The sequence below is a fragment of the Quercus robur genome, chromosome 9 (genome assembly GCF_932294415.1).
Source record: "Quercus robur chromosome 9, dhQueRobu3.1, whole genome shotgun sequence".
NCBI lineage: Eukaryota > Viridiplantae > Streptophyta > Magnoliopsida > Fagales > Fagaceae > Quercus > Quercus robur.
In genome coordinates, this window is record NC_065542.1 from 51,916,143 (window position 1) to 51,974,928 (window position 58,786).

Below are 58,786 nucleotides of genomic sequence, written 5' to 3' on the forward strand. Positions count from 1 at the left end.
CATACACAAAGATATTTTTATGTTTTCTCTTTTTAATTTGTTTTTGTTTCGAAACGAAGGCAAGAAGCCGAAGGCACTCGCTATGAGCCTACGAGTGACTCTTCAGCCCATGGGCTGGTGTTGAAAAGTCCGGGTGTGTGTTGAGACCTTTTTCACTTTTTGGGCTAAATGTGTTTGTGACTATTGTGTCAACCAACGTGGTCTAGCCATATAAAAATACTAATTAAGTGAAATGCTCCACGGCATAAATATTTAAATATAAGTCATTGAAAGAGTTACAACTTTTATAAGTCATTGATTTGTAATTAATCTAATGGCCATGTCATCAACTTTCTACAAATAAGTGATCTAATAGCGTTAGTTATCTCCAACCATGTCAATATATGTGGAGTAAGGCAGTTATCTAATTAACCTTTTGACATAATGTTCTTATGATATGTATAAATGCTGTTTTACATTCTTGTAATATTAAGTTTGTTGTTGTTTTTGCTTGCTTGCCATTGGCAACCAAGGCAGTGTATTATCAGACAAGAATGATAATAATTAAATTTAATGGGAATGTCTGCCACACTTCAGTTTGTTCAAAATGATCCACACTAATCTTCCTAACTTTGTGTCTTGGTTGCTGCCTTCATTAGGATATGCAACCTTCACTTCAGTACCATTACATGCATTGTTTAGATGATTCATTAATCCATGGCTTTGTCTTTCATGCCCAATTCTTGAAGTTCTTAGAGTATGACTTAAGATTTTAATCTTTTGCCTTTGTAAATGTGGAAAATAGAGATGCATTTTGAAGACTTTCCATGGCTTGTTTTACCTACGCAGAACTTGCATTGCTGTCCTGGCATGCATCTTTGAGTTGGCAATTAATGGAATGCATTTTCTTTCTTCATTTAAAAATTTTTGGATACATGCTTCGTTGGATTATGTTATTATTGTTGATGTCCATGGGCAGGAAATTGTCTTGGTATATACTCTAAAGGATTCTTTGATTCAATCTCAGGTACTTGGATCACAACCAGTTGACAGGGAGAATTGACGCAGACTTCTAGAAACATCCTTTCTTGAAAGAATTGTGAGTATTCTTTGCCACTCAGATCTACGAAAGTCGTCAATTCCTGAGCTTGAGCATTGAATTGGGTATTCTATTGTCAATTACTTGTTTTTAACAGGTCTATTGAGGGTAGAATTTTTGTGTTCTGTTTGATAGAATTTTACTGATGGACTTTGTAGAATAATTGATTTTTTTCCCTTTGGCTATAGACAAATTTGTGTCATGCTCACAGTGATAAAATTAATATGATCTTCATTCACACAGCTTGAAGTTTTGTAGAAATAACATTAATTACATAAGAATTGAAGAAAAAGGAATGCCAAAGTTGGAGGCTATTATTTACATTTTGTTTTTTGGCCTCCCTTTTACAATTACATTACGTTTTAACCACAATAGGTGTGAGTGCTTTTGTCTATCATATGATTTAGTAAACTCTCTATTCACATATTCAATGCATGCTCTTCAAAAGAGTTTGTAAGTTTTTCACTCTGTGAGTCTTGTAAATGTCTCAAATATACTAGAATTGTATATAGATAGGCCATGTCATTAGTTATAGGCTCTGGATGTTACCCTCTTGTTATGTCAAATTTGGAGAATCAGTGAGTACAAATATGGAGTTTGAGCACTTGCTAATTTGATACTACTGTCCTCAGATTCAGTTGTGTTGAATGAAACTTCTCTAGGCATATTTTGTGTTTCACTTGATCACAATTTTTTTTAACGTTCATATTTGAATGGTATCATTAATGTTTTCTCCTATTTATAAACATTTCATGCATTTATGAAAATATCCCAACCTAACTATAATGAAATGAATATTTGACACACGGGTTATCTAACTACCACAATTGGAAAGAAAAAAATTTGTGTATGACAAAAACAAAAAGATATTCACAAGTAAGTTCTGATTTATCCGTTTTTATCAACATAAATTAATTTGATTTGGATATATTTTTCCAATAATTTAATTTCCAACTAGTTTTTAATAGATGAAGATGAAGCTCACACAGTCACTGCTTTCAAAGTGTAATTATTGTGCTCTCTTGGCATTGAGCCTTAAGTCAAAAGTCATTGGCTGCATATGTGACTTACCAATACAAATATTACTTTGATTTTTATTTTATTTTTTGGTTTTCTTCTCCTATTGTCTTTTCTCATTTTCAATTTTCTAAACTCATTTGCATCATAACTATAGGTGCTATGGTTAATAATCAGTTCCGGCTGGCTGCTTCAGTGTAGACACCTGCGAAGATAAATTTTCAGCACATTTCTGGTGCTGTTATGATATACTAAAGGTATGCTTCTGCCCATATTTTATTTTATTTGTAATTCTTGGTTGAATTCTGATAGCTTTTGGACATGTAATTTGGGTAATAACTACATAGATGGAGTTGATCTTTGGTAGTGATGTATCTAAAATCAAAGACGTTCATTCTTTGACCTTTTCTGATTCTTTTGAGTACAAATATATACATAATAATAATCGTGGCAGGACTTAATCATTGAAATTCTGAAATATGCAAGGAAGCGTCTGAATAACTTTTTGAATAAATTTAGAGGTTTCTATGCAGCACAAAATCATGGAGTCATGCAAATAGTCTATCTCAGCAGATGTTGATGCTGCTGAAATTTATAAGAACTCTAACTGGCCAGCCATACATTAAAAATCATTAATTTTTGTGCTGTTAATATGACCTTTTGGTTTACCCAGGAAATTTAAAAAATCTTTGCAGCAGTATTTTTTTGCCAGAGTAAGGAGAAAATGCTTCGACATGATTCATAGTGGCATATGCATATAAGTTTCTAACATAGGCAAACCAAGTTACAGTTACATAAGTCTCATTATATATGCAACAGTTACAACTTCTTATATAAAACTTTTCATGTTCTTTAATATGAATTATTTCTTAATTTCAGGTGCAAACAGTAAACAAGCCGTGTGAAAATTTCATCCAGACTGGGCATCAAAAACTGACATTCGCTACCAGGTTGAAGCTGAACCATAATTTATGCTTATTTCCCGTACAATATCATAAATATTTTGCAACTTCATGTCACTAAATAGTATGCTGATGGAATGATTTTTATTTTGTTTGGGAGGTCTGAATTTTCTCTGGATATTTAGTTGTCTTTTGTTGTTAAAGTACATGATTTTATGTTAGGGATGGACCTAGTAGGGGGATCGGACCCTCCCCCGGCCCAAATTTTTTTTTTTTTTTCGTAGGTATATTTTATGTTATTAATAGTTGGGCCCCTCCCTTCCACAACCTTGGCCAATGTTAGCCAGCCCCGCCCAGACAACCTATAGGACCCTTTTCAACTTTTGGACGCAAGGGAGAGCAAGGTGATCAAAGAGAGGAGATTGGAGAGGGAAGAGAGTAGATAGGCCAGACATGAAGCAGAGGGAAGAGAGAGAGAGAGTGTGAGGGAATATAAATCAATATATAGAAAAATAGAGGGTCCACCTAGGTGAATAAAAAAATAATAAAATTTTTTCTACCACGCCACAATGCGGTTTTATTTATAGAACCACATTATTGCGTGTTGGAAAAATATTTGAGATTTGAAACACCCATGGAACAATGATTTTGGTGTTTGTTTTCCAAATACCAAAAATTTGGCATTTGGCATTTGCCATTCTTTTCTAGAGCATTCACAATTGGCCATGCAAATGGCATATGTAAGCAAATTTTACCATTGAAGTACTAAAAAGGCCCCAGCATTTGGCCTTGTATTGGTCTAGTATCCTAAAAAAATTATAATATTTTTTGTTGTTGGCATGGGGGAGAAGGGAGAGAGAGAGAGATTGAATTATATTATTTTATTAGATAGTATATATTAATTTAATGGGTGGAATAGGAAAATAAAAATTGAGATGTTCAGGGTGTTTTAAAATAGTATGATGTAATGAATAAAATACCTTTTTGAGATGGTAAAATAGAATAAAATAGGAATTGAAGATGTGAATGCCCTAATAGGAACAATTGGTACTTGAGCTCTTATCTTTTCAATATTAACCAAGTCTGGCGATAAATTATCATCATCAACCAACAATTCTTTTGGACTCGAGTTCCACTATCCAAATCAACAACTTCTACACCTGTTTCAGCACCCTCACAGACTAGTTGCCCTATCTTTACCGCACAAATGTACTAGATCATCCCAATTTGCAATTACTTTCCAATGAAAACTTCTAGCTTTTTCATGGGACTATCAAGCATGAAAACGTAAGACTATGATAGTTCAAAATTTTTTTTTTTGGGTTATTAGGGATCATATATACGAACTAGTAGCACTCAAAGCTGCAACATTACAAAGTCTTACAAAGTTTTGTACAAATTTGACGAAGGCAAATCCAGGAATGCCATTTTATTATTAAACATAATGCAATTACATAATAATATAAACATTGTTTAATGCCCACAAATGAATACAAAAACAATATGAAAATCCACTTTCAACTTTAGCATGAGTTTGAAATTATTCCCCTGAGTTTGTTCTAAATTATGCAGTACCTTGAGTATTGGTGTACCGTTTCTGTTTTAACATAAGTCTGTAATTGTTATGTACTATTTATTTTCACGAGCATCCATCACATCTAATAGAGGCAGCTAATTGAAGGGATCTTGCCCCTTTTAGCTGCTTCAGCCTCTCCTCTTTCTTTTATATATACATCTTCTGCATTGTAGGTACACTGAGAAAAATTTTAGAGACCGAGAGCAAATAGATATAGAAATGGATAAGAAATTAGATGTTCACAATATCGCACAAATACTTATCATAAATATGATTAAAAAATATGATTAAACAATATCGTAAAAAATACACATATATAAGACTATCTTTAATCATTTAATCTTCATAACATTATAATAGATAACGCTGTGAAAATTTGGGATTGATTCACCTATCCATTCCATTTCGAGATAGTTTTAAATTAAAATTCTATTTGAGCACACCACTGGAAATATAGTTTGACCATACTTGCTACTCCAAATAATTCAAGTCAAGACGTTTGATTTTCCCCCCTCATCACCCAAGTAGATTAACTAAGATTTTAAGAATATAATTACATACAAAACGTATAAAAGCCCAAAATTGAAAAGGATGAAATCAATCTAAAAGCATTAGCACTATCATGCAATATCCAAGACAGCCACTTGTAATAAGCACTATGAGAAGCAAATATACAACAAAAGATCATTAAATAGAACAACTCATCATCATCAAGAATATACCCACTTATCTTGTTACAAAAGACACATGGGAACTTAAAATTTAAACATTTTATACTAAGACAATACAAAATCGATAATAATAATAATCTTCTTTATAATTACTTGCAAGAAAAAAAAACCTAAATTGATGGAGTCCTTCATAGAAATAAAAAATCTTATCTTGAAATTTTTTGCTCATTCAACAAAATTATAAATAGACCATTTATAAAAAACATTTAAAGAAAAAAAAACCTGTATTTCTTTACCAACCATGCACTCAAGTAGAAAAAAAGTGTTGTTTTTTTTTTTTTTTTACTCCAACAATTTATTATTCAAAACATGTTCCAACTGTCCAAAAGAATAACAAAATAAAATTATGACAGACCAAGAGAGATTATAGGCGTCTTTGTTTTTTGTAGAAGCAAATATAGGCGACTTCGACAAAAAAATAATTAATAATTATAATATTATGATATTCAAATCTTGTAGTATTAATCCATTAAATGCATCAAGCTACAATAGTAAATAGTCTCACAAAATTCTACACCAAAGTAAAATGCAGAGCAACAAACAAAGAAAAACAAGATAAAGAATTCGTGACTTTTGTCTAAATTGTTCAATATCCATTTACATTCCAGATATTATACCTAAATGCAAACCATTAATTTGAGGTATCATAATTTGTGCGAGGGTATGAAGGAACATATTAAAGTTGAAATCAAGAAGATCTTAATGTTTGTGATTAAGCCCAAGTTAGTACCCCTTAAGCCCCCATTTGCTTTTCTATGACAGAAAGCATTAGTAAACTAAAGTCCACAACATTCTAATAAACTAATGGTAATTTCACGACAGATGGGACCCCCCTTTTTCTGGTCTGAATTGTAAGTATTAGAAAACTATAGGCCATAACATTCGAATAACCTAAACAGAATTTCACAATAGATGACTTAGTCTTGAAATGCGTAGATACTCCTTATGAGCCAAGTAATTGAGCATCATGGTATTATAGACTTAATAATTATTAAGTTTTTAATAATTAGTACAATTATTAAAAACTTGATATTTGTTTTCATATTTTGTAAACACTTATGCTTAACTACTTTTACAACTTATCACATTGACTTAGTCTAGGACAAGTGTTATATGTTCTAAGAAAATAGCCGCATACTTGGGTATGTCTGTTCTTAACAAATGACAAATGAATGTAATTATAATAATTAGTATCTTTGTAGTAACAAATCTTGGTGTAGGTAAAATTCCGTAAATATTGTATCGCAATGGACAAAAGTTGGATGGAGAAGCGGAGGGGTACAAGGGAATATTTTGAAGGTGTAAACCAATTCGTGGAATTTGCTGCTCCATCTGCGCGCAATGGGAACATCTTATGTCCTTGTGTGAAATGTGTGAATTTGCTTATACAACCGCTAAATGTGGTACGTGAGCACTGTTGGGCTTCGGGGATGCTTAAAAATTACAAAGTTTGGAAATTTCATGGTGAATCGGCGGCTGCTACGCCAGCTACCGAATGTGGGAGCTCTCATGTGCAAGAAACCCAAAATCCATATGGTGATTTCCATGGGATGTTGCACGATTTGTGCCCCCCGCATGAAATCCCACCCGAACCAATGGAAGAAGGTCCAACTGCGCAATGTCCGGGTGAAGGTCCGAATGATGACGCCAAGAAGTTTTACAATATGGTAGATGATGTAGACAAACCTTTATATGAAGGTTGTACAAAATTTAGCATTTTCTCAGCCATTGTCGTGTTGTTCCAGTTGAAGACTCTGTGTGGTTGGACAAATAAGTCATTTACTCTGTTGCTTCAAGTCCTGATGGATATGCTTCCTTCAGACGCTAAGTTGCCAAAGGACCATTATGAGGCTAAGAAGATAGTTCGAGATTTGGGTTTGGGTTATGAGAAGATCCATGCTTGTCCCAATGATTGTATGCTGTTTTGGAAGCAAAATGTTAACCTTGAGGCGTGTCCTTGTTGTAAAGCTTCAAGGTGGAAAACAAATGAGGCATCTGTTGCTAGTAAGCATGCTTCATCCAGTAAGGGGAAGAAGAAAGCTGCGAAGATCCTACGGTGGTTCCCCTTAAAGCCAAGATTGCAGCGACTATTTCTGTCACCCGATCTGGCTAGTTCTATGAAATGGCATGTTAATGGTCGTATTGATGATGGGGTAATGCGGCATCCTGCTGACTCAGATGCATGGAAAATCTTTGACAGTAAGCATTTACACTTCTCATCTGACCCTCGTAATGTCAGACTTGGATTAGCTGCGGATGGGTTCAACCCCTTCGGAATTATGAGTACTAGTCACAGTACGTGGCCTGTCATGTTGGTCCCGTACAATCTCCCACCTTGGCTGTGCATGAAACGGTCATCTTTGATTCTATCATTAGTTATTCCTGGTCCTACCTCGCCAGGGATTGCTATAGATGTGTACTTGGAACCGTTAGTAGAAGAACTAAGGGAGTTATGGGATGTTGGAGTACAAGCATACGATGCATCATCAAAAGAAGTATTCCAATTGCGTGCAGCATTGATGTGGACCATAAATGATTTTCCTGCATACGCAGATTTGTCGGGTTGGAGTACCAAAGGTGAGTTGGCGTGTCCTTCTTGTGCCGTTCAGACCGAGTCTCGATATTTGAGAAATGGTCGCAAATTCTGTTACATGGGACATCGGCGATGGTTGGATGTTGACCACGATTTCCGCAAAGATGGTATGTCATTTGATGGATCTATTGATACTCGATTGGCTCCTGAACCACCAGTCACATCTGACATTATTGTGGAAACTGAACATTTACTTGGACGTTGTCTGGGTAGGAAATGTCAGCTTGCTTACAAAAAAAGGAAGAGAAGGGAGGCAGACCAGAGTGGTTGGAAGAAAATGAGTATATTTTTTACCTTGCCTTATTGGGAGGATCACAAGTTGCGACACAATCTTGATGTGATGCATATAGAGAAGAATGTGATGGACAATATACTAAGCACACTGTTGAACTTGAAGGATAAAACGAAGGATAATTACAAGGCACGCCTTGACTTGGCGGACATGGGGATAAGGAGTGAACTCCACCTACAACGAAAAAGTCATGACCAGTATACCATACCGGCTGCATGTTTTCATATGACTTCATCGGAGATAGATGGTTTCTTGCAAGTTTTGAAGGATGTAACAGTGCCCGATGGGTATGCTTCCAATATCTCACGGCGTGTGAATATGAAAGAACGCAAGATTTCTGGTTTGAAGAGTCATGATAATCACATATTGATGCAGCAACTTTTTCCCATAGCATTACGTGGGTCTTTGCCATCTCATGTTAGTAGGCCTTTGATAAAGTTAGCTTGCTTCTTTAGAGAAATTTGTTCCAAAACCCTTACGGTTTCAGATATTGTGACTAGTGAGGCAGAGATTGCAGTGACATTGTGTGAATTGGAAAAAATATTTCCTCCATCCTTCTTTACAGTGATGGTACATTTGGTCATGCACTTAGCTGCTGAAGCTAAGATTGGTGGTCCAGTGCACTACCGTTGGATGTATCCCATTGAGAGGTAAGATGTGTGTAATATTGTTGATCAACTTCCAGTTTCATGTGCGTGTTCGAATTACCATTGCCAATCATTAATCTTATCATTCCTTTATAGGTACCTCTCACGTCTTAAGTCTTACGTACGAAATAGAGCTGCTCCGGAAGGGTCTATTGCTGAAGGATACATAGTAGAGGAGTGCTTAACATTCTGTTCACGGTATATGGAAGGAGTGGAAACTATATTCAATCGACCCACCAGGATGATTGAGGAGTCAACGGGGGTGGTTTCGATCATGACATTAAACAATAAAGAGTGGACCCAAGCCCATCGCTACGTTTTATTCAATTCTGAAAACATCAACCGCTTTCGTGAGTAAGTATTACATATACAAATGGCCTTTGCACGTCAATCCAATGTACGTAAGGTCTATTAACCCTAATACAATTGCCTGCACAGGATGCACAAAAGATTGATAGAGGATGAACTTCGAAAAGGCCACAATCGTAACGTTTCCGATGCCATTATATATAAGCACCACATGGAGAAGTTTTGTACTTGGTTTGGGGGTCACGTACGTATGACATTTTCAACTTATTAAACTTGTAACACTGTCTCAACCATGATTAACTGTACTGATATGAATTATTTTGTTTTGGCCAACTGATGTTAGGTGATGTCCCTCACTGGTGCTGATAAGGAAAGGGAGGGAGTTAGTGATACCCTTGTTGCATTGTCCAAATGGCCGTATATTTATGTAAAGCGGTTCAAGCATTATGTAATAAATGGCTTAAAATTTAGGAGTGTAAATGATGAGGCAAATAGGAAAACGCAGAATAGTGGAGTTAGTGTGGCTACTGATGGGGGCAATACTTACTATGGTATTTTAAGTGATATAATTGAGTTGAATTATTCTGACAATATCAAACATGTGTTATTCAAGTGTAAATGGGTTCATGACCAACATAGGAGAGGATATAGGACTGATGAATTTGGGTTTCCTATGGTAAACTTTACACACTTCATACATGGTGGGGATAAAATGATAGATGAACCATACGTTTTGGCATCTTAAACTACACAAGTTTTTTATGTGGAAGATAAAAGGCACAAGGATTGGTATGCTGTTGTCAAAACTAAAGCTAGGGACGTGTTTGATGCTGGTGTTGGTCCCCAACGTGAGGAGGATGACATATATAGTTTTTCTGAAAATGTTCCCTACAATATAAGTAGTAATGAGGTTGTGAGTGACAACCTTCGTTGGGCTCGGGATGATCTAGAGGGAATGACAATTGATGCCTCCATCATTGCTGAAAGAGATCTTCATGGAGTAAACAATGAAGATGAGTTTATTGACGATGAGTCTGACAATGAAGACGACAACAAGGATGAGTACACCGAGGATGAGTAGTGTAATAATTTAGTAGTGTATTATGTGTTTGGATGTTACAGTTGTTAATGAAAACGTATTCATTCATGAATTAGTTGGAATGCCTCTGTGTAATATTTGTTGAATTTGGTAATTCCTCTTCATATTGTTAATTTTATTAGTTTTTACTTATGATGTATCCAATTCCTTCCCCTCTTCGCTATTGGATTTGAAATTCATTTCTTATGAACTTGGATATATGATCGTGTGGTGTTAGGGTTTCTTTTCGTTGTGGTTGTAGTGTTTGGCAAAGAGAAGCTCTTAAACTTGGATAGGGTAGTTTATATATTTTTAGATATTAAAATAAGTTATTTTACCCAAATGAAAATATGGCTAGGACTGAAACCATTATTCCGAAACTAGGTTTATATCATACCATATAGATTCGAACCAACTATCATGTTAATAAATAGGTATGGTTAGGATCGAAACTAGTATTCCAAAACTAGGCTTAGGTCATACCATATTGATTTGAATCAACTATCACGATAAGAAGTAAGTATGGGGAGCTAATCCACTCGAGCCTAGTCCTAGTTCAAAAAGGAACACCTGTACAAGTGAATATACCTACCCCTCCAAATATACACTTTTACCATCACCTTCGTTTTGTTCACCAATGCAATACATTGTTTGAGCTTAGCGTGTCTAATAATCGAGCTTAAGCTTGTGATTAGATTTGACTTGTTTGCAAAAACCCAATTTTGAAAATTTTCTCTTGGAAACATTTTCTCTTCATATTCACTAGGAGAAAAACTGTCTTTCTTTTTGGATCACGAATTTATTAGCCCTAAGGTTTTTTGTAGGGGGGTTATTAGCCCTAAGGTCTTTTTTTAGGGGGATTATCATCATAACTATAGGGTAGTTTGATCATAATTATGTCGCACTTATTTATAATGTCATTTTTGAAATTTGGATCAAATGATGTTGATATTGCCAATTGCGTTCTTCAAATGCAGATATAGATTGACAGTGATGGTAACCAGCAAGACTATAGATTAAAGAACCCGTGTATTAGGCAATTTGCTTCGCACTAAGCTCCCCTCCAATCAGCCAAGACTATGCCTATTGGCTAGAAATACCTTTTTTGTCTCCGTTTTCCGTGAAACACCCTATCTCTTCGGCATCTTTGGAATGCCCTATCATTTTTCTCTCTTTACCAAGTCTGATATTAGAAAATAATCATGGCTTGTGTTTGTAAATGTTTTTTGTTTTACCTAACCAACTTTATAATATGCCAATCCAAACTTTATCTTTTTTTTCTTTGGATAATTACATTGATTAGGAAAGAGATTTGAATCTTAAATGTCTTATTTGAAAACAGTAATTGAGTTATGAGACTCTTGACAATTTTAATTGAACTTAAAACTGAGAGATATAAATCAATTGGAACCGAGCCAAGTATACATGTGTAAGTTCTTAAAGTTCGGCTGATCAAGCTAAAATTTTTCTGTCACGAATTATCTATGAATCTGATTACAGGAAAGTGAAATAGGCATGTCTTGCCAGGTTAGGTCATATAGCCTTAATTCAAATTGGGTATGTACTAAAACATGATCCCACTCCTCCATATTATTGTAAAAACAATTTATGAACAATTACAGTACTCTCAATAAACAACATGCCAGTATTAGACATTTATAGGATCATAGTGGTCAGACTTTCGGTATGGGTTAGTTTAATATGAATGCTTTTTATTATCATGCTATTTTCCATTTGTGGCCTACTGTTCACAATTTTGCTATAAATGGAGGATTTTTTTTATTTTTTATTTTTTCAGTTTACCAATTGAAAACCGTAATAAAGAAAAATCAACAACCAAAACCTCACCCGTTCATTAAGTAATTAGTTGTATCTAGGGACACCAATACTCACTGCTAGCTAGGACCATATGACATCACCTTATATAAATTTTTTTTTATTTTTTATTGAGAAGAAAAGCTTATATAATTTTAATGTAATAATGGCATGAGGTAAGCTGATTACATCACCATCCTTAACTTGTTCTGTGATATTTATGGGCCCATTTTATTGTGTCCTTCATTAAGACATTACCCCAATTATGTTGCATGAAACATTCCACCCTTTCTCCAAGTCTGATGGTGGATAGTACTCATCCTATAGCTGAACGAGTCCTGAATATCTTATTATTTGTAATTTTTGAAAGTTGAAACCCCTATAGAAAGGGACATTCTAACCAAAGACATAAGCTGCATAGATACATTTTAGCCAGACAGACCCTACACAAAAAAGATGGAACCACAGTGGGTGGAGACTAGAGAAGAAGAGAGAAACCTTTCTTTCTTCCCAAACATCATTAAAATTGAAAACCCATTTATCATATGTCAAAACACTTGATTTTTTGTACCTCAGTTGCTTATAACATGCAGTACAAGCTAACTGTCTAAACCCACCAACACAAAAAAGGTGTCATTAAAAACATAGACGTCAAAAGCAAATTAAAATTTTTCTTTTTCTTTTTCTTGTTGTATTTATTTACATGAGTTGTAGCAGATTGTAAATATACCAAAGTCTAGCTTTTTATTGGTTCATTTATGGGGGTTTTAAAATCATCTTTAATATCTTACCTTCATGATCTTAATTACCATAGGTCCTAACCCAGCTCAATTCTAACAAAAATTGCGACATTTAATATAAAGTTTTCTTCTGGCTATCTTGGTGCACGAAACGTGTATATGGTTGAATTATTGTAAAGGGTGTCAGAACCTAAAAATGTTTAACTTACATTTTATGCAATTGCTTGTTGTCTATAGTTAACACTTTTTTTGTTTTGTAAAGTTGTTAGACGCAGGAATGGGTAAGAAACGCCGATTGCCAGTTGTAGAAGTCGGCGAAGGACCCTCGAGTTCACGACAGAGAGGGGAGGAGCTGCAAGCCGCCCATACTAGTGATGCTGGGTCACAACCCACAGGTAGTTTACATATCTTGAAATGTAACGTTTGATATTTAAGACTGTTGTAACTAATTTTTCGGTCCTTTGCTGCAGGAAAGGAGAGGGACCATCCATTGACAATTGTGCAAGTTGGCCAAGGTTCATCACGCTCACGAGACATCATGCAGGAGGAGTTAAGGGCCGCCTATGATGCTGAGCACGCAAGATGGGAGGAAGGAGATGATTATGATGATGATGAGACACAGCCGCCTTCTGCAGGTAGTTATTCGTACAGTGTAAATTATTCTTAGGGTAAGACTTTTATGTTTGATGTTAATGACTAAACACCTATATCTTTAACCTTATGTTTATATGGTTTCAATTTTTTAGTAGTTTTGACTTGATACATACTTTAATTATTGAAGTAAAATGAAATTTACTAATTGAATGAATTAAAATTCACACAATGATCCAAAGAAGCAGACAACTAAGATAGCTTAGCTCAGTTGTACATCTCCACAAGAAGAAGATATAGGGTCAACTATAAATATATATATATATATATATATATTTATATAATAGAAATTCATTAATTATTACAAACAACTGTACATTGGAGGCATTAAGACTTGTGCTGATTATCAAAAATTAAACTGCAATATTTGTGCAGACTGCACATCAGAAATCTAAGTCATACGCTTAAAAAACTATTCCATAATTATGTTCATTATAATATTTTTCAACAAGCTAATAAAACCTATAAGCATATGTAAATGAGTTGATGTGCTGTAGCAAATTTTAGAGTTCCTAACACAATTCTTGTTTCATTAACTCCAAATACAAATACAAATCTCCCTCTTCCCTCACTAAGCTTGAGAAAACTCTTAATTTTATTTTTCATTTTATCATTAAAAATTTCTGAAAATATATTTTAAACTACTGCTCTTACTGCATTTTAATTAACTTTTCCCTTCTATTTCTAAGAAAAAAAAAAAAAAACACACTTTTCCCTTGTAAAAATGTGCAGTTTGCACAGTATAGAAATCAGTTTTTAGTTTTATGATGGATATATTTAGATCTAAACAAAAGAACACAATTAATGTTGGGGGGACATTACCTTATGTAATGGTAAAGTCACGGGATGGTCACAGGGGCGGCACCAAGTGAAGATTAGGGGGTTCAAAACTTTAAATAAACCATCTGAGCTGGCCAAAAAAGAAAAAGAAATAAAGTATAAGAGCTAAATAAAAAAAAAATGAATTATGTATAATATTTTTAAAATATTTTTTTGACCCTTTGAAATAAAATTTTGAACTCCTGATCCCAAACTTTTTAAATTCAACAGAAAAAATGAGCTTAAATATGATTATCTAGACAATATCTTAGCATTTTTAAACATTAAATGCAAAAAGCCCAACAAGAAAGTAGAAAATTTGTTGACCTTAAAATTCAACAAAATTTTCTGTATGGTTCTCTGCTTTTGAATTTCTTATTTCCTTCTTTGTATTCTGCTTTCATGTCTTGGTATTTAGCTTATGCTTCTGCTCCATTTATCTTTCAATTTTTTTTTTTTTTTATGCTCTGTTGATGTTGTTTTCAAATGGGTTTTCTGGTTGGTTTGTATGAAGGGATTTGTCTTGGTATCTGATGGAGTTTTCAGTGTTGGGTTTATAGTGGCTATTTTTGGGTCTTCCTGAGAATTGTTAAGGGTTTGACAGTGGGGTTTTGGCTGTAGTTCCAGTGGGATTTTTCTTGGCTTATTATAGGATATTTGTAGTGAGAGTTTTGGAGGATTTGCTGGGTTATTTTCAGTGGGGGTTGAGATTGTCGATTTTGGGGTTGATTTTATGGGTTAAAACAGGGATATTTATGGTTCTATTTGGGTTTGCAAGGGCATTGTTTTTGGGTATTTTTTGTGGTGTTCTTGGCTGGGAATTTGGGTGTTTCTCTATAAAGTTTGTAGGGGTTTAGAGGTGGGTTTTTGGTTGGATTTCTATATGATTGAGGGATTCTTGCAGGTTCTGTTTGTGAGAAGGTTTTTTGTGTATTTTCTGGGTTTTGATAGTTTTTGTAGTGTGTCTGGGAGTTTGGGTGTTTCTCTGTGGAGAGGGTAGAGACGTGTGTGAAAAATATTGAGGAAACTTGATTTGCATGGGAGGCCTTACTTATTTTTTAGTAAAAGATGGTGAGGTCGCGTGGGATGGGAGATCGCTTTTTCTTTGGCATTTGGCCAGCTTGCAATTTGTTGAGGGTATGGAAAATATTTGGTTGTGCATGGAACCAAATTGGCTGTGCAAACTTGGGGGTAAGGACAAAATTTGTTACATCTTCTCCTAGATGGGTTCTAGAAGAAGTGAGATTTAGGGAAATGATCCAATTAAGTACCACCACTTGACATAATTAGGGACCAAATCAATTTCAAATGTGCACTTCTTTAAGCAATTAATAAAAAGCAAAGCCTAAAATGGTGATGACCCAAATTTTTTTTTTTTTTTTAGAAACGGTGATGACCCGATTTAATAGAATTGGACTTGTTCCTTGGAAAAGTAAATGAATTTCTTAGGAACACAAACTCCGATAAAATTGGACTCAATAAATATAGTGGCACACATTTCATGCAAAATCAAGTAATACTAAGAAGGGAAGTGGTAATGAGTGTCCTTAAGTAAATTTTACTAAACTTCTTTGGAGTTTGGGTTCATATCAACTAAGTTAAAGTCTCTTAAAAACAACTAATTCGGTCTCTAAAGGATATTTTTATTCCTAACTCCATTTAGCACAGTTACTTTTATCTCATATTTTGTTCACTGTGGATGTGTAACGTCCTTGTCATCAGAGAAAAAACAAAAAGAAAAGAGGGGGTCAAGTCAGATTTTTAGTTCGCACGTGCCCCCCACCTAACACCACTCCCCATCTGTTCATATTATGTTCTTGTTTGAGGTTATTTTACCCAAGCTGTAATAATGATATTCATGTGATTTACGAGCTTTGGAAATGATATTCAACTTGGCTGTGCATGTACATGACACTGGCAGTAATGGTGTTATGGTTGAATTATATGCAAGTTACATATATTTTTTGGATAAAAACAGTTTTTTATTTTTGAAAGGGATAAAAACAGCTTTTAGATAGAGACATCGACTTATTTGTTATTATCAATTTCTTTAAGTATCAAAATCTCCACATTTACAAAGATCACATATATCATCTTAGTTGAGCACTTGAGCTATATACAGTGACTTCTCTGTAATTGTGAACTTTGAAATTTCATTCTCTCTAATAATGGTTTACTATATGCAGGCGATTTGGTCCAAGAAACCGCACCATCCAATGATGGGCGTGCAGAAGATTCAGTTCGGGAATCCCCAATATCTAATAATATAAATAAAAAACGTGGAATAACGCTAATGCAGCGTATATGGGCTCTTCCACCGAACAAGAAACTTGTATGTGGGTTAAATGGGAGCAAGCAACCGGTTGGGGAAAGCGGGCAAACATTCAAAAGGTGGTTGGGCACCTTATGCATCTGCCGCAACTATTGCCCACTTATGCCTGCTACTTGGACGCATGTCGACCGTAAATGCAAAGAAAACGCTTGGGTAGAGATAGAGGTTGTATCAAATTAAGATACTTTTAATTGTTATGTATAGGCGTGTATGTGCTAAATGGCATTTTCAGTAGGGTGAATTATTGCACTATGCTAACTCAATTTTTGCATTTCAGAAAAAATGGATCATTGACCCAGAGATTATTAGCCCAGCTAATCAAATGAACTGGGCAATGCACTTGTTAGGAGAGTTGAGAAGAAACCAAAGAAGTAAGTTAAAAAAAAAATGCTACCCAAAAGATGCGTTAAAAGAAGATGTTTATCAAAGTAAACCATCTTGGGCTGACGAGCAGGACTACCGCGCACTAGTTGACTATTGGTTTGATACTAAAACGAAGGTTGCGCTATTTTCTTGCTCTATTTTCTTGCTCTATACCGAGTACAGTGTTTTAACTGATTTGTTTGTTTTAATTTGTTGGCGGGAATGTGTAAAGGACTTAGTGGAAACGAACAAGAGAAGTCGTTCGTTTCAGACGGATATAGCGAGGACAGGGCCTATAAGTTTTGCACAAACTGCTGACAATATGGTAAGAAATGCATTATACAACAACTAGCCAAGTTTTAATGCTCTACTATTTTAATTGAACTTGTGACATATTGGTGGTATCAATAAATTCTAGTTGTATTTATTTATTTATTTTGTTGTTGAAAGAACATGGTCGATTCGAATTCATGGAAATTAAAATAGATTTTGTCGGCGTGAGTTTAGCATTGAGGAAGGGCTTGCATGGAGATGACAGTAATGGTGGCAATGCCCAACGTTGTCGTAGGGTCCAAACTAAGCAATCCACAATTTCATTACTGTAATAATACAAACTTCTTGGTTTAGAATTAATCAATATTAAAAAATCACAAAAGAGTTTCCGTACATATTGTTTGGTTGAATTAAAATTATTATGTGTGATGAATCTGAAGAGTTTGAAGAAACTAGTCTACTGATCATATGCACAGTGTTGGGGTAAGGAATACTTGGCTTTTTTGCATGTTTATGACTGTTAATAGACATTTCTTGTGATGTAATTGTAAAAATATTTAGGGGGTTGTAGCTGCGTTTAAAACGTGGCTATAGACAAATTCAAAAAATAGTTAGGGGGTTATAGCCGCGTTTAAAACGTGGCTATAGACAAATTCAAAAAATAGTTAGGGAGTTATAGCCGCGTTTTAAACGTGGCTATAGACAAATTCAAAAAATAGTTAGGGGGTTATAGCCGCGTTTTAAACGTGGCTATAGGTAACAGATATAACCACATTTAAGAAACGTGGCTATAGTTGTGGCATATAGTTATGGCCACACTTTTTCAAACATTACCTCTTATAAAATGGCTATTTTATTAAATCTAATACTATAAACACAGTGTTGGACCCAAAAACCGCTTGATACAAAACATTCACATGAAGAAAACAACTCGTCTTTTTGAACGTAATAAACTACATGTTTACGGAATTTGTTTTATGGTTATATTGCATGTTATGTTCCAAATTCCATTTGCTATGTTTGGTTGTCGCTTCATACCGACATAATTTTTCACTATTGTAATGAGACTGTTGAATATGATGTAGGCAAAAGAAAACGGCCAAGCAGTGGAGCGTGCAGATGTTTTCATAAAAGCATACTGCACGAAAGATGGGACTCCTATTAGTAATGTAGTGCGAGACAAGATTGTAAGCCTATATCATAACCTATTTATTTTCTAATTTGTGCGTGAAATGTTTATAGCAAATAATATGTTATTTGGTTCTTATATGAAAACAGGATAAAATGAAAGACATTTTAAACAACGGGGGCAAGCTAGTAGGAGACCATCGCGATGGAATTCTCTGGGCAAAAGATGATGCGTTCGCTCAAGTGATGGGCAAAGAACGTTCTGGACGTGTCCGTGGGGTCGGGTTTGGACCAACCCCATCAGGAAGAAGTGGGTCCAACCTTCCATGTGTGCCTGGGCCGTCGTCCACTGAAACGGTCCAACGAATGACTGCATTGGAAAATTCGATGAGGGACCAACTTGCTGACGCAGAGCAAAGGCATCAGCAGCAACTAGCCGAAGCACTGGCCGAAGCAAAGCGGGAGTCAGATGCACGGCATGAGCAGCAACTAGCCGAAGCACTGGCCGAAGCAAAGCGGGAGTCAGATGCACGGCATGAGCAGCAAATGGCCGAAGCAATGCGCGAATCAGAAACACGGCATCAGCAGCAGCTGGACGAAACAAAGCGGGAAATGGCCGATACAAAGCAGAGAATGGATGAAATAGTAGCCTTCTTCCAAAAGAACATGCCCAGTTTAAGTGGATATTCAGGTAATACAAACTTTGCGTTTTAGTTAATGAAACTTGCGTGTTTATTGCAATATTATGTGCTACTAATTTTGCGTATATAATATTTTCAGGATATAGCGCAACATCATAGTATAATATCTTCGTGGACTCGTCATGGACTCTTCATGTATAATTTCTAGTATATTCGGAATATTGTAACTTCGTGGATATTGAAAATATTGTAAACATAATTGTAATATTGTTTGGACTATTTGTGGACTCTTCATGTATAGTTGTTTGGATATTTATTTAGAGAAAATTAATGCTTGAGAAAATTCTTACTTGATATTTTGTTGGAATTCTGGGTTGTTATTAGAGATATTTTGTTGAAATTTTTGTATGTTTGACAGGTTTTGTAAAAAAACTCTGCCCAGAAAAAGAAAATAAAAAGGAAAAAAAAAAAAAAATACTATAGCCACGTTTTTAAAACCATAAAAACGTGGCTATAGACCAAATTCATATTAAGAATTCGGGGGGCTTAGGCCGCACTTAAAACGCGGCCTAACGTTGTAATCTTGGGCCGCGTTTAAAACGCGGCCTAAGCGCACAACCTTAGGCCGCGTTTTAAGTGCGGCCTAAGCATGAACCTATGGCCGCACTTTTTAAACGCGGCCTAAGGTTGAACCTTGGGCTGCATTTTAAACGTGGCCTAAGGTTCACCCTTGGGCTGCGTTTAAAACACGGCCTAAGGTTGAACCTTAGGCCACGGTTAAAACGCGGCTTAAATGAGTTTAACAGGCCATCACAATGGGACGTATGGCCGCACTTTTTAAACGCGGCCTAAGGTTGAAAGGCTTAGGCCGCGTTTAAAACGCGGCCTAAGGGTACGGTCTTAGGCCGCGTTTTAAACGGGGCTATAGGACCCGGGCTTGGGCCGCGGTTAAAAAGTGCGGCCATAGGACCATCAGTCCTATAGTCACGGGTTTTAGGCCACATTAGGAACCGTGGCCTAAAAAAACGTGGCTATAGGCTATAGCCACAGTTTTTTGTCTTGTAGCCGCGTTTTAAAAATGCGGCCGGAGGTCCGTTTTTTTGTAGTGTTTGATTATCGGGAAAGTGCAGAAAAAATTAAAAGAAAATATAAAGAATATGAAAACTTTTGGTCATTTGGATTTTTTTTTTTTCCATATAAATACAGGTCTGGCATATTTAAATGTTAAATAAATTTTTAATTATCATTTTATTTTGGACGTGAGCTTAGTCAATTTTTTAAAAAAAGTTATACTGATATGGCAATCCAAATAGTAGTTGATGTAGCATAAAAAATAATTTTTTATTATTATATTTGATACATCAATTTTTTCCATCCAAAAGATAATGGCAGAGACTAAAATGACACGACATTAAAAAAGTTAATAACTAAATTGACACAATTAAAAGTTTAGGAACTAAATTGATATGGTATAAAAGATAGAAACCAACTTTGTAATTTACCCAAATTTATATTATCTAAGAGCACTCACATTAGTGGGTGTAAAATTGTGCAAAATAGAAGAAGATGCAAAATTTACACAATATTTCCTAAATCTGCTCCACATCAGTCCAACTATTGTTGTGTAAATATACACATTTGCTATAGTAACCGTGCATATTTGCACGGTTACTGTAGATGTGTATATTACTATTTTATTAATTTTTTCTCTCACCTCTGCTCTCATTAGTCTCTCTTCCCCCACATACTCTCAACACCGCCTAATCACCACTCAATCACCACCACCACAACCCATCACAACCCATGATATTCCAATCACAAAATCAACCAAAAACAAAGAAAAATCAAACCGAAAATCAATCCAAACCCAAAATTAAACCTTCAATGGAAAACTCAACAACTTAGAATCCAAAATCAAAGTTTCAACAAAAAACCCATCAACCCAAACCCAAACTCAAATCGAAGCCGCCGTCACCACTGCCATGGAGAGTTTGCGGCTTTCTTTGCTCGTGGAGAGCTTGCTGCTGCCATTAGAGAAGAGAGAAACAATTGCTTGAGAGCTACAACAAAGGAAAAGATCAAAAAATAAAAAAAAAATAAAAATGAAGAGAAAAGACCGTGGGAGAGGAAGTAGAGAAAAGATGTGATTTTGTGAGATAAAAAAGCAAAAAAAAAAGGTCAGATGTTTTAGTGGTGGGGGGAAAGGAAGCTTCCTTGAAGCTTCCTTACTTGTAAATATCTCTACAATATAATTTAATTAGAAAAGAATTATATTTAAGTTTTTTTTTTTTTTTTAAACAAAGCATGATTTTATTTGGAATTTTATTAAAGTCTATATTAAAATTTTTAATTCAAATCAGTTCATTTTTTTAAAACTAAAATCATACTAATAGTAAATAATCTCTCTCTCTCTCTCTCTCTCTCTCTCTCTCTCTCTCATGCGTAACCCTGAAACGACACACCGAAATATTTTAGTAATGGCAGAATGATGGTTGAAAACACTGATTTGTTGGCTGTCACTAAAGACACTATTTTAGGGGTCTAGCCACCAGTGTTGGTGGCACGATGGGCGGAGACACCGATCTAATGGCGGTCGTAGGAAACATTATTTTGGCGGTTCGATCATCGAACCTCCAGCATAAGAGGCTCCACTAGCCGAGCCACCGATTTTGGTGGTTTACTTGAAATATAAGCTTAAAATAAAAAAGTATGACTATTAGAGAAAATAATAAAAAATTAATAAAGAACGAATATTTTATTGAAATATATTCTAAAATAAATTGACTAATGTGGGTGTTTTGGAAAAGTGGTTGTGTAAAATAAAAAAGTAAATCTTTTTGTTAAGATAGAAGGAAAATTTTACACGAACTAATATGAATGCTCTAACTTGACCCGGCAATTCTTCAACAAAAATAAAAATCCTAGACATAGCAAACTAACGGGTCGGTAACTTGTCGGGTAAAGGTTAATTAGGAATAGATTAATGGAATAAAACATGTTGCAAACATGACCTTTATCAAATATTAGACCTCTCCTCTAGATCGGAGATCTCTCTCTAACCTTGGGTGAGCTTTTCTTCCCATCAAGTGGGGGTTGAGTAAAGTAATCTTATTCATACAGTAGTCAATTCATCTTGCTCTCTCAAATGGAAGCGGACTTTATAGAATGTATTGAGAAACTCAAACTCACATCCGAAGAAGGTGAAGCAATATTAGTCCGACCTACTCAACGGGCTAAAACACTGGAAGAGTATTCAAACAGTATCATTGGGAAGTTCCTCACATCTCGACAGATAAATCTTCAAGCTGCGAAGAACGTACTGCGATCAGCCTGGAAGATGGGGAATGACTTGAAGATTATTGATGTGGGTGATGGATTGTTCCAATTTAAATTTGCACTGGAGAGCCAGCTGAGGTGGGTGATGGACAATGGTCCTTGGAGCTTTGATGACCAATTATTAGTTCTTCGCAAATGGGAAAAGGGCATGACGGCAAGATCAGTGTCTTTCCCGGTCATCCCGATCTGGGTCCAAGTCTGGGGATTACCTTTTGATCTTATAAATGAAGAAGCTGGTATGGATATCGGAAAAGGGACTTGGTCACGTGGTGGAAGTGGATAGTAAGGCACTAGCATCAAAGCAGGCAAGATTCTTGCGGATCCGTATTGAAATTCCTTTGAACAAACCTCTATGCAGGGGGGCTCCTATAGTCAGTCCGGAGGGTGATGAGGTGATAGTTGCCTTCAAATACGAAAGGCTTGTGGGGCTGTGTTACAATTGTGGCATGCTGGGTCATGAAATGAGGGATTGCTCTCAACCGATGAAGGAGGACGACGGTGAACTCCCATACGGGATATGGTTAAAGGCTAGACACCGGCGGCAAGCTGAAGCGTCAACAAAGAAAGCCAATGGTTCAGCAAGGCAGTACAGTTCAGAAAGAGGTGAAACACGTGTCGGGTATCCGCCACCACAACCCAAAACTTCAGCATTAAAATCAGCAATAACTGATTCTCATGCACAGTGAGTTAATGCGGAATCTGTTATGGGAATAAATACAGAAACGAAAATTGAACCAGACACCAAGTTGTACGTTATGCATATTAATGCTGATACGGAATTAAGTGAATTAAGTGATACGCATAAAGATGGGATAAATGATGGGTCCGAAATTAATGGGAGGGTATTAGTTAGTGTCCCAATCAAGTACGTGGAAGAGTAAGAATCAGATACGTTACCAAAACTGACCCCAACGCATAAACATATTGAAGTGGCACGTGAGGAAAATAGGGCTGATGGGGATGCACGTGATCGAGTTAAGTGTGGTACTTGGAAAAAAATAGAACAAAAGACAGCAGTAAGCATGCAACTGGACCCGCCGAGTGAAAAAAAACCAGGGAGCAAAAAACATCAACACAATGCCCAAAACATTGAGAAATTAGAATCGGAGGAGATGGGAGAGAAGAAACGGCTTCGGAGTTTGGCCGGTAACAAAACTTCAGACATGTCAATGGTGGAGGCTGCGAATCAGCCTCGTCGATCACAATGAAAATCATTAGTTGGAACTGCTGGGGGCTTGGGAACCTCTGTGCAGTTACAGCCCTCTTTCATATTGTAAAGGTTCAAGCACCCAAGGTTTTGTTTCTTATGGAGACGAAACGATCAGTGACAGAGATGAAGCAAATAACAGATGATTTACCATACCAAGGGGTCTTTGTGGTACCTAGTGTGGGAAGAAGTGGCGGATTGGTAATGATTTGGAAGGAGGAAGTCAACTTGCACATTCAGACATACACCCAGAATCATATTGATGCAATCATCTATAACAACTCGAGTCCAGCATGGAGAATTACAGGCTTTTATGGCCAACCAGATGCAAATCGTCGACATGAAACATGGAGCCTACTAAGGCACCTCCATTCCTGATACACAATGCCATGGTTATGTATTGGGGATTATAATGAGATCCTTTCATTGCAGGAGAAGCAAGGTCGAATCCCAAACCAGCAGCTCTAATGGAGGCTTTTCGAAGTGCACTTCTTCATTGTAATCTTATTGATCTTGGGTACACTGGGAACAAGTACACATGGAATAGTGGAAGACATCATGGAGAGTTTGTCCAACAAAGACTAGACCGAGCTTGTGCCACATTGGAATGGAGAGAGCTTTTTCCCCACAGTCGAGTAACTCACCTACAAGCACCATATTCAGATCATATCCCAATCTTGCTCACCACTCACAACACAAACATCTCTACCCGAAGAAAAAAATTCCCTCACCGGTTTGAGGAAAAATGGGCTTCACACCTGGATTGTGAACCAGTCATCCAAGCAGCTTGGAACCAAGTGCATCCTAGGGGGAGTCTGATGTTCAGGTTGTTCGAAAAAATCAAACATTGCAGGATGGATTTGATTGGATGGTCCCAATCTGCTTTTGGAGATACTGAAGCAAAATTGGAGGAGAAACAAAAGGAATTGGAGGACCTAACAAAACAAAATACCGGTGACAAGATGGAGAGCATCAACATGGTGAAGAGTGAAATAAATAGATTGTTGTATCAAGAGGAATTAACATGGAGGCAACAGTCAAGGGCAATTTGGCTACAAGCGAGTGACAAGAATACAAAATTCTTCCATCAAACAGCAAGCCAAAGGAGACGAAGAAATCAGATCATTGGGGTTTTTAATGATGAAGATAGCTGGTGTACAGATGACAATGAGATTGCAAATGTGGTTGAAAATTACTTCCATAATCTATTCACTACAGCACATCTAGATCACACAATTATGGAAAATGTCCTTGATTCAGTTGACAGGCGAATAACAAATGACATGAACGGTATACTCCTACGACCTTACACTGCTGGTGAGATTAAGAAAGCCCTCTTTCAGATGCACCCATCAAAGTCTCTTGGGCCGGATGGTATGTCTCCTTTTTTCTTTCAAAAATACTGGCATATTGTGGGTAGGGATGTCATAGAAGCTATCTTATCAGTTTTGAACTCAAGACACTTTTTACATAAAATGAACCATACACATATTGTGTTGATCCCTAAGAAAAATGACCCAAAGTACCTATCTGAATTTTGTCCTATTAGCTTGAGTAATGTAATATCCTGTATTTATTCCAAAGTCCTCGCTAATCGGTTAAAGATTATATTGCTCAATGTTATATTTGATGCCCAGAGTGCTTTTGTGCCAGATAGATTGATCACAGATAATACTACTGTAGCATTTGAAGTGTTGCACAGGATGCGTAATAGACGAAGGGGAAAAAGAGGACACATGGCAGTAAAATTGGACATCAGCAAGGCCTATGACAGGGTGGAATGACCTTTCCTTGAAAGAATAATGGCAAAAATGGGAATGGACTCGAGATGGATACACTTGGCAATAGAAACAGTCACCACAGCCTCCTACTCCATTTTAATCAATGGGGAACCTAGAGGTCACATCAAACCATCCAAAGGAATCAGACAGGGTGACCCTTTGTCACCTTACTTATTTCTCATGTGTGCTGAAGGCCTGTCAGCCATGCTAAAAAGGGCAGAGGAGAGGAGACAGCTTTATGGTATACTATCTTGCAGAAATGGAGTCAAATTTCTCACTTACTATTTGCAGATGATAGCTTGCTATTCTGCCAAGCAAAAGTGGAGGATTGCCAACAATTGAAAACCATATTGGAGCAGTATGAGAGTGCATCGGGCCAATCCGTAAACCGGAGTAAAACAGCCTTCTTCTTTAGTAAAAATACAAGAGCAGAAGTGAGGGCAACTATTCAAGGCATATTGGGGGCTCAAGTTATGGGATTGTGAAAAATACCTTGGATTACCCATGGTGACTGGTTTATCTGAGGTGAAGTCTTTCAAGGAGCTTGAAGGAAAAATTACAAAGCGAGTCATGGGGTGGAAGGAGAAGTTTATTTCTAAAGCGGGACTGGAAGTATTGATAAAAACAGTGGCCCAAGCAATCCTCACTTACACTATGGGAATTTTTAAAATCCCAATCTCCTTGTGTAACGACATCAATGCCATTCTAGCAAAATATTGGTGGGGGCAAACAAAAGATGAGAAAAAAAATCCATTGGATTAACAGGAAGAAATTATGCAACCCAAAACATAAAGCATTCAACCTAGCCATGCTACCTAAACAAGCGTAGAGATTAGTACATCATACCCAGTCACTCTTTTTTAAGGTTTATAAGGCAAGGTACTTCCCAAATTGTTCCTTCCTTGAAGCTGATATTGGCCATAATCCCTCGTATGTGTGGCGAAGTTTACCCATGGCTAGGGATATCCTAGTGGAGGGGACAAAGTGGCATGTTGGGGATGGTCGGAAAATTGAGGTAGCTTCCCATAAATGGCTATCCCATGCACCGGTCTTCCGTGGTCCTCCACCATCTCCTCTTTATGTAAGGGACCTTATTGACGAGGATACCAGACGCTGGGATAGAGGGAGAATACAGGCATTGTTTGCCCCTTCAACGCAACAGGAGATCCTGGCTGTACCCCTGGACAACCTGACCTCCAAGAACGAGTTGGTATGGAAAGAAAACGCTGCTCAGAAATTTACCGTAAAATCAACTTATCGGGTAGCACTTGATCTTCAAAACAAACACCCAGCTGAACACTCACAAGCTCGGCATGATGGGAGTGTGTGGAGGAAGATTTGGAGATTAAATGTTCCTCCAAAAGTAAGGACTTTGTTGTGGCGGGCCTGTTCAAACATTCTGCCCACAAGAGAAAATCTGCAGCGTCGCAAGGTACAAATTGACCCAAAGTGTGAAATATGTCTCCAACATCCTGAGACAACATGACATGTATTTTGGGAATGTCCTTTTGCGAGGGATATCTGGGCAGTGGCAGGTAGGAGAATCCAGAAAAGTCCAAATGGTACGTCTGATTTGTTCAGCTTGTTTTGGAGTATGACAAACAGGTTGAGCAAGCAAGAACTTGAAAGCTGGGCCGTGGTGGTGTGGGCAATATGGGGGGCACGAAATAAGTTTTACTTCAAGAAAACTCAGCTACAACCAATTGGGCATTGTGGAGGGAGCTATTAGTTTGTTGAAGGATTTTCAGCGTCTCACAGCTTCACAGACAACGCCATAAAGGAGATACCAAGCCTGCAATTTTGTAACTAAAAACTAGTGTCTCTGTAATAGGCCTACGTGTACTGTAACTATATCCAGCCATGGTAACTTCTATGTACCCTGTTGGAGTTTTACTTGTAATACTCTTTTCAATCAATAATATATAGGGATAATTACAGTAAACCCACCTGAGGTTTGGCCCGTTTACACGTTACCTACCCGTGGTTCAAAACTTATCACTTTGCCCACCTGAAGTTAGTTCTGTTAGCCTTCCGTAACCCACCTCTCCATTTGCCGTTAGAAAAACACCATTTTATTAAAAATAGAACATAATACGGATCAAACATGAACCATCAAATCTTTTCCTCACAAACACAAGAACACAACATTTGTAAATATAGTTCAAAATTTTCAGTTACACACATCCAAAACCAATTAAATCCTCTAAATCCATACCAAAATCCCTCACATTTTTCAAACCCAAACTGTAATAAAAAAAGTTTTAGAACCCAATCATAGATTAAACAGAAAATAGAAACAAACCAAAGAGAGAAAAACAGCACCATTGTTCATCTCTCCTCTAAAAACAAAAAATAACAAAGAAAACTCAAACAAACAAGATCAAAGAGGGGGTTTTGTAGCTTGGGTTCAAGAACACACTTACTCTTGGTATGAACAGTCTTGAGCCAATCAATCCGAATAAAATTTTCATATTCGCACAAATCTTAAAAAATATTTACAAAAATCCTACACTTGAAAGTGTTGTACTCTAATTTCACAAAAATCCTTTCAGTCATTCACAAAAATCATACACAACTTCGTTCTCTCTCAAATCTCAAACCAAAACCAAAGCAAACCCCTCTTCAAAACCCAGACCCACTACACCCACAGCAAAGAAAATAAGATAGCAGAGAGAGAGAGGCGGATCGAAGTCACAGTCGCTGGAGATGGAACCGTCTGAGCCGATGCAGTCGCTGGAGATGCAGTCACTGGAGATGAAGTGAACCAAGACACCCATGACCTCTTCGAAGTCACTCTCGAGTCCAACCATATCTAGACCCTCGTCACCCATACTCCCCAAATGGTCGACTCCTGGCTCTCCGACATCTACCGCATCCACCGCCGCCGTCTCCATCGCCTCATCGTCGGCCTCGACGTCGAGTGGCGACCCAGTTTCAACCACAACATCGAAAACCCAGTTGCCACTCTCCAACTTTGCGTGGGTCGACGCTGCCTCATCTTCCAACTCATCTACGCCACTCACTTCCCCAACTCGCTCATCGAGTTTCTCAGCGATGAGGATTTCACTTTTGTTAGAGTTGGGGTTGAGAGTGATGTGGAGAAACTGTTGGATGATTATGATTTGAAAGTTGGGAATGTGGTTGACCTTTGTGGACTCGCTGTGGACTGGTTGGGGAACAGGGATTTGAAGAACGCTGGGTTGAACGGTTTGGCTCGAGCTGTGCTGGGACTCAAGGTACATAAGCCGAGGCATGTAACTTTGAGTAGCTGGAGGTCCACGGAGGTTGAGAGATGAGAGAGAGAGAGATGACACGGTTGTTGTTGCATAGAGACACAAAACCCCATATTCCAAGCTCTTTAGAAAAAATTCAAACCCTAACTCTTTGATTCATGTTATGTTGTGTTTTGGTTGTAAAAGTTGTTTTCTAATGGAAAAGCCAAAGGTGGGTAACGGATGGGTAACGAATTGAAGTTCAAGTCGGCAAAGTGATAAATTTTGAACCACGGGTAGGTAACGTGTAAACGGGCCAAACCTCAGGTGGGTTTACTGTAATTATCCCTAATATATATTTTATCTTGGATCTCAAAAAAAAAAAAAATATATATATATATATATATATATATATTTTAGACACCATGATTTGTATCTTTTCTCATAAAAACAAACAAAAAACAAAGTTGAGAATACTCTAAAATAAAAGTTGAATGATGGTGCATTTTAATAGTGAATGATAAATAACAAGAATAACCCATCTAGAACCTCTTACAATGATCAAATCCCCCTCCCCTGTCCCATTAAAAAAAAAAAAAAAAACTCTACCTTGTTGTAACTATCAATTTATCAAGAAAAAAAAAATCAATTGATAAATAAAATGTAAAATAAAAATTCTTATATTTGTGCTATTTATTTGTATTAGAATTGGTTTGTAAATTAATTAAAATGTGTGGACATTTCAATTTTTTAATAGATTGCAAATGGCTTCAATTCTAACTCCCAAATTTTAAGTTTAGAAACTCTCACCTTGACAATAATAAGTATAATATTTATGTAAATAAATGAGTTATAATTCCCATTAAACAATCAAACTTTCACCATGCCTAAACATAACATTTATATTATATACAAACATATATATATATATATATATGTATATGTATATATTGTAATTTTTAGGTATTTTCAGAGTACGAAGAATGACGTTCTCTCCTTTCACATTCATAATAAGGTCAACTTATTAAATTCATGATGCGATCCATCATGAATGTAAAAGGAATGAGCACAATTTCTCTGTACTTTAGGAACACCTAAGAATTTTTTGAGAGAGAGAGAGAGAGAATCAAAAAGGAATTTTGTTTTATGAGTTTTTGTTAAGGTATCTTTTATTTTATTTATACCATATAAGAAATTCGTAAATTTTCACATTCATAATGAGGTCAACTTATTAAATTCATGGTGCGATCCATTATGAATATGAAAGGAATGAGCACCATTTCTTTGTACTCTAGGAACACCTAAGAATTTTTTGAGAGAAAGAGAGAGAGAATCAAAAAGGAATTTTGTTTTTTGAGTTTTTGTTAAGGTATCTTTTATTTTATTTATACCATATAAGAAATTCGTAAATTTTTATAATTTTTGCTATTACCTTGATATGTATAATAATTATGTAATTTGGGAGATGATTATATCTCAATTTATAAGAGCCACATATAATTTCATTTGACGTATGTGGATATGTATCAAATGCATTGTTATGGACCCTATGGTATATTGTTGCCTATAGATTTCATGACAATGTTTTGCATTATGTTCATATGGGCATATCTATGATATGTATTGGGGTAAATTGTTTTGAAAGAGAATAATGATTGTTTACAAAATAACTCATAGGTTATTAATGTGACTAAGAGATATTATACCAATCCAACGTGTCATGACCAATCTTAATTGGCGACAAGTTATTCTTTTCAAGGGCCATGACTATATATATATATATATATATATATATATATATATATATATATTTCTAACAAAAATAAAAATTTTATGATCTATTTTTGGGCTAGTAGTTCACGGAAAATAATATTGTGTTTATTATACCCATGATAAAGTTTGTGGAATGAAAATTTGATGTGAATTGGTCTTGCAAGTTTCTAAGCGCGAGATTTCATTTTCCATGCCTGAACTTGATTAGTTTTGTTCTAAATTTTATTTTGTGTCTCTTATTTATTTAGTTCTATTTTTTAATTTCTTATCATTTTTATTGTATTATCACTTAGTTTTTAAGTATATAGTCCATAATAATAATCTTCATCACGATCGAATATCTCCAAATTTATAGATGTTGAAGCGGACATGGTACTTTACTTAACAAAATTAAATAGGATCTAAAGTAGCAACTTTTAATTCTTCTTCTTATTAGTTTATGCATTACTTTCATTTTCTTTTCGTTCAAATTAATAACATATATGCAATATTTAAATCGTTAAAATAAATTACTCTTGAGAGTAAGGTGACTGTTACTAAAAAGACAATGACACACATATCACAACAAAATCCCAATCGTATTAAAGGAGCCTATTGATTAATATTGACGTAAAGTACAAATAAAGGGATTTGTAACTATTTGTTTTTTTTAGTTTATAAAATGCATTTTAAAAAGAAGCAAGGGTATATGCAGTATTTTATCAAAAAAGGAATTAGACTCCCCTGGAAACATAGTAAGAGAAGCAGCAATTAGTTAATATTTTTGTTATTATTTTTTCTTATAGACTAAATGACATTTGATTTCAACCCAAATTAATGAATCATGCTAATTGTAAAGCTAAGATACGTTGATGCTATCTCCATTTCCACCATCGCCACCTCTGATGGTGGCGACAATGACAGTCTTCCCCAACGTTGTGGGTTTTTGAAGAAGAAAAAGAAAATACTAAGAAGAATACCAGTTTAAGCAACCCTTTGAAGAAGAAAGCAGTGGCAAGGACATTGAAATTCCAAAATATTATTCTTTTACAATTGAATTTAACGCAACTTACTATCAACACGAGTTTGATTTGCAATTAATCCCATGTTTCATTAACTTCGTATTTATCATTAACCATTCCCATACAGCTCTAAAGACAAGGATACAATTTCACCATCAGCAAATGTGGAATTGCTTGGGTACCATACCACTAAACATAATAACAGCCCTATGTAACACTTTTTAAATCACAGCTAAAAACAACATTGATGCAAAAACTTCCTCATATTTAGAGCATCTCCAGCAGATTCATCAAATTTTTGTACTGTTTGGAGAATGAACATTAACTTTTATCTTTATCTACCCACTTTTTCAAATACACCTTCCAACAGATTCTCTATCTCATTCTCTATCTCATTTAAATATTATTTTTTCATTCATTATTTATTCTTTTTTTAACAACTACACATCTTCCAACATTTTTATTCAACACATAATTATTATAATAGAAAAAATGTATTTGAAGAATGAACAGTAGCCCATCAGACTTGATGGGCTACTGTTCATTAGCCAAAAAAAAAATCCAGCTATACCGAAGCTGTTGGAGCATATATAGTACATAAAATCTCCAAATTTAAGCTAATAAAGCCAGATACTAATGCTCTTGGAGATGCTCTTATGTCACTACTTCTTCCACTGGTGGCAATGGGGAGGCTGTCAATGTTGGTGACGGCGGTGGCCTCCAGCGTCAGTAGTCCTGCCTTTCTCTCTCTTTATGACGAATCCAGTTTTCTCACTTCTCTCTCAATTTTTTCTTTCTCCCTCCCACTTTTTGAAGTTAAGGTTATAACGGTGTGGACGAGTAAATTTCGAGTTTGAAATAAGGTCAAACAAGTAAAATAGTTTCACAAATTCAAATTTGTATTGATGAATATGTGGTATAATTCTCTGTAATTACAAAAGAGTGATCCTCTGATTCGATCTCCTTGAAAGATTTGTTTATTGGAATTATGGTAATGTGATTTTGATTTGAACAACAAATATCCTTCAATTTGGCTAAAGAATGTCATGAAGATCTTTGAAACAAAATTACAACGAATCTCTGGTTATGAGCTTGTTAGAAATTCTTTGTTCTTCATGTGTTCTTCGTGTTATTCGCTTGTTCTTTGTCTTCAAAGGTTTGTGGTTGAATTTCTTTGAGGTTTTAGAGGCTTGAATCCGTAGAGTTTCACTAATTTATGGTTTCTTGAAGTTCTAGAGGCTTTGAGCTTGATTCCAGTGATGTTTAAGATCTAGGAAGATATTTTGGATGATTTCTCTTCAAATGTTCATCGCATTCGAAGGTTTGTGGCAGAAGTTCTTTGGAGCTTTTGGGGCTTGAATTCGTAGAACTTCGCTGATTTGTGGTTTATTGAAAATTTTGAAGACTTTTGAGCTTGATTCCAGCAAACTTTAAGATCTAGGCAGGTAGTTTGGACGATTCTGGTTTGAATGTTCTTTGTATTCGAGGTTGAAGTTCTTTAAGTTCCTAGAGACTTTAGGGCTTGATTCCAGCAGAGCTTCTGTACTTTTAAATCTGCTTTGATGCTACTTGTGACATGGATGCCTTGGTGTCTTCCAAGATCTCTCCCAAAATGTTTTCCAAGATGTCTTGGTGTGTGTTCCCAGATGTGTTGGTGTCTGTAAATGCCTTAGGAAGGCTTTTATTTATAGGAGTTTGGGGGTGGGTGAGCGACACGTGGTGAAATTTGGTTGGTGACATGTTTCACAGTCTGATTAGAGGAGCTTTAAGACTTTTTATCCAAGACACGTGGCATCTTTTGATTGACCAAAACGTTTTGATTTTCAAGGTGACACATGTCAGCACCCGATTGGACTACCTGTGTTATTGCTTACACGCGTCAGGTTGCTTATGTCATTACTTACACACGTCGATGTGTGATTGGTTTTTGCATGCATTTTATGTCCCTATTTCAACGATACTTGAAAATTTTCTATTGGTTTCTGAATAGTGATAGCAAAACCAAGTAGCAGTTAGGGATGGCAATGGAGTGGGGCAGGGTCGAAGAATGGAGTCTTCATCCTTGCCCTACATGGTTTTATCTTGCCCCATCCCCACCCTGCTCCACATGACGGGGAAAACTTTCTCACCCCATCCCCGCCCCTTGGGGCCCCGCAAAGCCCCACCGCACCCCGTAAAACTCTACTTTTTGTTAATTTGCCCTACAACTAGTACAATTTTTTTAATGAAACCTATTTCAATGATAAAAATATACCTAAAATTACAACTAAATTTATCCCATCAAATCAAATCAATTTTTAGAAAAAATTGAATATATATATATCCAAGTTTTTAACAAGACAATCATAAAAAAAAATAAAAAATCTCATAGTATAACACATAACAAAATAAAGGCAGAGAATCACATTAAGTAGAATAAAATAAGCTAATATTGATATGTTTGTTTAAATAGTAGGGTTTTGGTATAAAAAATTTACAATTATCACCCTTCGCAACGCGGGGCTGAGTTGGGACAGGGATGGGCAGGGCGAGGTGGGTCTAAAAAGTCTAAACCCATCCTCGTCCTGCCCCGTGGTATGAGGATAAAATCTTGCCCCATCTCCACCCCACCACCTTTGCGAGGCGGGGAAAACCCACGTGGGGCGAAGCGGGGAGGGGTGGGTTAAGCGTGGCGGGGAAAAATGCCATCCCTAGTAGCAGTACGTGGCGCTTTGTAATTGGCCGTTGTGCACACCGAAAATGAGACTATTGGGCTTAACCTCACTTGGGCTCACAACTTATTTATAAGGTGGGCTTTAGGATTTCTTATTTTGGGTCGTTCTTGGCACAGAAACTCAAAGTAATATTCTCTCTCTCTTCTTGAATAATTGTTTTTCTCTCTTTTTTCTGAACCCCTGTTTCTTCCCCAACTTCTCCTATTTATAGCTCTAAGTTAGTGGGGAGATCATGATTACTACCATTGTTAGTGCAATTGAAGGTCCAATACTATCTGTTGTAAGTGGATGTTTATGTGAGAGTGGAATGCAGCGATTATGGTTTTTGAACTTGGTTCCAACTCAAGTGAATATGCCCGGTAGTGATGTTTCCTGAAAACTGTCGAGCATCTTATGGTATGTTCAGATTTTAGTCTTTCTTTATTGTTCGGGCATTTTACGCCGAGCACTGGTTAGGGGACAAGATTTGGACTTGTAATTTATAAGGGTAGAATAAAAAAGGATTTGAAAAACTGGGCCATGCTACTGGGCCTGAATCCAAGGCCCAAATTGGATCTGGGCACCTCAGTGTCGTACATTAGCTCCCCCTTGATTCATGCCCGGCTACCAGGAAGAATCAAGGAACCGACCAAGCATCTTTGTTTCAAGAGTCTAACAGCTAGAAACTCAGGCAGTTACGGCATCCCATTAATGCTCTTCTCAAAAGATGCGTTATTCCGAAGCGCCAGGTTCAGTTGTCATTATTACCTGATGGTAACTGAGGCGACGCGCGTGTCGATTATCATTGGCATTCGTAGGGTTTTTTGTGAATCGTGCCTATTTATTGCTGATTAAACGCTTCCCTGTCCTCTTTTGCTTCTATAAATAGTTCTCCTTAAAACATTCTTTCACTTTTTCACTTCCTTCTTCCTGAGCTTACTCTCTACCGATCATTCATTTGAGCGCTTACTCACCAGCCCAGAGACCCTTCCTTCCTTAGAGCCCAAAGTAAGTTTTCTACCCCCTCCTTTTACTTGAGCTTCTTTCTACGAGTTCCTTCTCTCAATATTAGATTTCGAAATGGGTTATTCTTTTCTTCTGGATACCCCGGCGTCTTTGGCCATCTTTAGGCAAAAGTTTGATATCCCTGATGACGTGGAAGTGGCTTACTGCCACGAGAGCGAGATTGCTCTCCACAGAGGGCATGGTACTGCTTTCTTTCCTCTAATGGAAATTCTAGAAGGCGGGGTTAGGTTTCCCGTGGACCCTTTTTTGGTCAACACACTTAGGTACTATGGGTTGTGCCCTGACTAACTCCCACCCAATTTTTACTGGGTAGTTAGTTGTGTCAATAGGTTGAACCACACATTTGATTTACAGTTGGATTACCATGACATAAACCACATGTACAGTCTTTGTGGGAATAAGACTTCCAATTATTACTTAAAAACTAGGGATAATCGGGTACGGCTGATATCATGCCTACCTAATTCAAATAGGAACTCGGCTGGGGAGTTTGTCTAGGTGCACGGCAATTGGTTTGCTGGAGAGATTCCTTGCTCCCTCTCATGACGTGAAGTGGGTTCGTACCGATCTCTGACTTAACCATTTTTCTAATTGCAGTAGTTTTATCTTACTGGTTTGCTAATATTGTATCTCGTTGTTTTGCAAAGGGTAAATTGTTCATCCCAGACTTTAGGACAGTTCACGTCAGGGACTTGAATTTTATCCTTCGGTTCAAGATATTCGTGCATTGGGATGGACAACTCCGAGCATCACATTTAATCCTCGGGGTCGAACTAGTTTATTCTACCTGGCAGTCTTTCAAACAAGCGCTGTTGGTTGACAGCCCCTTTTTGTCATACATAGACGTTCGGCACGTGAATTTTCTACCGCCAAAACTTACAGTCGGGGAAGCAAGGGAACTGGGCAAGCGATACACCTACTCGGACGAGCTAGCGCCACTGCGAGACAAGTCTGCGAAGCGTGTGTCCCGGCGTCTCCGAGAGTTAGCCCACGAAGCTGTCCAAGAAAAAGTTCTTGTTCAAGAACCCGCTCATCCCGAGGACCCTGTTGAACCCGAGGCTCCCGTAGAAGAAGCCGAGCATTTTGCAGTTGACGTAACTGACCTGTCAAACACCGATCCCTTTCTCAGCGAAGACGTGGTGACCTGGAAGATCATGTCCATAGACTGCTTTGTGCCCGATGCGCGGCAAGCTGCGCAGCCCCCGCCCTCTTAGAGCCAAACCTTGTTGGACGAGTTCGGAAAAGGCAGAGGGCTGCCTATCAAACACCTACGAGTCCGGGAGATGTAGCAACTCGGACTCCTCCCTGACCAATCGAAGGCATTGTTATCCATGAGCTGCAAACTCAGGTTGGGCCGGGTGTTGCGTCCTCCTCTCAAGCTGCGCAGGCGTGGAAGCCTAAGTTTTTGCTGGACGGCAAGCCTCTGGCTTCAACTGCTTGTGTGTGGATGTGGGAGAAAGGTGAGGGGGGCCGCATTTCTCAAACCTTGGCCAAGGGCCTCCTTCTACCCGATGATGTACACGCCTTTGAAGAAGGGTCGGAGGAGTCCATGGAGCATAGGCTACAGTGGCATACTGTTGCGGTAACTCTCTACTTACCAATTCCTTATTTTCCTTTACACATTTATTACTTTTCATTTACCTTTCATTTCGTTGCCGTACTAATTTTTGTTTTTGTTAGGTTGCTCAATTGGCCCATATTTTGGATGGTCATGCAAAGGAACTTGTCAAGGAGGCTGACCGGGAGAGGGAGGCACGGGAGACAGTTGTTAAAACAGCTAAGGAAAAAAGAAAGGCAGCTGATACTACCGAGAAAAAGGCTGCTGCTACGGAGAAGAATAGAGCACTGGTGGAGAAGAGGTTCGCGGAACTCTTGGCTAAGCAGAATGAGACGGATGTTAAGCTGGCCGAGGCAATTAGCTTAAACACGGCCCAAGCTGAGGAACTTGCCGACCTGAGGGCGGCTTTGGAGGCTTGTGAAGAGAAATGATATAATAAAGGGTTTGTTGATACCGAGAATTCTGCGGAGCCAGTTTGAAGGCTAGGTTTTGAGGCTGGGTGGTTTGCTGCTTTGCAGATTTTAGGGGTTCTCACGGATTCCCCTCTGAGATATCCCGACCAGATTCCCCTCCCGAGCTCAGACGCTGCCGTGCAGGATCCCCCGGTGCCCATTGAAGAAGAGGAAACAGCAAGTATGAGGGAGCTGGTGGAACAGATCGATGCACATGCAGAGCCGGATGAGACGGAAGCCACCAGCATCCCAAGTGCCTAAGATTAGCTCGGTGGGGACCTGCACTTTCTCGTGGCCAACCAACAGCAGACCGAGGCAACAAATCAGACTGGACCCTCCGCTTCATTAAGTTAATCGCTGAACCGCCTTTCTAATGCTTTTATTTCTTTTTACTGCACTTTTATTACTATTTTTTTTTTCGTAAATTTGCCTACGTCACCAGGCTGTGGTGACTGGACAGCTTATTTATTTCCCGGGGATGACCCATACGCAGTTGCCGGGTTCAGCGACGAGACAATGATTTTGCTTTTATGTTAACTTTATTTGGATGATTATCTATTCATTGTGTGTTTGTTTTGATCATGCCCGTGAATGCTTTACTTTGATCTTCGGTGTTGTTTTCTTCCCCTGTTTTTGTTGTTGCTACTTATTCTTTTTGCATGTATGGTCGGGAATGGCTTGCACGATGGGATAAATTAAGCCCCCATATATTGTGTGTTTATACAACACATGTTTGCTTTCTTGAGAATATGAACGGCATGGTGCCTCATACTCTGGTATAAGGTTTTCATCTGATCGGCGATTTTGATCGAACCGAGAATGATATTTCTGTCCTTAGACTTTTCTTTATTAGAATAAGGTTTCCACCTGCTCGGTGATTTTGATCGAATCGAGTATGAGGTTTCTGTCCTTAGAATTTTTTGTAAGAATAACAAGAATTTTTTGTAAGAATAATAAGGTTTCCACCTGTTCGACGATTTTGATCGAATCGAGAATAAGGTTTCTGTACTTAGGATTTTTTGTAAGAATAATAAGGTTTCCACCTGCTCGGCGATTTTGATCGAACCGAGAATGAGGTTTCTGTCCTTAGAATTTTTTGTAAGAATAATAAGGTTTCCACCTGCTCAGCGATTTTGATTGAACTGAGTATGAGGTTTCTATCCTTAACGTAATCCATTCGTACTAAATATGCAATTACTTAATGCACAACAATGAAATTGAATATAGCTGGAACAAGTAACTTCATTATTATATTGACTAAAGCGGTGTACAAGATTTGGACTTACGTTTCCATGCACGAATGGTCACTGGTAAAACTTCTTTAGGTTGTTGACATTCCATGGCCGGGGGAATGGCCTCTCGTCAAGGTCTTCTAAGTAGTACGCTTCCATGCCTGCAATGGCAGTAACTCTGTACGGTCCCTCCCACATTTGAGCTAACTTTCCTGCACCTACGTCTCGCATGTTTCCCACAACTTTTCTTAGCACCAAGTCTCCAGCACTGAATTCCCTACCTTTTACATCTCAGTTGTATCGTTGGGCAAGTCTCTGCTGGTATTCGGCAAGTCGTATTGTTGCTGCTTCCCGGCACTTTTCCAACCAATCCAAGTGCTCTAGCATTAAACCGTTGTTTTGGACGGGGTCAAACCCTGCGACCCATGCACTGCACAAGTTTACTTCGGTCGGTATCACGACTTCTACTCCATACGTCAAGGAGAACGAGGTCTCCCCTGTGGACCTTCTGGGGGTTGTACGTTAAGCTCATAAAACGTTAGGTAACTCTTCAGCCCATCTTCCCTTTGCCCCATCCAACCTTCTCCTCAACCCGTTCAAAATAGTCTTGTTAACTACCTCAGCTTGGCCGTTACTTTAAGAATACACCGCAGTAGAATATCTGTTCTTAATGCCGAGATTACTGCAAAAGGTTCGGAAAGCTTTGCTATCAAACTGTAGCCCATTGTCTAATATCAGTGAGTCTGGCACCCCAAATCTCGTGACTATGTTCTTCCACACAAACTTCTTCATGTCCACATCCTGGATATTTGCCAGGGCCTCAGCTTCCACCCATTTCGTGAAATAATCAACCGCCACCAACACCAATCGGCGGTTACCTGTTGCTCCGGGGAATGGGTTGAGGATGTCTAGCCCCCATTGTGCAAACGACCATGGACTATTGACGGGGTTCAAACAACCTACTGGCTGGTGGATTAGAGGAGCGTGTTTTTGACATTGTTCACATTTCCGCACATATTCCGCTACATCCTTTTGCATCTACGGCCACCAAAATCCTTGAGTCATTACTCTGTGTGCTAACGAACGCCCCCCAACATGACCACCACACACCTCGTCATGCAGCTCAGACAGAAGTTCATTTACTTTCTCGGGATGTAAGCATAAAAGGTACGGACCTCCAAAAGACCTCTAGTACAATTTGCGATTTGCTAACAGCCAATACCGAGAAGCCACCTGACGAATCTTTTTAGCCTCTTTTTCATCGTCCAGAACCCTATCCTCGGCTAAAAAGTCGATGATTGGGTCCATCTAGCATGGCCTGGTTGTTGAAATCACGGCAACGTCGACCCCGGCTGAGTTACAATTATCTTCCATACTGATACTTGGCTCCCTTATAAGTTCCACTTTGATAAGCCGAGGAACCTCCTTGGTAATTGACGAGGCCAACATGGCTAGTGAGTCAGCGTGTCTGTTTTGTGCCCGGCCTACCTGGGCCACCTTCACACCCCGAACTTGCTAATGATTTGCTTAGCTGCGCTCAGATAGGCTTTCGTCCGAGAGTCCCGAGCTTTAAAGCTTCCCTGGATCTGATAAACAACCAGCTGAGAATCCAAATAAACCTCCACATCCCGTGCGCCCAGGCATAAAACGGTCTTCAATCCGGCAAGAAAGGCCTCGTATTAGGCCTCATTATTAGAGGTTTTGAATCCCAATCTGAAGTAATGCTCCAGTCGTATACCCTCTAGAGTGATTATGACAATTTTGACTCCGGCCCCCATAGCACTCGAAGCACCGTCCATAAACACCTTCCACGGGCGACTCTCTATATTATAGATTATCTTCCCGTCGTTCTTAGGGGAGAACTCTACAATGAAATCAGTAAGAACCTGCCCCTTCACTGAGCTTCGTGGCTTGTACCTTATGTCGAAGGAACCTAGCCGAGTCCCCCACTTAACTATTCGGCCCGTAAAGTCTGACCTTTTTAACAATGACTGCAGGGGATACTCAGTAAGGACGAACGTAGTATGAGCCTAAAAGTAATGCGGTAGCTTCCTTGTTGCGTGCACCAGAGCCAACACTAACTTCTCCAAGGGCAGATATCTCGTCTCGGCATCTACCAAGGTTTTGTTTATGTAATACACCGATTACTGCACTCCTCGGTCCTTCAACAACATAGCGCTTACGGCGTGATCGGACACCGAGAGGTACATGAATAAATCTTCTCCGGAATCTGGGGCAGTTAACATAGGCGCTTGCATCAGATACTCCTTCAGATCTCAAAAGGCTTTGTCACACTCCTCATCCCACTGAAATCCCTTCCATTTCTTCAGAAGTTGATAAAATGGTCTGCAGCGATCAACAAATTTGGAAATGAACCGATTTAGTGCAGATAACATCCCGGTTAATAATTGTACTTCTTTGGGATTGCTCGGTTGTCTGAGGCGATTCACAGCTTCGATCTGGTCGGGATTGGCCTCTATCCCCTGAGTAGAGATCAGATACCCCAAGAACTTACCAGCCCCCATGTCGAAAGTGCACTTCTCAGCATTCAGGTGCAACTTATGCTGCTGGAGTACCTTAAATACCCCCCGAAGATCTTCTACATGTCATGGTTCCTGTTTACTCTTTACTACCATATCGTCAATGTATACTTCTACCGTGCACCCAATTTTCTCTCGAACATCCTTGTCATCATTCACTAGTACGTGGCTCCGGCGTTCTTTAACCCAAATGGCATTACGTTATAGTGATAGTTTGCATCCGGGGAAATGAATGTTGTCTTTTCTCGATCCTCAGGTGCCAGGGCAATCTGGTGATACCCCTGAAAGGCGTCCAAGAAGCTCATTCTTAGGTGTCCGTATGTAGCATTTACCAATTGATTAATCTTGGGCATTGGGAACGAGTCTATAGGACATTCCCGGTTTAAGTCTGTGAAATCCACACAAACCCTCCATTTGCCATTCTTTTTCTTCACTACCACTATGTTTGCTAACCATTCCGGGAAGAATACTTCTCTTATCACCCCTGCTTCCTTCAGCCTTTGGACTTCCAACTTGACCGCGTCAACATGCTCTTTCGATGCTCTTCTCGGCTTTTGTTTTTTCAGGGGGAATGATGGGTCCACGTTGAGCTTATGGACAATGAACTCGGGATCTACTCCGGGCACTTTATACGGACTCCATGCAAAGACATCCACATTCTGTAAAAGGAATAACAATATTTCTACCTTATCTTGGTCTTTCATGCTTGTGCCTATTTGGAAATAATTATTAGTATCTGGAAAAATTTTGACCTTCAAAACTTCCTCAACACAACTTGCCCCTACTTCTTCTCGGGGCTTCTATAATTGCTATGAAGTTACTTCTTCGATGGTTTCCTTTTGTTCAACCTGCTCGCCTTTCCACCTGACCGCCTCGACCAGGCACTGTCTAGCCACTTGCTGATTTCCTTGTACCACGGCAACTCCATGCTCGGTGGGAAATTTAACTTTCATATGCAAGGTGGACAGAACAACCTTCATTTCGTGAATTCACGGCCTTCCCAGGATTGCTGTGTATGGTGAGAACGATCTGACTACTATGAAGGTCACCATCACTTCCTTGCCTTCCATATTCACCGAAAGAGAAATTTGACTCTCGGGGATCACCACTCTTTCATCAAATGAGACCAACGGCGTATCATATTTCATCAAGTCCTGATTTTTTAATCCGAGCCCCTCGAACAAATTTGGGTACATTACATCGGCTCCGCTTCCTTGGTCTATCATCACTCTTTTCACTAAGAAGCCACTTATCTGTGCTGTTACCACCAACGCATCATCATGAGGTTGGATCGTTCCCTCCAGATCTTTATTGTCAAAAGAGATTGCTAGCCAGCCAACTTTCATCCTTTTTCTGAGTGATCGTCCTTCCGCACAGGTTTCTTTGGGCGTCACTGTTAATACTCCTCTTCTGGTTGTGGCTGCACTCCTCGAGGCAGCGTGGATAACCTTGATCACTCCCAACGGCGGCGGGAGGGGGTTCCCTTTCTGTTGAACACCATGGTCGGCATCTCGGTTACCGGAATCCACTACGAACTCTTTCAAATATCCTGCCTTCACTAGTTGTTCCAGATGATCTTTTAATACGTGGCACTGCTCAGTGGTGTACCCTTTATCTCCGTGGTATGTGCAGTACAAGTTTTGATTCCTCCGGGACGGGTCGCCCTCCATCTTGTTCGACCACCTGAAGAATGACTCATTCTTAATCCGGTCTAAAATTTTGTGTACCGGCTCTTTGAACGCCACATTCACCCCTCCAATTTGTGCTTCTGGTTCCTACATCTTGAAATCCTTCTTTGGTCTTGTTGGAAAAACGTCTTGTTTAGAGCGACCAAGCAACGGGGCCTTACCCTTATTCTGCAGCCGATCATCTTTAAGATGTTTATACTCCTCAATACGCCTCATAAGTTGCCTCATATTCTCGGGAGGTCTTTTCGACAACGACTCCCGTAGTTCAGAGTCTTCGGGAAGCCCCATCCTGAAAGTGCTTGCCATAATCTTCTCATTGCCCTCACCGATTTCATTGTATAGTTCCCAATATCGACTGGCATAACTCCGAAGGGTTTCGCCGACCTTCATTTTTATGGAAAGCGGCGCATCCACTGGTTACGGCACCTAGCTGCACATCACGAATCGAGCGCCAAACTCCTAGATCAGCTCAGCGAAGCTGCGAATGGAACCTTTCCATAATCCGTTAAACCATCTCAAGGCCGTGGAGCTGAGACTAGAGAGGAACACCTTACACATCAGCGCATCATTGTGTGCATGTAAGGACATCATATGGATATAATGACTGATGTGCTCCACAGGGTCCGTCTTCCCATCGTAGGAATTAAATGGCGGCCGTGTAAATTGGCTCGGCATAGGGGCCTGTTCAATTTCATTTGAGAATGGAGACCGAGCAGCTCTTTGTAAGGCCTGGCTCATTTCGTCCATGGCAGCATTGTAGGGTTGTTGTTCCTCCGGGGAATTCGAATCACGGTCGTCATATCTGTGTGACCGTGAATGGTTTCGGCACTAACGCGTCTCTTGGGAATGCAAGCGATTCCTGTGTCGGTGTGATTCTCGGGAAAGTGACCTATCCCGGAATTTTTGGGGACCGGACTGGCTAGAGCTTTCTTCGCCTCGACTTCCCACACTATCATCCCTCCTTTCTCGGTTGTCTCGGTCCCTTCTTTGGCGCCAACCCTTTGCCTCCAACTCCAGATCCCTCACCAATCTGCGCAACCGCTCCAGCTCTTGGTCTCTCCCATCACGCTACCCGTGTCCCGAGGCACCCAACATTGTTCGGTGAGTTTGGTCTGACCCTTCCCCTAGGCCAGATTCTTCTTCTCCTTGCCCACGCTCCCTATCCTCATGCATTTTCTGCTTTCTTTCCCGCCATGTGGAGTCCCGTGAAGATCCTACCGATCCACTCTTGGCTTGGCCTCCCAAACGCCCTTCAGACATTTCCCGTGCTTAAGTCTCAATCGAACCACAGTTTCGTAGGATAGCCCCACGGTGGGCGCCAATTGTGCGCGCCGGAAATGAGACTATTGGGCTTACCCTCACTTGAGCTCACAACTTATTTATAAGGTGGGCTTTAGGATTTCCTACTTTAGGTCGTTCTCGGCCTAGAGACTCAAAGTAATATTCTCTCTCTCTTCCTGAATAATTGTTTTTCTCTCTTTTTTCTAAACCCCCGTTTCTTCCCCAACTTCTCCTATTTATAGCTCTAAGTTAGTGGGGAGATCATGATTACTGCCATTGTTAGTGCAATTGAAGGTCCAATATTATCTGTTATAAGTGGATGTTTAGGTGAGAGTGGAATGCAACGATTATGGCTTTGGAACTTGGTTCCAACTCAAGCGAATATGCCCGGTAGTGATGTTTCTTGGAAATTGCCAAGCATCCTATGGTATGTTCGTATTTTAGTCTTTCTTTATTGTTTGGGCATTTTACGCCGAGCACTGGTTAGGGGACGAGATTTGGACTTGTATTTTATGTGGGTAGAATAAAAAGGGATTTGAAAAACTGGGCCGTGCTACTGGGCCTGAATCCAAGGCCCAATTGGATCTGGGTACCTCGGTGCCATACAGCCGTACTTTGTAAACTTGGTAGCATGATGTGTCAGCTTGTGATAGGTTAGGAATTTTCTCTCTCCACAAATGGTGTTACCCAATTCCGACTATGAGTTTTAATTTGGTAATTTTTTAAAAGTGTAGAGATTAAATTGATACTTTTAAATTTATAGCATTTAATTTGGACTACCCCAAAATGATAGGGTTTAAATTCTGTAGATTTTTCTTAAATTTTTTATTTTTATTGCTATTATAAGTAGGTTCCCATTTGGACCAAATATTGTTACGGTTCAATGCTATAGATTGTACTTGATATTATTCAATTTATAAATATCACTCACTTCATAAGGTCTTTTAGTTTGGATAGTTATAATGGAGAGAATTTGAACTCACCATATTATGTACAAAGGAGGAGGTGCAACAAGTTAAATTATAAAGACTCTTTAGAGCAAGGTTGTCAAAATCGGGATTTTACGTAGGATCGTGGGAGGTAGGTAGGATCATGGATCGTAGGATCGAATCGTGGATCGTAAGATCCTACCTATTTTCAGATTTTAAGCAAAAATCCTATTGATAGTGACTTTGTATGTTATATAATCACTTAAAATATGAATCCATCCATTAAAAAAAAAAATTTGCATCATAAAATGTAATTTGCACGCACTACATTGTTCTTATGTTATTCTAACGAAACAAAATATATTTAACTTTTGACATAATATATCTAAAAAGTTCAGTACATGTTTAAGTAGCAACTAAGTACTAAAATATTATTTACACATATGGAAAATATTTTCCAAATTCTAAGTTCCAAATCCAAAATAAGTTAGGTTAGTTAGCATATAAAAACTAGCTAACTACAAATTTACAATATGTAATTCAAAAAGAGAATTCTCAATCTAATTACAAACTAGCTAATTACAAATATAAAATCCAAAAGAGAATTCTCAATCTAAGTACTAACTACCAAAAAAGATTACCAGAAAGCTTAAAGGCAGCAATGGCTCACGGCAACATCATTGAGAGGGCTGAGAGGTGCTGGGTTTTTGACAGAGGATTGAGAAGGCGCGGGATTGAGGTGCTGGCGCTGAATGTTTCTAAATACTTAAGAAAGCTTGAAAGTAGCGATGGCTCACCATTGAGAGGGCTAAGAGGTGCTGGATTTTTGACAGGGGACTGTGGAGGCGCGGGACAGAGCTGCTGCGTGTTGGAGCTTTTGACAGAGGATTGAAGAGGCACGGGACTGAGGTGCTGGCGCTGAATGTTTCTAAATGTTTCTAAATACTTAAGAAAGCTTGAAAGCAACAATAGCTCATCATTGAGAGGGCTGAGAGGTGCTGGGTTTTTGACAGGGGACTGTGGAGGCGCGCAAGACAGAGCTGCTGCATGCTGGAGCTTAGTGTTTCTAAAATATTTAGGTTTTGTTTTTGAAAACTTAACTTAAGTAGTATAGGTTTTTTTGAGATTTTATTTTGAGAGAGGGCTAAATTTGGGACTTCAATTCATTGGGCTTGTGGGTATTAGACCTTTAGGTGGAGCAGGGATTATTATACTGGACTTACCCAAATGACCCAAATGAATCCCACTTAAAAAAAAAAAAAAAAAAAAAAAAAAAAAAAAGCCTAATGGTAGGATCGGTAGGATCCCATACGATCCTACATGATCCTACAAACGATCCTAACATTTTTGCGATCCTGCTACGATTTTAATCTTTTTGGTGAGGTGGGATCGTAAAATCGTGCGATTTTACGATCCGGATCGCGATTTTGACAACCTTGCTTTAGAGTCTAGTAAACATTTTTTATACCTTCCTCGTTCAAAATTCAAATTCTTCCTCTCTAATTGTTAATTTATAAAAAAAGTAAAATTTGAATTGGTTGAACTAGAAAATTTAAACCCCCTATTTTTTAAAAATATTTTTTGGCTTTCTTTAACTTTTTGATAGTGACCGAAATTTTTTTTTTTTTTTTTTTTTGGTTGATAAGCTAGAGTGACTGAAGGGTTATTACTTGGTTGTCGCATTCTCACAATAATTGAATCTTATCAAGATATTTTTCTTATTTCTTTAATACGTGATGATGAATAATAATAATATGATGACAAAGTTTCTTCTCTTTTGTTTTTTTAATGAAAAAGGCCAAAATTCCAGTTCCACAAAAGAATAAAATATCTGCTCCATTACATTACAGTGTGCCGGGGTGGCAAAATTCCAGTGTGCCCGCCGTAGTGCCCAAATTGTACACGGATTTGACTCCTCTACCTTTCAAAAGGAGAGAGTTGAATGGTAAATCACGATCGAACTTTCATGATCGGATGGTTGAGGGTTCACTATAAGAAAATGTGTCATATTACATTAATTTGCAAGAGAAAATATATATAGATAAATAAAAGGAACTTGCCCCTAAAAATTTATTAAATTTATTTTAGTTTAGCGGCTACCTAAATCTCTATTATCAAATTTCTAATAGTTGTAAATTACTATCTTAAATCTCAATCATTAAAAGTTTCAAAAATGTAAAAGAAATTGTATTATTTGTTTTATATTATTACATTCATTTCTCATAATTTTTACTTTTGAAAAAAAGAAGAAGATCATACATCATAAGTTTTTTCGTTTTATAAATTAAGGTAATCTTTTTTATTCACTCTGGATGATATTTATGAGATGTTTTATTTTATTTATATATGCATTTCAATTTATTTATGCATTCCATAGGAAATTAAAATTCAAAGTATTTTACACGATCAATAAATCACAGAGTTAACACTTTTATCAAGCATTTATTCATGCCATCAATTAAATCATTTAAATAAGTAATATAATTGTGAAATATCTATTTTTTAGAGAGTTAAATATGGATTTTTATTTGAATTACAATATAACCAATATCAACTAAAAGAAGATGTATAGAAGAAAGAGCCATATAGTTCAAGATAATATCCTACTCTCTTTTATTTAGAAGAATTAGTTAGGGTTTAAATCCCCAAACTTCTGTTTCGAATATCAAAAATCTAAAAGATTTTTTTTTTTTTTAAAAAGATTTAAAAAAGTTGTTTTCCTAAAACTTACCCACCAATAAACATTCCATTTATTCATCTAATTTTAATATTCAGTATTATTAGATATTAGTCACAATTTAAAGAACTTGTATGATATTATGAATCTATTTGAAGTAAAAGAGTAATGCCAAATATACAATATTGAAGATTTACTTATACAAAAGAGATTAAATTCTATAAGGATGTGGTGTAAAACCCATGTTTTACCCCTTCAATCCCAACATGCTACATTATCTTAAATTCTATAAGGACGTGGTGTAAAACCCATATTTTACCCCTTCAATCCCAACATGCCACATTATTTTATTACATATTTAAGAATAAATACAATTACACTCAATCAATTCTAGTACCCATATATAAATCCAACCAAATTGAAAATTTATTGAGATGATATTAGGTGTGGTAGGATGTATTGAATTTTAAATAAAATGCTAATGTGGCAATCACTTATTGGATGGTGTAAAACATGAGTTTTACACTCCATCCTTATAGAATTTAATATCTATTATAAAATATTTCACAATTGTTGATATGACAAGTTATTAATGGTAGAGAATAAATTAATGGCAATAAGGAAAACAAACAAAAATAAATCTAAGAGTTTTTTTTTTAATTTTTTTTTTATATAAAAAATTTACTTTTAATGAAACGGGAATATATGTAAAAGATCTAAAAGCCTTTTATTGGGTAAATTACCATTTTGGTTCCTAATGTATATTTTATTCGTGAAAATAGTCCTTATCATTTCAAATATATTGGTTTATTCTCTAATTTTTTTGGTATTGTATTAAAATAATATGTAAATAACAATGATATTAATTTTTTTTTGTCACATAAGCTATCACGTGTCCCTAATTTAAAAAATATAATATATATTTGAAATTAGTTTATTTTTAGATTCGAAAATTTCTTTTCTTTTAGGAACCAAATTAAGGTTAAAAACCCATAATTCAAAACAAAAATTCCTTGCTTTTCCCATATTTTCTTAAATTACTAAAGTTGTGTTTGGCATTGCTTGAAAAAAATAGTATTTTTTACTATCTAACTTATTTTTGCTACTATTCATATGTTTTATTGTACTTTTTAGTATCATTCATAGGTTTTATAGTACTATTTCAACTAATTTTTGACTTTATTTACAATATTTTTAATAATTTTTTTAATTTTAATTAAATAAATTGTTTCTAAATAGATTCAATAAAAACAAAAACTTGAAGCTCAAGAAAACTAATCAAGAAAAAAAAAAAAAAAAAAGTTACCATACTTTTTCCCAAAATTCGATTTTTGATATAATTAGAGTTTTTGTTGTACTCTCTCTCCAATAAATATCCCCCTACACACACTCCTAGTCGGAGTGCAAAAAGGTTCCAAAAAGAAGTCAAAAGTCCTTATCCATAAGCACTACCACATATATATATAAATCATTGAAAACTTCACATTCATACCAAACCCAAATCCCAAAATCCCATTCTTATCATCCCCCCACCTTATCAGTTGATGGACCTTGCTACCACCACTCTCCCTTCTCGCTCACTTTACTTTTACTTCTCTCCCAAAACTACCCTCAGCTTCCCCACCAAACCCTCCGTTGTTTCCCTCAAGCCCAGGGGCGTTTCCGTAATTGCCAGCGCCGGCGCTAGCCACCACTGCGAGTCTTCTAGCAGTAGCAATAGCAATAGCAATAGCAATAGCAGCCTGAACTCGCCGCTAGAGCAACGGTCACAGGCGGGGAAGTTTTTGAGCAGTGTGTTGCAGAATCACAGGCAGTTGTTCCACGTGGCTGTCACTGAAGAACTTAAGCTCTTGGCTGATGATCGAAACGCCGCCGTTTCCCGTATGCTCCTCAGCTCTCACTCTGACGAAGCCTCCCTTCACAGGTTTCTTACTTTTTTTTTTTTAATTTTATAAAAAAGTATATATTTATAAAATTAAAAAAAACAAAACCAAACTTTTGGTTATTTTAGCCTTAATTTTAATATATATTAATAATTTTTTTTTACACGAATCCATGTGGAGTTGGTGAGTTTGTTGGCCTTTCACTTTAATTTATGAGTTTTGTTTTATTTTTCTAAAATTTTCTTTGGTTCTTTTGTTGGGATTTTTTTTTTTTATGTGGTTTAAATTTGAATCAGTATTTAAAAAAGTTTGCATGAATTTAGTTTTTTGTCCCTAAATTTGAAGTTCATTTTCGCTCTTAAATTATTGCAAATTTTATACTCGGTCGGTTTTGGAATCGCTTAAAAAAAATAAAAAAGTTAAAAGCCGAATTTTGGAGCAATGGAACCACTTAACAGTGCAATGAACCCATTCTAGGAGAAAAATAATCTAATAATAAAATAAGGAAACTTTTTCCCAAGTGGGTGTGGATTAGGTCCAGAGTTCTTAGTGGGTTTTTAGTGCACTGGACCGGTCAGATTGTGACACATGTCACTATCTGATTGGGTCCACTTCATTAGACACCGGACCCAAACTGCTTTTGCACCCTTCTCGAATCCCAAAATATATCTAAAGAATCTATCCTTAAAAAAAATTAGGGATGAAAACGATAAATGCAAAGAAAAGTAAGCTTGCAAAACTGTGACACTAGTCTTCCATAAGACCTATTGTCTTGTGTAATAGGTGCATATGTCGCTCTCACATTGGTGTGGACCAACAAACATGGGATCCGTACCTATGTGAGAGGCGTTTTTATGCAATTATTGTACAAGATAATGTCCCGTTACAAATTTGGTTGGGCCAATGAGCTCTAACTCAAATGCCCACAAGAATGGATGGAAGATAAGTTCATGGGTTCAAACCGACCGGTTATTTTTGTAGCTTACAATTAAAATAAGTAATGTCTATATCAATTGTCATGTGCTCATGTAATGACATCTCTGTTACATCAAGATGCAGGCCGTTATATTGAGACATATATATAAGATTAGATGTTCTAGTTTGACATGACCTGGTACCTAAATAAATTTCGTCCTGGGCATGGGAAACTGCTAATTAAAAGAAAGATTTGGTTTGGACACTCATTGAATAGAACAATTAATTTTCTTAATTTGTGTTTTGCCAGAGGTGGTCCTTTTTTTAAAGGAGATATTATGTCTGTATGAAAGATTATGAGAGTCTTGTACTAGTGACATCATAATTGAAGCTCTAACTTAACTTCATAACCTAAAGAGACAATTTTAACTTTGTTGTAACTAATAAGGTTGATTAGAGAAATGCATGACCTATTCTGGATTCTTAAGGTTTGTTTCCTTTCTTACCATTGATTATGCTTGTGAATTCTAGTGAATTAGGATTTGATCAACTCTATGATAGGTTGCATTTTGTAGATCATGTGTGACAACATCAGTTTGTTTTGATAATTCGATCCATATGATTTCATTCAAATCTTGTGGGTGGTAAAATTTTATGAGTGTGGAATTGAATCAGATGGTTGGATTTGTGAACCAAGTTGTTGTTGGATCATGAAATGGTCTTTCTGATCCCCCTTTCAAGTGATGATAAGATCTATTAACAGCTTAGTGTGGAACCTAACTTGAGCACCTAACATTATTTTACAGGATTTGAAGCCATTCATGATGAATTCAGTTGCAATTGGCTTACATTTTTGTTATTTGAAAGATTATGTAATGAAGGACTGCAATTCAATGCTTTATTACTACTTTAGGTGTCCTGTAAATTGAGAGATAATTTGAAACTTCTCGTGCTATATAAAGTTTACTAACTTTATGGGCATGCTAGCTAGAAATTTTAATCTGATGCACATTTGAACTTTCAGGCTTATGGAATTAATGAGAAGTGCCATCTGTTTGTAAATATAAATATTTTAGAGTATCTTGATGACAGCTTAAGCTTAAGCTTTTAGGATAATCTGTAATTTAACAACCTTCTTAGTTTCTGCTATTCTAATACTCTAAATGATCGACACTGATTGCATGGGAGGTGATCATGTGTTGGCGAACTCACTGTAGGAGAGGTGTAGTGTCTATATCAATTAATTGTATAATAGTAGTCCATGGACTTATGATGGACCTGCTCAGTCACCTGGCTTCTATGGATGGAGACCAAGTATTCTACCCTGTGCCCCTCTTGAATGTGTATTACTTTCTGTCAGTTGAATGAGTTTAAAATGTATATATATATATGGCTAAGATGCAAGTTCAAAAATTTCCTGGATGTTGTAGAACCAATACTTGAGGTTAATATCAGCTCACTGGATGTAGGTGAATGTGTACCATATGTTGGACTTTAGGTGGCTGAAAAGTCTTGCAGTCTTGCTTTATTAGAGAACACCACAAAAAGTTGGGATCATATAGTTAATTTTCACTTTACTAATGTCTGGCTCCTGACCATTTGCTGTGTTAGAATTTCAACCATTCAACATTTCAATATCATGTTCTTAAACTCTGAAAAACTATTGAGGATGTATTGATAACAAAAGAGAAATTTAAATCAAATGCTTGAAGCTCATTTGTAGTGTAGTATATCATATGCTGAGCCTTATAATGGTGAATTCCATTGCTTAAAAGGACAACATAATCCTTTATAACACAATAGTTAAATTAGTAGAGCACAGTGTTTGGTTCCTGTTGAAAATGTGTTTCATCCTCCTTTTCCATATGAATAGTTGGCTACGGAACACTTAGGTTCTACTTACACTGTTGAATGTGCTAGTTATAGCTAAAGTTGCTCACCAATGTAGAGGGTTTCTGCTAAGCAACACTTTTCACTACATTAAACAAACTAGCACTGATCTTCCATTGATGTTTGTGGACTGAAATAGCCATTTTTGGAACTTTTTTTTTTTTTTTTTGTATATATATTTATCAGAAGAAAAGTATTTTATCCTCTCTCTCTCTCTCTATTTGACCTGAAATATATCTGAATGCCAGGAGGATTGCACAACTAAAGGAGCATGAGTGCCAAATAGCTGTTCAAGATGTCATGTACCTGTCAATATTTTATAAATTTTCTGAAATCAAAGTTCCTTTGGTTCCAAGGCTTTCTAGATGCATTTATAATGGCAGACTAGAGATATGGCCTTCGAAGGACTGGGAGCTGGAGTCCATTCACAGCTTGGAGGTTTTGGATATGGTTAAGGAACATGTCACTGCTGTCACTGGCTTGAGAGCAGATTCTAGTGTCACAGAAAATTGGGCAATAACAAAAATCACACGGCTCACGCTTGGCCAAGTATATGTGGCATCCATCTTGTATGGCTACTTTTTGAAGTCCGCCTTGTTGAGACACTGCTTGGAGCGAACCGTAGGTTTGGCAAACCAGGATCTTCATCTCAGTCACAAGACCTCCCTTCACTTCCAAGAGCTGTGTTCTTATGGATTGGAAACCCTTCTCTTTGGCCGTGTTAGTAACAGACAATCCGTGTCATGTAGTCAAGGGTCAAGTAACTCGGAAATGAAACTTGAACCATTGAAATGTTATGTGATGGGGTTTGATCCTGAGACATTGCAGAGATGTGCAAAACTTAAATCTAAGGAGGCTGTGAACTTGATTGAGAGTCATAGTAGTGCACTTTTTGGGGATGAGAAGACAGGTTTAATTGAGAATGATGAGGTGATCTTGACTTCATTTTCTAGTATGAAGAGGTTGGTTTTGGAGGCTGTTGCTTTTGGCTCATTCCTTTGGGACACAGAAGAATACATAGACAATTTGTATAAACTCAAGGAGAATAATTAGTTGAAAGGGGAGGCTTATAAATAGCAAATTTGTGGCTTTTGAGTGCTTTTCTTTGTATATAGAGGTTCTGCCATCTGCTTTGCTCTGGTTTGCAAGTACTCGAACAATTTTCTGATGTATAGTGTACAATAATGTATAGTTTTGAATGGTAACTATTTTCTCTCTCATTTATGGTCGGTTTGGTTTGTGCGTCTGTGTCTAGATTATTTGCATTTTCAGCTCTTTTTTTTTAAACCAGCACCTATTGCCTCATGAACAGTACTTTCAAGCATGAACGGTAATTTTTTATTGTTTTCAATTTTCAGTTTTCAACAAAATAAGCGATATCTAAATGCATTCTTAATCATTTAAATTGGTAGTTGTTTCTAACATATAATGTCATGACTATTATTGTCTTATTGGCTATTACTGTCAGAAAATTACCATATGTGGCTGCTCCAGACTTTTTTACTGTGAAAATTATCTGCTGTGCCCGCATTATGAAGTGGGCTTAGGAGATACTTTCTCATTATTGTAAATTGGCATTTTTATTGATGGTAGTCTCTTTAATTGGTGTATTAATAAGTTTGATCATGAATTATGGGGGCATGTCTATTTATGTTAGCCTTATGAAGTATGCTTGGGGAATGGCAATACGCTAGTATTGGTGTTTTCTCAGGAACAAAGCTTTCTTCTAAACATGTGAGAAACCACCTCTACTAAATCATATTATCAAGTTATCAGAATAAGTTATAGGACCATTAAAAAAGTCATTGATTAAAAGTATTCATAGATACTCAATTCGAGAAACTCTCTTTTCAAACAATGTTGGAGGAAAAGTTTGATCTTTTGCAGATAGGTAAAGCTTCCGTTCAATGTTTTAGTGCATCAGACCCAAGCTAAACCCTTAGCCAATAGGTTTTACGTAAAGTGGTTGAAAGACGGGTTAGATTGAAGTGAGGCAAATTGAAGGTAAAACTCTCTCTCAAAATAATAATAATAATACAAAAGAAAGTATTGGACATTTTCTTTACCAATAGAAGATATAATGAAATAGTTCTGGCAAATCTAACAGCTAATTTTAAACCTTTGAGCATGTCCACAGTTCATTCGGATAAACCAAATGTCGCTCTTACATGAAACGAAGTGTTCAATTAGAATAAGCATAGTGCCAGCAAAAACAAAATTTAAGCAGTTGTCATATTGTTTGGATGCATATATTTGACCTAATTAATGGGACAAGTTTAGTTTCAACAATTAATAGAAGGTAATTTTTCGTCTTTTGGAATATAGTACCATAGATAATGCGTAGAAGTCCGTCATTCTAAGTGGTTTTTTTTTTTTTTTTTTTTTGAAAAAATTATTATTCTCTCTCCAGCAAATAGTTAGATTATCCTTGTCCTAAGTGGATCATCCTTGGTTAAAGATTTAGATCAATTTCATATTTTTCCTATACTTTGAGATGATTTCAAATTAAACTCTAAATTTAAAATAAAATTATTTTTAAACCATGAGATTTTAGAATATTTTTAATTCACATTCTCAATGAGTCTTTATTAACTATAAGTAATTGAAAGTCACTAAAGCCAATTTAAATAAAAAAAAATTCCAATTGAAACTATAATACATCTAATATATTTCATGGGGATTGTGAAATTATATAATAATATGGCATTTAGTTATGGTAATCTAAATTTCACAATAAAATTATAAATTATATAGGCGAACGTCAAAATCAAATGATATCATTTACTATATTAATAAAAGTTGTATCTTTCATGTTATGGTTGCAGCAAGTGGATTCCCTTTATTATATTACTCTCCTTTTCTTCTCTCCTTATGACGTGTGATGCACATTAAAATAATTAATATGATTGTTCAAAGTGAAATTCTATTGGAAATAATAATGTGGGGCTTGTCAGTCAACAAGCCCATTAAGGTCAGGATCGTTGGGTCTGTAGCCCATCCGAGGATGCATATCCGTCCGAGGAGGCCAAGTCAGGTCACAAGTCAATTACCAAAGGGGGGTGGTAGTCAATATCACCAAGGTGGAGTTCTGTATTCGTCCGAGGACGACATATTCCTCGGCAGTATACGTCCGAGGACGATCAGGACGCGGCCTTGTTGCAACCGGATCTCAGAATTATGTCACCACTGAAGATAGGATAACAGACCAAGGGTAAAAGAGAAAAGACAAAACAAATATCTAAAACTACAACTGCCTCCGCATTAATTACCTCTCAACCAACTCTCTGGCCGCATTAATGTGGAGGTGAAACCTGAACAGTAAGGAGGCAGCCTTACAGCTGCCCATAGGAAGTTCCAGGAGGTGCTAGATGGGACAAAAAAGAAATCCACCGAACCCAACCTACACGTGTGCGGTGAGGATGGAATACAGAGGGTGGTATATAAACTGAAAGAAGAACATGCAAAAGGGGATCGGAACAAAAAAAGAGAAAGAAAGAAAACCTGGACAAAAGAAGAAGAGCGAAAAGAGAAAAATAGTGGTATCAATTATCAAAGAAAACGATCATTACGCCAACTTTGAGCCTTCGGTATACGTGAGGGTGAGTCTTTTTATTCGAAAAAAGTTAACCTAATTATTTACACCCACGCTCTACAAATCATATTGTTTGGGCCTATTTACGTGCGAACCCAGTCTCGTGTTGGGTCGTTACCAATCGTGTCCCTACAATTGGCGCCGTCTGTGGGAAGAGCTTGTGTTAACTTAAAGGACTTCCGGTGCAACGTTTCTGATGGAGGAAGTGGGTCCACATCACCCCGCGGCGGGACCGCATCAGGAGGATGTCAACTTGCACCAGGTAGAGTCAAGGGGCTCCCAGCATGGTGATCCTCGAAGGAGTCCCGAACGGAGAGAGGGCCATGAAGGGAGTGTACATACAACTCATACCACCAGGAGCCACTCTCGAGGGAAAAGTCATGTCTCCCACGCGAAGCATGATGGGAATCTGCAACGTGAGATTGCAGATTTGAAAAGAAAGTTGCGCCATGCACGGCGGGAACGTTCCCCACCTTGCTCCGAACCATCATCTGAGGAGTCGGATGGAGCTAGTTATAGGCGGAGATCGAGAACTCCGCCAAGCGAGACTTTCTCCTACGAAGAGGAACACCGCCATCGACATAAGCGTAGAAGTCCACCTAGTAGGGGCTTGGGAAACGATGCCATGAATAAAGCCTTGAGTCAAATTTCCAAGTCACACTTTACGAGAAACATAGACGATGCTAGTCATCCTCGGCGATTCCATCAGCCTACGTTCTCTCTATATGACGGCCATTCGGATCCGGTGGAACATGTAAGCTATTTCAGCCAGAAGATGGCTATCTATTCCAAAAACGAGGCTTTGATGTGCAAAGTTTTTCCATCGAGTTTGGGTCCGACGGCGATGAGGTGGTTCAACGGCTTAAGGGCCAATTCTATTGGATCTTTCAAAACATTGACTCAGGCTTTTGGTGCTCGCTTTATTACATGCAGCAGGACTTCTCGGCCTTTGGGATCTCTGCTGACTCTGTCTATGCGAGAGGGCGAGACTCTCAAGAATTACTCGGATAGGTATTGTGAAATGTTTAAAGAGATAGAGGGAAAGAATGATGATGTGGCTATAACCACTTTCAAAGCTGGTCTTCCAGCTGATCACGATTTGAGGAAATCCCTGACGGGTAAAGCTGTCACCAGTGTGCGCCAACTGATGGACCGAATAGATAAGTACAGAAGGGTAGAGGAAGATCAGTTTCAGGGAAAAGGAAAGGCCAAGGTGATCCCTCAGGAGAGGAGGGATTACAGGTCCGACCGTTATAATAACAGCCGACCACGGAGGGATTTTGTTGTGCGGCGGACGCCCAGGTTGTTAACGCAGTGTTTCGAGAGCTAGTTCAGCAGGTTTTGGAGAAGATAAAGAACAAGCCATTCTTCAAATGGCCGAACAAAATGGCGGAAGAGCCTAGGAAACGCAACCCGAGCTTGTACTGCCATTATCATCAGGATCATGGGCACACGACGGATAACTGCAGGAATTTATGGGACCTCTTGGAACAGTTGGTCCATGAAGGGAAATTAAAACAACTCTTGCATCACTCCAGTGGAAGGGCGGGCCAAGCAGGTTCAGAGGTGCGCGGGGATGCTTCATCAAGACTCCTCTTGGGTATGATTAACATTATCTTTGCGGCCCCGGGGAGGACTGGGTCTTGCCCCGCTAGAGTGTTGTCGGTGTCCCGAATCCCCAGCCGAAGGTCATTCCCAAGCATTGAAGAGAGCCAAGAAGCGTGTCCCCCTAATTCTAGGCTTTTCAGATGAGGATATGGTTGGGACCATACAGCCCCATGAGGATGCTTTGGTGGTAACGTTGAGGATCGGTGGGAACGATGTCAGAAGAGTGATGGTTGATTAGGGTAGTGTTGTGGATGTGACGTATCCAGACTTGTACAAGGGGCTAGGTTTGAAGCCAGAGGACTTAACAACCTATAACTCTCCTCTAGTAAGTTTCGAGGGAAGGTTGGTCACTCCTAAAGGGCTAATCAGGCTACCCGTGCAGGCAGGTACGGATGTGGTGGAGGTGGACTTTATTGTCGTGGATGTTTTTTCTCCGTACACGGCTATTATGGGCAGACCTTGGCTTCACACCCTTAAAGCGGTCTCGTCAACCCTGCATCAGAAGGTGAAGTACCCATCCGGAGACCAAGTGTTGGAAATAGTAGGGAGTCAGGCGGATGCTCGGTAATGCCTAGTCGCGGCTATACAGCATCGGCCAGAAGCAGAAACCTCGGCTACGGCTGACAATGAGTTATAGCAATTAAAGTCCCCAGTATCAGGCCTAGACGTGCCAGACAATGGGGTAGAGTGTGAAGATCTGGAGAAGGTAGTTGTTGCTGATGACTCGAAAAAATTCTTTCAGGTTGGGACTAAGTTGCCTTTACAAGAGAAGGCGAGATTGCTGGAATTCCTCCGAGCCAATGTGGACGTTTTTGCATGGAACCCGTATGAAGCCCCAGGGGTGGACCCGAATTTCATTTGTCATCGGCTCAACGTGAATCCTGCCGTTATGCCCAGGAGGCAACCTCCTCGGCGACCATCGAAGGAACACGCCAAGGCAGTTAGAAGCGAAGTGGCCAAGCTCAAACAGGCTGGGGCTATCAAGGAAGTTTTTTATCCTCAGTGGTTGGCCAATACGGTGGTAGTAAAAAAGAAGACTGGAAAATGGCGGGTGTGCGTGGACTTCACAGATCTTAATAAGGCCTGCCCCAAGGATCCATTTCCTATGCCGAAGATCGACCAGTTGGTGGATGCGACCGTGGGTCACCCTAGGATGAGTTTCTTGGATGCCTTCCAAGGGTATCACCAAATACCGCTGGCCGCCGACGACCAGGAAAAGACTGCTTTTGTGACCCCGATTGGGAACTACCATTACAAGGTGATGCCCTTCGGTCTGAAAAACGTCGGATCTACCTATCAACGCATGATGACGAAAATGTTTGAACCACATCTGGGTAGAAGTATTGAAGTTTATATCGATGATATGGTTGTGAAAAGTAAAGTGGTGTCCGAACATGTGGAGGACCTCACGAGTATCTTCGGGATACTGATAAAACATAAGTTGCGCTTGAATGCTTCGAAGTGCTCCTTTGGTGTAGGTTTTGGGAAGTTCTTGGGGTACATGGTGACCCATAGAGGAATTGAGGT

At 38.1% G+C, this 58,786-nt stretch overlaps 7 protein-coding genes across 7 annotated transcripts; 5 read left to right on the plus strand and 2 right to left on the minus strand.

Moving 5' to 3' along the window:
• Window positions 1-2,258: 2,258 nt before the first annotated feature.
• LOC126699012 (uncharacterized) lies at window positions 2,259-19,337 on the plus strand. Its single transcript, XM_050396557.1, has 9 exons — window positions 2,259-2,352; window positions 2,975-3,045; window positions 13,041-13,173; window positions 13,249-13,413; window positions 16,435-16,745; window positions 16,858-17,268; window positions 18,302-18,403; window positions 18,495-19,035; window positions 19,125-19,337. The coding sequence occupies exons 3-9, from the start codon at window positions 13,056-13,058 to the stop codon at window positions 19,142-19,144; spliced, it is 1,668 nt and encodes a 555-aa protein (XP_050252514.1). The 5' UTR covers window positions 2,259-2,352; window positions 2,975-3,045; window positions 13,041-13,055; the 3' UTR covers window positions 19,145-19,337.
• LOC126701184 (uncharacterized) lies at window positions 6,552-10,226 on the plus strand. Its single transcript, XM_050399304.1, has 5 exons — window positions 6,552-8,839; window positions 8,933-9,190; window positions 9,275-9,389; window positions 9,489-9,875; window positions 9,930-10,226. Exons 1-5 carry the CDS (start codon window positions 6,552-6,554, stop codon window positions 10,224-10,226), a joined length of 3,345 nt encoding a protein of 1,114 aa, XP_050255261.1.
• Window positions 19,338-23,525: 4,188 nt separating the features above from the next.
• On the plus strand, window positions 23,526-25,312 carry LOC126701185 (uncharacterized). The gene is made up of 3 exons (XM_050399305.1): window positions 23,526-23,862; window positions 23,961-24,902; window positions 25,113-25,312. The coding sequence occupies exons 1-3, from the start codon at window positions 23,526-23,528 to the stop codon at window positions 25,310-25,312; spliced, it is 1,479 nt and encodes a 492-aa protein (XP_050255262.1).
• Window positions 25,313-27,713: 2,401 nt separating this feature from the next.
• On the plus strand, window positions 27,714-28,605 carry LOC126700500 (3'-5' exonuclease-like). The gene has a single exon (XM_050398674.1). It carries the CDS (start codon window positions 28,150-28,152, stop codon window positions 28,603-28,605), a length of 456 nt encoding a protein of 151 aa, XP_050254631.1. The 5' UTR covers window positions 27,714-28,149.
• Window positions 28,606-41,785: 13,180 nt separating this feature from the next.
• LOC126701186 (uncharacterized) lies at window positions 41,786-42,874 on the minus strand. Its single transcript, XM_050399306.1, has 2 exons — window positions 42,576-42,874; window positions 41,786-42,479 (listed from the first exon to the last, which is right to left on the minus strand). Exons 1-2 carry the CDS (start codon window positions 42,872-42,874, stop codon window positions 41,786-41,788), a joined length of 993 nt encoding a protein of 330 aa, XP_050255263.1.
• Window positions 42,875-42,943: 69 nt separating this feature from the next.
• Window positions 42,944-43,744, minus strand: LOC126701187 (splicing factor U2af large subunit A-like). Its single transcript, XM_050399307.1, has 3 exons — window positions 43,602-43,744; window positions 43,374-43,514; window positions 42,944-43,286 (listed from the first exon to the last, which is right to left on the minus strand). Exons 1-3 carry the CDS (start codon window positions 43,742-43,744, stop codon window positions 42,944-42,946), a joined length of 627 nt encoding a protein of 208 aa, XP_050255264.1.
• Window positions 43,745-48,834: 5,090 nt separating this feature from the next.
• Window positions 48,835-53,288, plus strand: LOC126699015 (UV-B-induced protein At3g17800, chloroplastic-like). Its single transcript, XM_050396561.1, has 2 exons — window positions 48,835-49,295; window positions 52,308-53,288. The coding sequence occupies exons 1-2, from the start codon at window positions 48,916-48,918 to the stop codon at window positions 53,110-53,112; spliced, it is 1,185 nt and encodes a 394-aa protein (XP_050252518.1). The 5' UTR covers window positions 48,835-48,915; the 3' UTR covers window positions 53,113-53,288.
• The last annotated feature ends 5,498 nt before the right edge of the window (window positions 53,289-58,786 follow it).

What these genes read in the sequence shown, in the direction of transcription:
- LOC126701184 (XM_050399304.1), top strand. Translation starts at nt 6,552, where the DNA reads ATGGACAAAAGTTGGATGGAGAAGCGGAGGGGTACAAGGGAATATTTT. An exon ending in GTACTTGGTTTGGGGGTCAC is followed by an intron (nt 9,390 to 9,488) that starts GTACGTATGACA and finishes AACTGATGTTAG; the next exon opens with GTGATGTCCCTCACTGGTGC. An exon ending in AAATGATAGATGAACCATAC is followed by an intron (nt 9,876 to 9,929) that starts GTTTTGGCATCT and finishes AAAAGGCACAAG; the next exon opens with GATTGGTATGCTGTTGTCAA.
- LOC126699012 (XM_050396557.1), top strand. Translation starts at nt 13,056, where the DNA reads ATGGGTAAGAAACGCCGATTGCCAGTTGTAGAAGTCGGCGAAGGACCC. An exon ending in CACAAACTGCTGACAATATG is followed by an intron (nt 17,269 to 18,301) that starts GTAAGAAATGCA and finishes AATATGATGTAG; the next exon opens with GCAAAAGAAAACGGCCAAGC. An exon ending in CAGTTTAAGTGGATATTCAG is followed by an intron (nt 19,036 to 19,124) that starts GTAATACAAACT and finishes TAATATTTTCAG; the next exon opens with GATATAGCGCAACATCATAG.
- LOC126701185 (XM_050399305.1), top strand. Translation starts at nt 23,526, where the DNA reads ATGAAAATCATTAGTTGGAACTGCTGGGGGCTTGGGAACCTCTGTGCA. An exon ending in TGGCCAACCAGATGCAAATC is followed by an intron (nt 23,863 to 23,960) that starts GTCGACATGAAA and finishes CTTTCATTGCAG; the next exon opens with GAGAAGCAAGGTCGAATCCC. An exon ending in AAAGTCTCTTGGGCCGGATG is followed by an intron (nt 24,903 to 25,112) that starts GTATGTCTCCTT and finishes TTTATTCCAAAG; the next exon opens with TCCTCGCTAATCGGTTAAAG.
- LOC126700500 (XM_050398674.1), top strand. Translation starts at nt 28,150, where the DNA reads ATGGTCGACTCCTGGCTCTCCGACATCTACCGCATCCACCGCCGCCGT.
- LOC126701186 (XM_050399306.1), bottom strand. Translation starts at nt 42,874, where the DNA reads ATGAAGGTCGGCGAAACCCTTCGGAGTTATGCCAGTCGATATTGGGAA. An exon ending in CCAAAGAAGGATTTCAAGAT is followed by an intron (nt 42,480 to 42,575) that starts GTAGGAACCAGA and finishes GTCATTCTTCAG; the next exon opens with GTGGTCGAACAAGATGGAGG.
- LOC126701187 (XM_050399307.1), bottom strand. Translation starts at nt 43,744, where the DNA reads ATGTCTGAAGGGCGTTTGGGAGGCCAAGCCAAGAGTGGATCGGTAGGA. An exon ending in GAATCTGGCCTAGGGGAAGG is followed by an intron (nt 43,515 to 43,601) that starts GTCAGACCAAAC and finishes GCGGTTGCGCAG; the next exon opens with ATTGGTGAGGGATCTGGAGT. An exon ending in CCCCAAAAATTCCGGGATAG is followed by an intron (nt 43,287 to 43,373) that starts GTCACTTTCCCG and finishes ACGGTCACACAG; the next exon opens with ATATGACGACCGTGATTCGA.
- LOC126699015 (XM_050396561.1), top strand. Translation starts at nt 48,916, where the DNA reads ATGGACCTTGCTACCACCACTCTCCCTTCTCGCTCACTTTACTTTTAC. An exon ending in GACGAAGCCTCCCTTCACAG is followed by an intron (nt 49,296 to 52,307) that starts GTTTCTTACTTT and finishes TCTGAATGCCAG; the next exon opens with GAGGATTGCACAACTAAAGG.